Source organism: Muscardinus avellanarius (assembly GCF_963383645.1).
Source record: "Muscardinus avellanarius genome assembly, chromosome: 4".
Lineage (NCBI taxonomy): Eukaryota > Metazoa > Chordata > Mammalia > Rodentia > Gliridae > Muscardinus > Muscardinus avellanarius.
In genome coordinates this window covers 83,311,350-83,374,923 of record NC_137789.1, presented here as the reverse complement: position 1 = coordinate 83,374,923, position 63,574 = coordinate 83,311,350, and the positions used below count along the sequence as shown (strand labels likewise).

The 63,574-nt window shown below is 38.8% G+C and overlaps 1 protein-coding gene across 1 annotated transcript; it reads right to left on the bottom strand.

The window, feature by feature from the left end:
- Positions 1-7,431: 7,431 nt before the first annotated feature.
- LOC308262342 (transcription elongation factor A protein 1-like) lies at positions 7,432-62,176 on the bottom strand (the record flags this gene model as incomplete). The annotated part of the gene is made up of 11 exons (XM_080694775.1): positions 7,432-7,509; positions 12,266-12,412; positions 16,243-16,400; positions 17,696-17,742; positions 17,936-18,161; positions 30,467-30,556; positions 32,003-32,148; positions 36,201-36,288; positions 41,723-41,828; positions 47,785-47,847; positions 62,114-62,176. The coding sequence occupies 11 exons, from the start codon at positions 62,174-62,176 to the stop codon at positions 7,432-7,434; spliced, it is 1,212 nt and encodes a 403-aa protein (XP_080550901.1).
- Between the last annotated feature and the right edge of the window lie 1,398 nt (positions 62,177-63,574).

Below are 63,574 nucleotides of genomic sequence, written 5' to 3'. Positions count from 1 at the left end.
CCAGCCTCACGGCCGAGGGCGTAGCAGGGGCGCCATATTGCCACCGGCAGCAGCAGCAGAGAATTCACCGAATCCAGTACAGCTACATCTGCGTACTCAAGAACAGTGAGTCAAATTGCGGGCCACAGAGGAGAAATCCCAGTACTGTACTCACTGGGACTTGACCCAGTGGGGGAGGGGCGGTGGCAGAGATATAACACCAAAGGAGAACGTGCAACCTGGCACCCCCCACAGTCTAAAGCAGCCTCTATCGACTCTCTGGGTCGGAGACTCTGTGATACAACCCAGTAAAGGAGTAGTGGGGTCTGAGATACTACAGACTCGAGATCCAGAACACCTTAAGTGAAGTCATAGTGACCCAAGGGAAGAACCCAGAGAAGGCACAAACTTCCTAAATCATGGGAAAGAGGAATAATACTGGAGCAATGAATGCCCACAACCCCACAACATCAAAACCCGATAAAACAGAAAATCAGAGATTTCTGGAAGATCAAATCAGGAAAATAACTGTAGAAATAATAGAGGTGCTTCGAAAAGAATTCAGAGAGAGCCAAAAAGAGATAAAGGATGCAATTAATGAAGTAAAGGCCTCAATTCAAAGCACAAACAACCGATTAGACCACATGGAGAACAGAATCTCGCTCTTAGAAGATGATCATTCCAAAAATGAACGCATAGTTTCTAATCTAGGAAAAAATATCCGACAGCAGGAATCTGATATTGAAGAAATATGGGCCCATCTTAAGAGAGCTAACCTAAGAATAATTGGAATAGAGGAGGGAAAAGAAAGTGAAACCAAAGGGATCAACAATCTCTTCAAGGAAGTAATAGCAGAAAATTTTCCAAACATAGAGCAAGAGGTTGATACACAGGTCCAGGAATCTTATAGAACTCCCTTTAGACAGGATCGGAGAAGAGGATCCCCACGCCACGTAATTGTCAAAATGACCAATGTGGAAGCCAAGCAGAGAATCTTAAAGGCAACAAAAACAAAGGGCCAACTGACATTCAGAGGCAAACCAATTAGAATCACTCGACTTCCCAAACCAAGTCATGAGAGCCAGAAGGGCTTGGAGTAACATATTCCAAACTCTGAAAGAAACAACTTCCAGCCAAAAATTTCCTACCCAGCAAAACTTTCTATCAAATTAGATGGAGAAATAAGACGCTTCCATGACAAACAGAAACTGAAGGAATTTATGTCTTCAAAACCAGCACTAGAGAAAATACTCAAAGAGATTAACTACAAAGAAGAAATAGGTAACACACACCAGAACCAGAGAAACAAGAGTTTCCATCCAACAGACAACTAAGATTGGTTATCTGTGGAGATTCATTATTTATTTTAGTCTTTTACCTATCTCTAAATTGTATTGTTTGCCTTTATTGTTGTTAATTTTTAGGATTTCTAGTTGGAATATTCATATACCTTCAGATATAGCATTTGGAAATATTTTATCCCATTCTATTAGTAACTGTTAACTCTGGTTACATTGTCTTTGGATATACATTTTTTTTTTTTTAGGGAGTTTGTATACTCTTCTGTTGCCTGTGCCATTGAAATCATATCCAAGAAATCACTGCCAATTTCAATGTTGTGAGGTTTTATGACCCAGATTTTCTCCTAAAAGTTTATAGTCTTAAGATTTATATTTAGGTCTTTTATCTATTTTGAGTTAATATTTGTATATGGGATTAGGTAAGGGTCCAACTTTATTCTTTTCCATGTAATTATTATGTTTCAACAATATTTAGTTAAAAGATTATTATTTCCACCACCAAAATATTCGTGGAAACCTTGTCAAAAATAACTTGACAATATAGGGAAGAATTTAGCTCTAGGCTTTTATTTAACTCCAATGGTTTATATATCTGCCTTTAGAATAGTACTACACTGTTTCAATTATTGTAGCTTTATATGGTTTGAAATCAGAAAATATATATCTTCTAGCTTTGTTCTTTTTCAAGATCGTTTTGGGTATCTAGAGTCCATTTTCCATATTAGGATAGATTTTTTTCCCTGAAAAATAAATATATAAATATATGATAGTTTCACCTAAAAAAAAAAAATAGAAAAAAAATATTCTCTGGTAAGAAAGAAAGTAAAAAGAAATATTGAAATATTATCTTTAAGTCATCAAAAGCTTGGTATCAGACAAATGAAACTGTTATGTGAGATTATAATTTTTAATTTTGGATAAATTGCTATAATACTAGATGTCAACCACTAAGCCAAGCATGGGAGGTAGGGAGGGGAGAGAATGGGGTGGGGATCAGGTGGGGTCTGACTGGGCGATGTGTGCATGTATGTCTACAAAAGTTTGTATCCCACTATGATGTATGAATACAGTGCACCAATAAAAAAAAAAAAATATCTTCACAAAGTAGAGCAAGACTTAATATCTAAATGAAAGGACAAAATGTGAATACACGTTTAATAACAACAAACTTTATTGAATTACAAATTTTAAAATTGGTCACTTAATTTAAAAGTGGGACTTTTTATTATTATTCTTAAGCTTGTTCTTTCAAAAATGTGCTTTATTTTTGAAATAACAAAAGGTTCAACTATGAAGTGATACAGTAGAGGTGGTTTGGTACCCATGGGCCAATCTTTAACTGAACAGCAAAATTATTTTCAGTAAAAAATAGTAAGAGGAGAGCATAAGAAAGCATAAAGCATGTACGGAGGTCCTTCTACAGGTATATGACAGAACAAATCTTCAACATGATATACTTTGCAATACTGCAAAAGCAACTGTATCAAGTAACCTAAGTAAAAGCCATTTTTTCTTATTCCTAACAGAACAAATGGTATACACTTAAAAAGTAAAACTTAATTGTCATATCTGTACTACAGAATGACTTGCTATACCCCACAATTTCATTTGGTTCAACAATCCCATCCACTATATAACAGAACAAGTAAGCAACTAAGACTCAGAACAAAATATCTGCTATCAACCTCCATAAAGAAAGACCATAGCTTTAATGATTTCTACAATCCTTATACTTAATCCTTGGTCAGTAAAGATTTCCAAATAAAATCAAGTAATGAACTGTTTACAATAGCTACAGTATATTAGGATGCAAACATTTTCTTCACACCAATTTCTTAGCATGTCTATGAGGGGGAATTTTGTTGTTGCTGTTTGCCTGTGAGGGAACTTATGAAAAGCTTACTAAACTCCAAGCGCTCTTCTGCAAAACTAAAATATGCTACCAAGTCAAACAATAAACAATAAAACCAAACTGATTGTTCAACAAAGTCATGTTTTCAAAAGCAAATCTATTAAAAACAAGTAATGTACAAGAAATTACAATAAATGATGAGCACAGTTAGGTGCAAAATAATATCTACTTAGCCAGGCTTTTAAACATAACAAAATCAATTCCATATGCTAGTTCAAGTATGTACAATTTAGATAAGCTGGTCAAGTATTATTTGAATACACATTATATCTGGTAAGCCTAAAATTATATTGCCTTTTCTCCTCCTTTAGTATTTGTAGGTACATGCCAATATGAAAAAAAGTAATTTCTATTTATGTACTAACAGATAATAACAGAATTTCTACTGTGTGGTTCAGACTGTAAAAAGGTTAAGGAATATTTTCTTTTAAAAAGAAAAAGATAAAAATAAATTGTCAAAAGTTTAATTGATAAAAGTTTAATATCAACTTACTTATAAAAATGGAAAAAATGTATTGAATGACATGTCATACAATTAGTGTATGGTCTCCCTACTGATCTCAACCACAGAAGGCATTTAAAGAAGGGATGTGAGGTCAAAAACAAAGAGCAACCCATGGGATGTATGTTGCTTTAAAAATTTGACTTGCAAGAAACCTAGGTGTTTGTCCTAGTTTTAAAGCTAATTACAAAATCCATTTTCTTCATGGTCCAGATTCAATTCTTCCCACTCAACAGAACTGTTAAAAAAAAAAAACAAAAACCTTTGTGAGACTTTTAATAAAAACAATGGAATATATGTACCCACTATTTAACATGCTATATACTCTGAGGCATTTTGGGAAATAATGTTTTTCACACAAAACAGTCACCTATCTTCGGGTATATTTTCAAAAATATATTAGGCCGGGTGTGGTGGCACATGCTTGTAATCCCAGCATTTGGGAGGCTGAGAAAGAATTGTGGTTTGCAAGGCCCTTTAGTGAGGCCCTTTGCAACTTAAAGTGAGACCCTGTTTCAAAATAAATAATAAAAAAATAGGGCTGGGGGGTGTAGCTCAGAGGTAGAATGCCCTGGGTTCCATTCCCAGTAACAGACACACACACAGAGCAAGCTTAGAATGAGTAGGAATATATAAGAACAAATATAAAACATTTTTAGTATCTTTTAACTAAGCACCTCTCTTCTTAATGTTAAAAGGTTAAAAAAGACAATTTCAATCCGTTTTCTACAATAAATTCAACTTTCTTAAATTGACTATGCACTATGGTACTACTACAAGGACTTGTAAACTGCCTGTATTCAAAATGAACTGCATCATACGTATTTATAATAATAAAAATAAGCCAGCATGCAAAGCAAATCTAAGAGAGATATCTGAACAAGCCAAGTTTTATGCAACAGGATTAAAATTAAATGGGGAGGGGGGGTGATGTCCCTCTCTTAAATTAATGTAAAACATTAATATCAGCTCAGAAGGTTAGGAAACACTGTTTCAAACAATGTAGACACCTTTTTTTAAGGGGGAGGGGTGGTACTGGAGATTGAACCCAGAAATGTTCTACCTCTGAGCTATATTCCCAGACCTTTTTATTTTTTTATTTTGAAGAAGGGTCTCACTAGGCTGGGCGTGGTGGTGCACACTTGTAATCCCCGTGTTTGGGAGGCGGAGACAGAAGAATCGCGCAGGTTCGAAGCCAGCCTCTCTGGCTTAAAAGACCCTGCTTCCAAGAAAAAAAAAAAAAAAATATATATATATATATATACACACACACACACACACATAAAATAGATCTGGGACTATAGCCCAGAGGTAGAAGGGTTTCCAGGAACCCCAGTACCAACAACAACAACAACAAAAAAAAAAAAAAAAAAAAGGGTCTCACTAAGTTGCTGAGGGCCTCACTAAATTGCTGAGGCTAGCCTCAACCTGTGATACTCCTGTCACATTCTCCCAAGTACTGGGATTATAGGCCTGTGCCACCACACACAGCCCATGAACACCCACCCGCCCACCCTACCTCCCTTCCTTTTTTTTTATTTATAGAATTGAACCCAGATATATTTTATCTCTGAACTATATCCCCAGCACTATTTTATTTTCTTATTTTGAAACAGCACCTCACTATGTTGTGAAAGGCCTCACTAAGTAGCTGAGGCTGGCCACAACCTGCAATCTTCTCTCATCTTGGCCTCCCAAGTACTGGGATTACAAGTGTACACTACCACTTTTAATAACAGTAGTCTTTCCAGTTCAGAACTAAATATTTTTATGTAATAAAACAGGTACTGGCCAGGTGTGGCAGTGCATACCTGTAATCCCAATACTTGGAGGGATGAGACAAGAGGATCCAGGTTCATGGCCAGCCTCAGCTACTCAGTAAAGACCTCATCAACTTAGTAAGACCCTGTTTTAAAATAAAGGATAAAAAATCAAACTGGTAGTGTAGCTTGGAGATAGAATACCCCTGGGTTCAATCCCCAGTACCAAAAATCAAAACAACAACAAAAACAGGTACTGGATCTCACTCTTAAATATTGTCCAGGGCCAAAGCCCCAAACTATTTTGTGAAACATATTTATCTGGCTTCAAATTCACTTTTAATTTTCAGAAAATACTTTAAACTTTAGGAATAATTTCAAGTAGCATTATTCGAGCCAGGCCTGGTGGTACACACTTGTAATCTGACACAGGAGGATCACAGGCTCACAGCCAGCCTCAGCTACTTAGTGAGGCCTTCTGCAACTTAGTGAGACCCTGTTTCAAAATAAAAGATAAAAAGCCTAGCATGGTTGCACACACTTGTATTCCCAGCATTTGGGAGGCTGAGACAGGAGGATAATGGTTGGCAGACAGCCTCATCTAGTGAGGCCCTCCAAAACTTAGTGAGACCCTGTTTCAAAATAAAGAATAAAATATAGGCCTGGAGGTGTGGCTCAGAGGGAGAATGACTCTGGGTTCCATCCCCAGTACCACAAAATTAATAAACAAACAAACAAACAACTGGCCTGTGTGAGTCCAATTCAAGAATACACAAGACAATATGGAGGCTTAATGAAAATGCCCACCAAACAATAGTGCTCCTCTGAAATTCCAAAAGTAAACAATAAAGTCATTTTTATTCAATTGCAGGTTTGAGACTAGTCTCAGCAACTGAGTGAGACCCTAAGCTCCTTGGTGAGACCCTATTTCAAAATAAAAAATAAAAAGGGCGGGGTGGGGGTGGGGGTTAGCTGGAAAGTAGAATGAATACCCTTGGGTCCATTTCCAGTTAAAACATAAAAAATGAAAAAGAAAAAAAGAAAGCCCTCTTGACTTCAACAGGCAAAAAAATTTCTGTAGAATCAAAATCAATTAAAACTAGTAATGATATTGCTGGATCATAGGGTAAGTTCTTTCCCAGTCTTCTGAGGATCCTCCATACTGTTTTTGAAAGTGGTTGCATTAATTTTCAATCCCACCAACAACGTTTTAGAGTTCCCACTTCTCCACATCCTTACCAGCATTTGTTGTTGTTTGTGTTTTGAATGATTGCCATTCTAGTTGGAGTTAGGTGAAACCTTAGGGTAGTTTTGATTTGCATCTCTCTGATTGCTAATGATGTTGAGCATTTTTTCATGCATTATTGGCCATCTGAATTTCTTCCTTCATGAAGTATCTAGTTCACTTGCCCATTTTTTAATTGAGCTACTTGTTTTCTATTTATTTATTTATTTATTTATTTATTTATTTATTTATTTATTTATTATTTTTTGGTGGTACTGGGGGTGGAACCCAGAGGTTTTCTGCCTCCAGGATATACTCTCAGACCTATTTTTTTTTAAATTTTATTTGGAAACAGGGTGTCACTAAGTTGCCGAGAGCCTCACTAAGGAGCTTGAGGCTGGCTTCGAACCTGTGCAATTTTCCTGTCTCAGCCTGCCAAGGGTTACTTGTTTTCTTAGTGCTCAGTTTCTGAAAGGAAACCAAACTACCAAACTAATGCATTCATATCTATGTTCATAGCTGCACAATTCACCATTGCCAAACCATGGACTAGCCAAGATGTCCATCAACAGATGAATGGATTACAAAACTATGGGATATGTACACAATGGAAATTTACTCAGCCATAAAAAGACACAGTTACGTCATTTACAGGGAAATGGATGGAAATGGAGGACATTATGCTAAGTGAGATTAGTCAGTCACAAAAAATAAGATTTTTGAGTATAACATAACATGAATCGAAGATGGCATCATACCTTCCATCTATTTCCACATTCATTGCAGACAACAAATGTTGTCATTGGTTCATCAGCACTTCGGGTTTGTACCTACAGCAAAAATCAAGCGAAAAAAATGTTATCTTTTGCAGTACAATAAAAAATCCAACTTAAGCAAGAACATCAAACACAAAGATACTCCAATAAAATGTCTAAGAGCCTAAAACAAATTCAAACAAGATACTGTCAAAGAACAAACACAAACTGGGTGTGGTGGCGTATGCTTGTAACCTAGTACTTGGGAGGATGTGATAGGATTGCAGGTTCAAAGCCAAGGCTAGCAACTTAGTGAGGCTCTCAACAACTTAGAGACCCTGTTTCCAAATAAAAAAATAAAATAGGGCTGGGGGAATAGCCCAGAGATAGAATGCCCTCGGGTTCCATCCCCAGTACGCTACACACACAAAAGACATACTTCTAATCTTCATTTTTCTAAATCTCTTTGTATTTGTCTTTTATGTATGATTTATGCCAGATAAGTGGGAAAATTCTCCAAAGTCACTTAAAATTGTACTTTTTATAAATAGCCAATGAAACCGGGCATGGTGGTGCACGCCTGTAATCCTAACATTCAGGAGGCTCTCTGCAACTTAGTGAGACCCTGTTTCAAAATAAAGAATAAAAAAAATAGGGCAGGGAGTATAGCTCAAAGGTTGAATGCCCTGGGTTCCACCCCCAGGCCCGCATAAATAAATAAATAAATAAATAAATAGCCAATAAATATCAAAAACATTCAGCAGTAAAAAACACAGAAATGAACTGGAAATGGTGAGGCAAGTCTGTAATCCCAGTACTTGATTTTTAAAAAATCCAGGTTTGGTATATGACTATAATCCTAGTACCTGGGAACTGAGACAGGATTGCAGGGTCGAGGACAGACTCAACAACATGGCAAGACTCTCAGGAACCTAGCAAGACTTTGTTTCAGAACATAAAATAAAAAAGAGCAGGGGGTACAGCTTGGAACGCCCCTGGGTTCAATCCCTAGTATCACCAAAAAAGAAAGAAAGGAAGGGAGGTAAGGAGGGACGATGGGCAGGCAGGTGGGCAAATTTAACCTTGTTAATATCTTCTTATAAATTGGCAAAGATGTAAAAACTTCATTCTGACTTATATAATTACATAACATTTCTTAAAGTTAAGCAATAATTTAAGAACATTAAGTACCCATTTCTCTGCAATCTAGAAAGTTGATCTATTGCTAATCTATTCTATAACAGTAATTAGAAGACCAAGATCTATGTACAAGGGTATTTGAAGAGCATAATTTTAAAACAGCATAAATACTGGAAATATCCAATGAGGAAATTTAATGAACCAAGTTACAGTAACCCATCCGATGGAATATTATACAGCCATTAAGATTTTACTAAGGGTTTTTTGTTTTGTTTGTTTTGATTGTGTGTACGTGTGTATAGTCTTGAGGATGGAACCCAGGAGCATTGTACCTCTGAGCTACACCCACAGCCCTTTTTTATTTTTTATTTTGAAACAGGGTCTAAGTTGCAGAGGGCCTAAGTAGCTGAAGCTGGCCAAGAACCCAGATCCTTCTGTCTCAGTCTCCCAAGTACTGGGATTACAAGTGTGTGCCACCATGCCCAGCTTTTACGAAAGTTAAAAAAAATTTTTTTTAAAGAAAAATGTTGAGCTGGGCATGGTGACATATGCTTGTAATTCCAGTACTTGAGAGTCTTGAGACAGGAGGATCACAGGTTTGAGGTAAGCCTCAGCAACTTAATGAGGCCTTCTGTAACTTAGTGAGACCCTATTTCAAAAGAATAAAGTATGACTATGGTATAGGTCAGAGGAAAAATGCTTTTGGGTTCCATCCCTAGTACTTCAAAAGAATTTAAAAAAGAAAGAAAATTCCATAATCCCAGTACTTGGTTGGGAGAATGAGAAAGAAGGATCACAGGTTCAAGGCCTGCCCTAAAAACTCAGTAAAACCCTGCTTCAAAATAATAAATAAAAAGGGCTTGTGGTGTGACTCGGAGACAAAATGCTTCTGGGTTCAATCTCCAGTCCATTAAGAAAGGAAAAAAAGGAGAATTCTTACATTAAAGCAGTTAAGTCAAGTGTATAGAATACTTTTTGCTGTATTACCTCCAATTTTACGTAGAAAAATTTTTCACAAAATATCACAAACACCAAAATATTAATTGTTCTCTCTAGATAGCAGGTTAATATATGAAGTTTTTTTTTGTGTGTGTGGTACTGGGGGTGGAACCCAGGGGCTTTTCTACCTCTGGGCTGTACTCCCAGACCTATTTTATACTTTATTGGAAACAGGGTCTCACTAAGTTGCTGAGAGCCACACTAAGTAGCAGAGGCCGGCTTTGAACCTGTGTGATCCTCCTGTCACAGCCTCCCAAGCACTGGGATTACAAGCATACACCACTACGCCCGACTCTAAAGACATGCTCTTTTTTTTGGGGGGGGTAGTACTGGGGTTCCTAGAAACCCTTCTACCTCTGGGCTACACTCCCAGACCTATTTTATACTTTTTATTTGGAAACAGGACCTCTCTTAAGCCAGCGCGGCTGGCTTCGAACCTGCAAGATCCTCCTGTCTCTGCTCCCAAGTGCAGGGATTACAAACGTGTGCCACCACACCCAGCTTAAATACATGATTTTTAAACAAAATTATTGTTCATGAGCTGAGGGTGTTCCTCAGGTAGGGTACATACTTGGTACATAAAACCAAAAGAATGAAGCAGCATTTCAAAGAGCTATCTGTAAACACAAGTGCATAGCAGCATTACTCATGACAGCCAAAGGATAGAAACAACTCAATTGTCTATCAATATATTAACAGATAAAACAAAATGTGGTATATACATATGATGAAATATTATTCAGTCTTAAAAAAAAAAAACCTTTTTTTGTGATACTGAGGATAGAATCCAGGGACTTTCTACCTCTGGGCTACACCCCTATTTTATATTTTATTTGGAAACAGTATCTCACTAAATTGCCGAGAGCCTCACTAAGTAGCTGAGGCTGGCTTCGAACATATGCGATCCTCTTGTCTCAGCCTGCCAAGTACTGGGATTACAAGCGTGTGCCACCATGCCCAGCTGGTATATGTAGATTTTACCATAACTAAAATATTTCTTAAAAAATTGAAGAGCCAAGCCGGGCATGGTGGTACATGCTTGTAATCTCAGCATTTGGGAGGCTGAGACAGGAGGATCACAGTTCATGAACAGCCTCATCTACTTAGTGAGGCCCTTTGCAACTTAAAGTGAGACCTTGTTTCAAAATAAAGAATAAAAAAATAGGGCTGGGGGCATAGCTCAGAGGTAGAATGCCCCTGGGTTCCATCCCCTGTACCACAATAAAATAAAATAAAATAAAATAAATAAACTGAAGAGGCAGCCAGGTAATCCCAATATTTGGGAGGCTAAGACAGGAACAGGAAGATTGCAGGCGCGAGGACAGCTTCAGCCAAGTAGAGAGACTCTCATCAACCTAATGGCACCTTGTTTCTAAATAAGAATAAAATTGGGCTGAGGAGATAGCTTGAAGTAGAATGTTTCTGGCGTATCAATCCCCAGCACTACAAAAAGTAAATAAATAATTGAAGAAGCTAGGTATAGGGGCACAAGCTTATAGTCCCAGATACATAGGAGACTGAGGCAAGAGGATTGCTTTAGGCCAGGAGTTAGAATCCAGCCTGAACAACATAGCAATACTGTGTCCAATAATAATAATTTTTATCTATCCAAGATTATAGATTTGTGAAGTTTTCCACTGAGAACAATTACAGAAACTAGAGCCGGGCCTGGTGGCTCACGCTTGTAATCCCAGCATTCAGGAGGCTAAGACTGGAAGATCGCAGTTCGCGGACAGCCTCAGCAACTTAGTGAGGCCCTCTGCAACTCAGTGAGACCCGGTTTCAAAATAAAGAATAAAAAATAGGGCAGGGAGTGTAGCTCGGAGGTTGAATGCCCCTGGGTTCCATCCACAGACCCACAAAAAAAAAAAAAAATTACAGAAACTAAATGTCTCAAAGACAGAAAGGTATTTCTCTAAACTATATAAATTCATTTAGCAAATGAAATTAAAACAGTGATAATATTTTCAGACATACAACTAAAAAACCTGCAGCATTCAAGAAAAGGTCAATCATATAATATTATTAATGTAAAAGTCACTAATATATTACAAAAAGGAATAAATTTCACATAAAAGCCTAAGCCTAATGCCACCCAAATGCCATGTGAGAGAGAGTAAAAAAGTTTCCTTACATTATACAGTCCTGCAAACTAAAAATAATTATGGCCCATTTACATCAGAACCAGTAATCAACTCCTAACAAGTATTAGAAAACAGCATGGTCATTTTCTTTTCTTTTTGTGATACTATGGATGAAACCAAGGGGCATTCCACCTCCAAAATACACCCCAGTCCTATTTTATATTCTTTTATTTTGAAACAGAATTCGCTAAGTTGCAGAGGTCTCGGTATGTAGCTGAGGCTGGCTAGGAACCTGCATTCTCCTGTCTCAGCCTCCCAAGTACTGGGATTACAAGCATGCACCATCACACCTGGCTTGGTCATTTTACTATATTACATATTTTATCATTTTGATTTAATTGATATGGCCTTTATAGCAACTATTTCAATGAACTATATCAACTTGTTTTTAATTAATTAAAATCAGTATTAAAAAACCATTATTTCACTTGACAGATCACATTTCCTCTTGAAAAATATAAAAGTACTTGGTAATTATCTTTACTACTTGTTTTTCAACAGGAGTTGCAAGCATTCTTAATACAGAAATAGGAATCCGTATCACAAACCTGGGTGTAAGTGCAATTCTTCTTTTTACATTTGCCACATGTGAACAAGTCAGTCTGGGTTCCACCTGTCTTGGCCATCTGATGCTCTCTGATAGCTTCTTTGGTCAAGTTTTTCCGCATCTCTTTGAGCTCATCACTTGCCATTTCCTATGATGGAGGTGACAATATCATTCAGTTACAGACACCTTCTCTATATATTCTATGTTGAATGCCTTTATGTTCAATTAGCTTAATAATAACTTTCTACCTCTGGGCTAAACCCCAGCCCTATTTTATATTTTATTTGGAAGCAGGGACTCACTAAGTTGCTGAGAGCCTCACTAAGTAACTGAGGCTGGCTTTGAACCTGCGAGATCCTCCTGTCTCTGCCTGCCAAGTACTGGGACTACAAGCATGCGTAACCATACATGGCTGGCTTTTAAAATTTTGAAAGTATAAAATTAACATTTTTTTCTGAGAGCACTTAAAAGTGTTTGCTTCCTTTTAAATTTTCTTCAAATACTGATAGGCTTGTATGTAAAAACTGGATTTAAAAAAGTATTATTTAAATGCTATAAGCAATGTACCCCTGTAGCAAAGAAAACCTCTAGTATCCAGATGGTGGTCTCTATAAATACCTCTGCCCACTGCCCCAGAAAGAAGTCAGGAACCTTTAAGAAAGGTTTGATTCCAGTTCTGAGGTAAAAAATTGTGCAAGGACATGCCAGGGTCATGTTTTTGTGCCAGAAAGCACAGAAGCTCCCAGACACTACCATGGTTGGTCAAATGAAAATAGGAATGAACTTGAAGGAGTGCATATTGGACAAAAATAGGATAATTTCTTCAGCCATCAAACTAAATTATTGTATACTGCTGGGCGTGGTGATGCACACTTGTAATCTCAGCATGTGGAAGGCTGAGATTAAAGGATAGTAGTTCAAGGACAGCCCCAACTACTTAGTGAGGCCCTTTGCAACTCAGTGTAAGACCCTGTTTCAAAATAAAGAATAAAAAAAGGGCTGGGGGTGTAGCCCTATATTTTAGGTAGAATGCCCTTGGTTCATTCCAGCACTGCAAAAAAATTAAAAAATTATTGTACAGAACCAATCCCCACGAGTCAAATAAAACACAAGTCTATGGCAATACTTTAGAAAAGACACATACATGTAAAAAAGCCTAGAATTTAATAGGGCACCAACTACTCATACTGATAATTGATAAAAGAAATAAAGTTATCCTGCCTTTCCTACCCAAACCAACAAGGTCATCAAAAGCTTGAGTTTATAAGAGAAAGTACTTCTTCCCTTATAAAAGAGACCACTGGGTGTGGTGGTGCATGCTTATAATCCCAGCATTTGGGAGGTGGAGACAGGAGGATATTGCAGGCTCAAAGCCAGCCTTAAGTATACAGTGAGGCCCTTTGCAACTCAGTGAGACCCTGTTTCAAATTAAATAAAAAATAGGCCTAGGGGTGTCACTCGGAAGTAGAATGCTCCTCGGTTCTATCCCCAGTACTGAAAAAGAAAAAAAAAAGAAAAGAAAGAAAGAAAAATAAGAGACCTAGCTAATAATGCAAAAACAATGACAGAATCATATAAAGTTTTTTTAGTGTGTGCATAATACTGGGAATTGAATCAAGGAGCATTCTACCTGAGTTACAGCTACAGTTTTTCCCATTTTTTGTTCGGAAACAAGGTCTTGCTAGGTTGCTGAGAGTCTTACTTTGTTGCTAAGGCTGTCCTCAAACCTCTACTCCTTCTGTCTCAGCCTCTCAAGTACAGCATGCCTGGCTATCAATAATTCTTTGGCAGTGGTTATCCTACTGAAATAACCAATTCAGGCAGGGACTGTCAGTGGATGAACTCATTAGAAGGTCTTTGAAAGCCAGGCATGGTGGTACTTAACTGTCATTCCAGTACTTGGGAGGCTAAGACAAGAGTATTATAGGTTCAAGGGGAGCCTCAACAACATAGTGAAACTCAGTGATCTATCAAGATCCTGTTATGAAACAAAAAATAAAAGTCTGGGGGTATAACTCATGGAGAGAATGCCCCGGGTTCAAGTGCAATCCCTGGTGTAACACACACATACACACACACACACACACACACACACACGAAGGTCAATGGAGAATTTTAAATGAACCAATCACTGTTACTATCCAACCCACTGACAGGTACCTCCTGATGTGATGCAACTAAAGTGAAAAGCATCACTTACTAAGTATCTATACAGAAAACCCACTGGACTTGAATGCAGTCAAGCCTATAGAACTAATTCCAGTGTATAGAAAATAGAAGGGACAGAAAAAAAAATCATATAGCAAGAGAAATAGACAAACACACTCACACACACTGTGAATAGAGAACAAAGTCCTAATGTGGTATAATACAGAACTGGCAATGTCATAAAGAGAAAATAAGCAAGGGAGTGGTGATTTAAGGGACAGCAGAGACTGTTTTAGATTATGAAACAAGAGACCAAATTTAAGTTAATGTGTACAAGTTAGATCCTTACTCAAAGAAAACACATAATCAGGAAAATATGAACTAGACATTATGTAGTATCAAGGAATTATTGTTAGTTTTGTTGGATGTAGAGATGACAATGTAGTTATATTTAAAAAAATTAAGCTGGGATGTACCTCAATGGTAAAGTGTTTGCTTTGCAAGCTCAATGTTTTGGGTTTGACCCCCAACAGTCCCCCCACAAAATCTATTTTTTAATGATATCTCCAAAATATATAAAGGTAAAGGATATGTATGAAATTTGTTTGAAATATACTTAAGAAAGGAAAAAAGAAAAAAAAAGATTAAAAAGGGTGAGAAATTTTCAAAAATACTTGAAGTTCGGGGTGATGGACTCAGAGGACCTTATTATACTATATTCTTTGCTTTGTGAAGCTTTAAATTACATTAATAGGATTTCCCCCCATACTACAGGCCAAATCCAGGGCCTCATACATGATAGAAAGTGCTCTGTCACAGAGCTACACCTCCATTCTCTCTTTTTTCTTTGAGACAAGATCTAGCTAAGTTGCCCAGGCTGGCCTGAAACTTGCTATCCTTCTGCCTCAGCCTCCTGAGTAACTAGGATTGCAGGCATGCACCACTGTACATAGTTCAATAAGATTTTAAAAATAATTGCTAAATATAGCAATTTTTATAAGCTCTGTAGAAAGACAAATTCACTCTCTTGGGTGCTTATTAAAATACACTGTAAAGCCAGGTGTGTTGGCGTATGTTTTTAATCAGTACTTGGGAGGCTGAGACAGGAGGATCACAGGTTCAAGGACAGCCGCAGCAACTTAACGAGGTACTCTGCAATTTAGTAAGACCCTATTTCAAAATCAAAGAATAAAATAGGAGCCAGGCATAATGGCACACGCTTGTAAACCCTGCATTTAGGAGGCTGAGACCCGTGGACAGCCTCAACTACTCAGTGAGGCCCTTTGCAAGTCAGTGAGACCCGGTTTCAAAATAAAAAATAAATAGGGCAGAGGGAGGGTGTAGCTCAGAGGAAGAATTTCCCTGGGTTAAATAGCAACTGTTATAAATTTCATTTTTTCCATTATTCCCTATATAAACTTAAGAGGAAAAAAAATCAGTAAGATGTGACCAATTTTATAGTGTTTCACCATGAAAAAATGCTTAGAGGGTACAAAAATTATGTGCAATCAAAGATTCATGATTCTTTATGAATTCACAGAAAGTAAAATATGTTTTTGATTTTAGATGATTTAATGTATCATTCAAAGAGAACATCACAAAGATAATGAAGTGTCAAAGTATTAATGCCAATAGATTTAATAATCTAATTATAACATCCAAATCATTAACAATTTTAATTACTACAATTAATAAATTTATCTGGTATATTAAAACAGCCAATAATTTATTATGTATGCAATATCTAGATAGTACTTTGTGATTTTAACAGGATTTACACTTGATATCATGCAATCACACCACAGAAACTTTACATACAGATACACTCACCTCTGCTGTCATCCTAGAAAATAAGTCAGGAGGAATATTCCCACAAAGTACATTTTTCCTTAAATTTGGATTCTTTGCATCCTTAAGATTTGCTATCCTGCTTCTTACTCGATTTTTGTATTTCATGTCCGTATTCCTTATTTCTTGATATATAGGTACTTGGCCATTAAAGAAAAAAAGTTAAATCATAAAGGTAAGACCACTGTTTTCCCATTCTGCAAAATAAGGTCTCTTATAATTTCTAAGGAGTTCATAAAGTGTTTCCTATTTCAATCAAGAAGGAACTGTTTCTGACTCAATCCATAGTTGGCTAATAATAGCATTAGTATTTTTACTTTACGTTTAATGACAGTAGCATGCAAATCAATAGTGTTTCAAAAATGAACTTGGGGAGACTTCTGCGAAGACGACGACGAGAAAAGTGGTGTTTATGAGTCCCGCTAACAATCGATCTCTATTACCACAAAATCAGCACTTTTCATAGCCAGAAAACAGAATCAGCAGAGAAAGAAAAACTGTAAATACAAGGGACAGAGAAAAAGAGGGCTGGAAGAACAAGCAGACACCAGAAAAGAAACCATCCTGCAGTGCTGCGGCGCAGACCCATGCCGGCACCATCTTCCCTCACAGCACCAGGCTCCAGAGAGGAGAGGGACTCAAAATGGAGCTCAAAATCAGAGAGGAGATACGCCACCTTCACGGCCGAGGACACAGCAGCAGCGCCATACTGCTAGCAGCAGCGGCGAGTACACCGTACAGCTCCAGATCAGCGCACTCAACAAGCCACCAGGCTCCAGAGAGGAGGGGTGGACAGCGAGCTGAGGTGAGCAGCTGCGGAACGACCGGGAGGAATTCAGCAGTTTTCTCAGTGCAAGGAGCGTCTAAAGCTCCCAGGGGCCGGGCTCAGCACACCCTGCAGGGACTCAGAGTAGAGCTCAAAACCAGAGAAGAAATAGCAAGTTCACCAAGTGCAATACGGCTCCATCAGCTCACTCAACAACCGTGAGTCAAATTGTGGCCCCTAGAAGAGAAATACTAGTACTGCACTCCCAGGGAATTGCGCAGATAGTCTCCCTGGGTCAGAGATTTCTGCAGTCCAACCCAGTGGGAAAGTGGTGGTGGCAGAATTATCACACCATAGTTGCAGCTCCCTGTGGGAGAACGCCCAGCCTGGCACCCCTATGGTCTGAAGCAGCCTCAATTGACTCCCTGGGTCTGAGACTTTGCAATACAACCCAGTAAAGGAGTAGTGGTGACTGATATACCACAGACTCGAGATCCAGAGCACCTATAGTGAAGTTGTAGTGACACAGGGAAGAAACCAGAGAAGGCACAAACTTCCGAAATCATGGTAAAGAGAAATAACAACAGAGCAATGAATGCCCACAATACCACAATATCAGTGTGGCAGACTGGAAAAATACTAAGCCCACCTCCTGGAGGCCTACGTGACCTTTCGAGAAGCGATATCGATCAACTATAACTGGAAGGAGCCTGCAGCTGTAACCATAGGAATTTTTACAACACTGTTACCTCCTCCCCTTCTCACTTACTTCCTTCTTTTACTCTCCATATAAACTACTGCTTATCACTGAAATAAACAGACCTTGATAGGAATTATCTACTTGGTCTCGTCTCTCTTTCTCGCCCATTTTTATTTGCAGATTGGGGTCCTCCTCGCCCCCCGAATTACTTGTCCCGCGGGACGGGACACGTGGCGCCCAACGTGGACTCGAGGAACGGACCCCCATCGAACGACCCCTCATCAGATGAACGCAGCTGCGCCCCATTCTCGTGGAAGACGGCCTCATCGCTCGTGGGACCGATATCTTCCTGGTAAGTCTTTTCGGTCGTTCCATTTATCAAAATGGGCCATACTTTGTCTAAAGAAGCAGTCTCTATCAGAGACTTAAAGTGTTCTCTCAGAGAAAGAGGGATAAGAGTTAAGAAAAAGGATACCATGCCACATGAGCATTAGAAAAAAAATGTTGAATGTTGTTAACAGTTTTTATACAGAGATAAGTCATTTTGGATGATGACTTAAAATTTTATGAAAAATGTTCAGCACTTAAACGTGCTTAGTGTGAAATTTAAATGTTTTTATGTTTTACCTGCTTTGTGGATGCAAAATATTTCTGAGTGGTAGTTTTCTGACAGGTATACCATGTCTTCTTATCTTGTTTCAAAATAAATATTTCTGATTTTGTAAAATGAAATATAAAATATGTCTCAGATCTTAAATTTTCATGCAAGTTTTTACTGTTAGAATGGTTAAGATGTATATAGGAGAAAATGTTAAAGTCTCTTCTATACCCACTTTTTTGTTGTTTCCTTGACTAGTAATAGTAGTAGATACTTCTTTTAAAAATGTTCTCTTAAGATCCTAATTCTTGGAGATTATAAAATACTGACAAGTATATTGTTTAGATTTTTTTAAAGAAACTTGAATTCAAGAATCAGTATGGGTAAACAATGGAAGTTTAAAAATGCTTCATAGAACATCCAGGATTTACACTAGAAGGTTCTCATGACAGCTACTGTAGAGGGGAGTGGAACATTTTACTGCAGAGAACAGTTTGAGAATAAAACTATAAAAAACTATATTTTTGTTATATTTTCTAATAGAGAGTATTGTTATGTTCTCCTAACCTCTGTTGACTACTTTGTAAGTGATACCCATTTAAAACATTGAAAATTTAAATGAGAATTTTACAAAGTAAATAATGATTGATCTATTTTCGTCTTATTATGTAAATCCTCATTTCCTCTCCTTTGCTCTGTGTTCCACTTCGGTTTGGTTATATGGCTATTAAGTTGAATTTGGTCTGAATTGTCTAAGTTTTACATTTAATTATACCTATCTCAATACATAAGGATAAAAAAAAAAAGTGTTAGAGTTTTTAAAATATGGTTTCCTGGATAATTAAGCTCCAAGGCAGGTAGGTAATTTAGTCCAGTTGTTAGCCAGGGTGGGGAGTCGTTTCAGGCCAGCCCTGAGCCATCTCTTTACTCAGCCTGCAGAGGTGTTTACTACGGTCTTAGTCACACCAGAAAATTCAGCTCCTCTGATAACAAAAAGTTTTTTTTCTTTTACTGGTTGCACTAGAGTTATTACTCAAAGATATTTTATCTCAATTAGTCTTAGCTAAAATGGTTACTTCAGAAAAGTTGTCCAACTAGACTCCTGTGAGAAGTGATTAAATAAAGTTATTTTCTTTGACAAAAATCAATCTTTTAAGACACTAGGGATGCTTTTATGATGTCGTGAATTTCTGTGGTAATTTACAACAGTTTTAAGGTATGTGGTCAAATAGGATATACCTTGTCTTTAATATTACTCCTTTTGCAAAATTAAGGTTTTAAGGTGCTAATGATATCTATCTAATGTCTTAATTTTCCATATAATTTATAGTTCATTTATTAAAAATGCTAAATGCAATGCTTTAAAATGCTATTAACTTCATGAGGCTTAAAGTAACACTTAAGTCTTTTAAATGGTTTTTTTGATTACTGGTATGTGAACAACATTAAATGTATACTCTTTTTGGGTTTGCTTATATGTAACAACAAAAGACAGATTTAGAGAGACTATAGATGTATTTATTTATATGTTGGTAAATACAGAGAAAGGAGGTTTTGTGAGACCAAGAAAGCATGTTGTGAGGTTTGTCCTAAGGTTGTCCCTAAGGAAAACAAAGGACCATATGAAAAGTTAGAGGGTTAAAGCAAGGTATAAAGCATGGATGGAATTTGTTTGGTTGTAAGTTTTATCCCAAGATTGTCTAAAAGTAAGAAACAGGATAAAACAAGAAGGTTAAAGCACGTTGCAGAAGGTGTGTGATAAGTTGCAAAACAGTGTTTGTGATATGTTTTGGGTATGTGATGAAGATGGATTATTAAAAGGAAATACTAACGTTCACCAGCAGGGATATACTATGGATATAAAGGCTAGAGGATTACTTTTTGCCATAAAATTGGGAGCCTCAGTTCATGGAAACTTTTCCTTTAAAACTTGTGTGTTTAGAGTTAAGTAAATTTAATGCATGAAGCTGAGGTGGCTAACAAGTTTAAGAACTGTTTAGAAATGCTGTTGCTTCAGGTTCTTAAATCACTCAGCACTCCAACTTCTAATCAAAATTTGGAGACTTACCAGAGTTTGTCTGAATTCACACTACGAAAAAGCTTTAGATCCTTTCCATCTAATTGTGCAAAAATTTATCATTTACAAGGTTAATAATAACCAGATCCAAATCTCCACAGTTCTTACTATCCACATGTAGACAATTCCCTTGTGTGTAAGGTTCACTCTAGAATTTTATGGGAAGTCACTCTATTTTATTACTTTTAGTCATGTGAAGATTAAAGTTATTTTGTAATAATTTGGTGTGCTGATGAAAAGCTTGGCTTCACCTTTGAGCAAGGAGCTTAGCATTTATAAAATTACAGTTTATTAATTAATGACTCCGAATTGCCTTCCCTACTAGATTTGGTTTTTCTCCCCTCCCTTTGATTAGGGACTGAGGTTGAGTGGGTGAGTGTATATGTGATTTGGCCATGTGTATTATGATATTTTGTTGTTTTATTGTTATATTATTTAAATTTGTTTATTTTCATTTTAGTAGATGGAATTTGTATTTTGAGCTCTCAAAATAGTTACTACCACCCTAGCATTAGTGGCATATATTGTTCCTTTTGGACCCAAATCATTATGTATAACTCTGAAAAACCTTCCCTTGAAAAGGCACAAGAAGCTCATGCCCTTCACCATCTTAATGCTAATACTCTACGTCTAAAATTCGCCATCACTAGAGAACAAGCACGACAAATTGTTAAAAATTGCAAGGGATGTTTAACATTTTTACCTGAACCACATTTAGGCATCAACCCTCAGGGACTAATACCTGGGGAATATTGGCAAATGGATGTTACACATTATCCGCCCTTTGGAAAATTAAAATACATACATGTATCCATAGATACTTTTAGTGGCTTTCTTTGTGCCAACTTACAAACAGGAGAAGCAACAAAACATATAATTAATCATGTTCTTTCCTGCCTAGCTTATATTCCTCTCCCAAAAACTATTAAGACAGATAACGGACCTGGATATACTAGTCAAAAATTCAAACAATTTTGTGCCCAAATGAACATTAAACATATAACAGGTATTCCTTATAACCCACAAGGACAAGGCATTGTCGAACGTGCTCATCAAACCTTAAAAAATATGATTTATAAACTCCGCACCGGACATCAATCCATTTATATTGCCAATACAAATCCTAAACTATTATTAAATCATGCACTTTTTGTATTAAATTTTTTAACAGTAGACCAAAATAATAAATCGGCAGCAGATCGCTTTTAGCATCCTACCACTTCACAAACTTATGCACAAGCCTTATGGAAGGACCCTCTGTCACACAATTGGCAGGGACCCGATCCTGTGCTAATCTGGGGCAAAGGATATGCATGCATATATGACTCTAAAAATCAAAATGCCCAATGGCTCGCGGAAAGATTAATAAAACCATATAATTCGTCCAGGGACAACCATCCCTGAGAATTTCTGCATTTCCTCTCTTTTAGATAAAAAGAAAACGATGCCTCCTGCACAATGGCTGATAATTGTTATTCAGGTATGTATACCTCCTATTTTAGCAACATCTCCCCACCAAATATTTAATTATACATGGACTATTATCAATGAGTCAGGAGATATTGCTCTTGCCTCCTCCAGCATTGGTCCCTCTCCCTCTTGGAATCCATTAGAAGTGGACTTATGTAAACTAGTCCTCGGAGGCCATCCCGACTGGGGAACACCCAGCACTTTTTACCCTTATCATCTGCCCCCGAATTACAGGATAGTACCACCGATCTTGGGTGTAGTAATGCCTGAAGGAGAGCTACCCTTGCTGTTCTCCGTGATGGAATATATATATGTCCTGGACCCACCCACAGAGATCGTACTCTAAATCATAAATGCGGGTTCCAGGAAGCTTATTTTTGTGCCTCCTGGGGATGTGAGACTACTGGAGATACATACTGGAATCCTAGCTCCTCCTGGGACCTCATAACCGTTAAAAGAAAATATCCCCCTAAAAATGTTTATTCTGCTGATGAACAGCCCTTAAACTCTGAATGCTCCTCGGATAGCGCCCGCCATGGCTGGTGTAACCCCTTGCTTATTACATTTACATCAGCAGGAAAAAATTTTAATTGGGCTTCCCCCCGGGGAGCAGAATGGGGCCTTCGATTATATAAGGACAATAAAGATTTTGGCCTCACTTTTAAAATAAAACTTATTAAAGAAATTCCTCGTACACGACCTATCGCCATAGGACCTAATACTGCCTTACATCCATACCCTGATAAACCTAATAAAAATAAAAAGATGCCTCTTTTATCTACCATATCTCCTGAGGTCACTCCTATTTTCCAGCCAACCCTGCCCCAAGGATCCCCATCTTCTGCTCTTTTAATTATAGAAATGGTTAATGCCTCCATTCGAACTCTACATCAGTCCAATCTCTCCCAATTTACTACATGCTGGGTCTGCTATTCCTCCCAGCCACCCTTTTATGAAGGATTTGCCCTTTTCGGAACCCCTAATAAAACCTCCAATGCTGATGATCTCAGATGGGCCCCTAGACAACAAGGTATCACATTAAGCAGGGTGACTGGAATAGGCACATGCCTCCTAGGACCCAATATGCTCCCTCCAAAAGAATTAGTACCTATATGTAATGATACTATAATTGTAGAGACCAATTATACTTATTATACTACTCCTACAGGAACCTTTTTAGCCTGTACCAGTGGATTGACCACATATATTGTTTCTGCTACCTTCTTAGCCCATAAAGAATATTGTATCATAATACAATCGCTCCCCAAACTTACTATACATCAACCTGAGGATCTCTTAGGATTCTGGGAAAAAGGCACCCTGTTACCCAGACATAAAAGAGAACCCCTTACCGCTATAACCTTAGCAGTGGTTCTCGGCCTAGGGGCTGCCGGAGCAGGAACAGGCATTGCCTCACTCATTACCTCTCAACAACAATATGCTCAACTCAGCCTAGCTATCGATAAAGACATCCAAGAATTACAAAAAGGGCTAGAAAATCTTAAAGATTCCCTCGTCTCTTTATCTGAAGTAGTGCTACAAAACAGACGAGGCTTAGATTTACTTTTTTTACAAGAAGGAGGGCTTTGCGCTGCTCTTAAAGAAGAATGCTGTTTCTATGCAGATAAAACAGGTTTAGTTCAAGATAGCATCGAAAAGGTTAAAGAAAGCCTAGAAAAAAGAAAAAGAGAACGCGAAAAACAAGAATCTTGGTACCAAAACTGGTTTTCTTCCTCTCATTGGCTTTCTACCTTGCTGCCCAGTCTTCTAGGTCCCCTCATGAGTATTTTTTTACTTTTATCATTTGGACCCTGGGCCTTCAATCGTCTAACACGCTTTGTCAAGTCACAGGTTGATTCCGCCTTCAAAAACACCGTCTCCGTGCATTATCACCAAATAGCCACCAAAGAAGACGATCATACCTCGATCCCGGTCACGACTCACGGCCTACAATTTTCAAAACTTACCTCTGCCAGATCGCCCTTCTGGTCACGATGGGCTCACAATATAAAAACTGGAGGCCATAAGCTGTAAAGTTGCCAATGACGGGATTTTTGTGGTACCAAGGATCAGAGGCATGTCGCTAGGTGCTACAGAGTTACCCAATGACGGGAATAGAATGAGGCCGAGATCCAGAGTCCCACCGTTTATGGTGCTGGAATCGGGGGCACCTCATTTAGCCTAAGACAGGGGCTCTGTCACTAGTCGACACTGACCTTGGAGGCATACCACATAGCCTAAGACAGGCGCTTTACCGACCTCCCTTTCCCACCTTTCATTAATGAAAAAACTAAGGGGGAAATGTGGCAGACTGGAAAAATACTAAGCCCACCTCCTGGAGGCCTACGTGACCTTTCGAGAAGCGATATCGATCAACTATAACTGGAAGGAGCCTGCAGCTGTAACCATAGGAATTTTTACAACACTGTTACCTCCTCCCCTTCTCACTTACTTCCTTCTTTTACTCTCCATATAAACTACTGCTTATCACTGAAATAAACAGACCTTGATAGGAATTATCTACTTGGTCTCGTCTCTCTTTCTCGCCCATTTTTATTTGCAGATTGGGGTCCTCCTCGCCCCCCGAATTACTTGTCCCGCGGGACGGGACATATCAGAACCTCATAAAACAGAAATGTAGAGATCTCTAGAAGATCAAATCAGGAAAATAACTGTAGAAATAATAGAGGACTTTTGAAAAGAATTCTGAGAGACTCTAAAGGAGATAAAGGATGCAATCACTGAGTAAACGCCTCAATTCAAAGGATAAACAACTGATTAGACCACACGGAGAATAGAATCTTGCTCCTAGAAGATGATCACTCCAAAAATGAACACATAGTCTCTAATTTAGAAAAAAAAAAATCTGGCAGCAGCAATTTGACATTGAAGAAATATGGGCCCATTTTAAGAGAGCTAACCTAAGAATAATTGGAATAGAGGAGGGAAAAGAAGGTGACACCAAAGGGATCAATAATCTCTTCAAGGATGTGATAGCAGAAAATTTTCCAAACACAGAGCAAGAGGTCAATACTCAGGTCCAATAAACTTATAGAACTCCCTTTAGACAGGATCAGAAAGAGGATCCCCATGACACATAATTGTCAAAATGACTAATGTGGAAGCCAAGGAGAGACTCTTAAAGGCAATAAAACAAAAGGCCAAGGAACATTGAGAGGCAGACGAATTAGAATCACTCCAGACTTCCCAAACCAAGTCATGAAAGCCAGAAGGGCTTGGAGTAACATATTCCAAACTCTGAAAGAAAACAACTTCCAGCCAAAAATTTCCTACCCAGCAAAACTATCTATCAAATTAGATGGGGAAATAAGAAGCTTCCATGACAAACAGAAACTGAAGAAATTTATGTCTTCAAAACCAGCGCTACAAAATATTCAAGGAGATTAACTGCAAAGAAGAAATAGGTAATACACGCCAGAACCAAACAAACAAGATTCCCCATCCAGCAGACAACGAAGCAAAGAAGAATAAACATTCTCAACAGAAATAAAATCTTAACATGTTAGAAATTAAAAATTATCTCTCTATAATCACAATGAATGTAAATGGCCTCAACTCCCCAATAAAAAGACATAAAATGGCAAAACGGATGAAAAACCAGAATCCATCCATCTGCTGCTTGCAAGAAACACACTTTACAAGTAAAGATAGAAACAAACTCAAGGTAAAGGGCTGGAGCAAGGTAATACATGCTAATGGAACTCGAAGACAAGCAGGAATAGCAACTATGATATCAGACAAATTAGATTTCAAACCCAAACTTATTAGAAGAGACAAAGAAGGTTGTATTTTACTGGTAAAAGGAATAATACAGCAAGAGGAAATAACAATAATCAACATCTATGCCCCAAACATAGGGGCAGCTACTTTCATAAATCAAACTCTTTGTGACATGAAGTCACACATAAATCCCAATACAATAATACTGGGAGAATTCAACACACCTCTCAACACTAGACCAGTCTTCCAGACAAAGGGTCAGTAAAGATGCCTCAGAACTAAAGAACACCATTAACCAAATGGACCTGTTGGACTCATATAGAGTATTTCACCCAACTACAGTAGAGTTTACATTTTTCTCAGCTGCTCACAGAACCTTCTCCAAAAGAGATCACATCCTGGGACACAAAATGAGCACTAGCAAATTTAAAAAATGTTTCATACTTCCCTGTGTCATTTCAGACCATAATGGAATAAAACTAGAAATCAACTATAAGAAGACCCAGAGAAACAACATAAACATGTGGAGACTGAACACCACACTTCTGAATAAAGAATGGATCATAGAAGATGTAAGAGGTGAAATCAAGAAATTTCTAGAAACAAATGAAAATAAAGATACAAAATATCAAGACCTCTGGGACACTTTGAAGGCAGTATTAAAAAGAAAATTTATAGCACTGAGTGCTCACATAAGAAAAAAATCTTCAAATAAATAACCTAACAACACACCTCAAAGCCCTTGAAAGGCAGGAACAATTGAACCCCAAAGCCAGAAGAAGACAGGAAATTATTAAAATGAGAGCAGAAATTAACGAAATAGAGAATAAAAAAATACAGAAAATCAACAAAACCAAAAGCTGGTTTCTTGAAAAAATTAACAAGATAGATAAACAACTAGCCAACCTAACTAAAAAAGAGAGAGAATCAACCCAAATTATGAAGATAAGAGTGAAAAAGAACATTACTACTGATTTTCTACTGACAGTGTAGAAATCCAGAGGATTATCAGAAACTACTTTGAAAAACTATACTCCAACAAAATGTAAAATCTGGAGGAAATCGACAACTTTCTAGATAAATACCACCTTCTTAAACTAAGTCAAGAAGACATAGAAAATTTAAACCAACCAATAGCAATCAAAGAGATTGAAACAGCAATAAAAAGCTTACCATCAAAGAAATGCCCAGGACCAGATGGCTTCCCAAGTGAATTTTATAAATCCTTTATAGAAAAGCTAATCCCAATACTCCTCAATCTCTTTCACAAAATAGAAATGGGACTCTCCCAAATACATTCTATGAAGTCAACATCATACTAATACCCAAACCGAATAAAGACAGTTCAAGGAGAAACTAGAGGCCTATATCTCTGATGAACTTGGATGCAAAACTATTAAACAAAATACTAAGAACACGCATTCAAAACCACATCAAGAAAATCATACACCATGACCAGGTAGGGTTCATCCCAGGGATGCAAGGCTGGTTCAACATACAAAAATCAATCCATGTAATTCACCATATAAACAAAATAAAAGACAAAAATCACATGATCATTTCAATAAACACTGAAAAAGCATTTGATAAAATTCAACATCCATTTATGATAAAAAAAACACTGCAGAGAAATGAAATAGAAGGAACATATCTCAACATCATAAAGGCAATCTACAATAAGCCCACTGCCAACATCATATTAAATGGGGAAAAACTCAAGAATTCCCCCTAAAAACAGGAATGAGACAAGGATGTCCATTATCACCACTTCTCTTCAGTATAATACTAGAGACTCTAGCCAGAGCAATAAGGCAAGAAAAGGAAATCAAAGGAGTACAAATAGGAAAAGAAGAACTCAAACTTTCACTATTTGCAGATGACATGATACTGTATTTAGAAAACCCAACAAACTCAACAAAAAGGCTTATAGAACTGATCAACAAATCAGCAAAATATCTGGATACAATATCAATCTTAAAAAATCAGAAGCTTTCCTGTACACCAACCATAAATCTGCTGAAAAAGAAATTCGAAAAACACTTCCACTCAGGATTTCCCACAAAAAAATAAAATACTTAGGAATAAAGTTGACCAAGGAGGTAAAAGATCTCTACAAAGAAAATTATAAAACACTGGAAAAAAAAATCAAAGAAGAACTTAGAAGATGGAACGATCTTCCATGTTCATGGATAGGCAGAATAAATATCATTAAAATGGCTATCCTTCCAAAAGTGATCTACAGATTCAACACAATGCCCATTAAACTACCAAGATCATTCCTCACAGACATAGAAAACTCAGTCCTTTAATTTACCTGGAATAACAAAAAGCCCAGAATAGCCAAGGTAGTTCTCAGCAACAAAAACCATGCTGGAGGAATCACAATAGCTGACTTTAAACTATACTACAAACCCACTGTAATAAAAACAGCATGGTACTGGCATAAAAACAGATACATAGAACAAAGGAGCAGAATAGAAGACCCAGAAACAAGTCCACATACTTTCAGCCAATTGATTTTTGACAAAGGGGCCAAAAACATACACTGGAGAAAAGATAGCCTGTTCAACAATTGGTGTTGGCAAAACTGGTTAACCATATGCAGATTGTTGGAAATTAATCCCACTTTCTCACCCTGTACAAAAGTCAATTCAAGATGGATCTAAGACTTGGAAATCAAACCAGAGACCTTGAAGCTCCTCGAAGAGGGCATAGGTCCAACACTGCAACACATAGGCACAGATAAACACTTTCTCAACAAGACCCCAAAGGCACCACAAATTAAAACGCGAATCAATACGTGGGATTGCATGAAACTGAAGAGCTTCTGTTCAGCAAAGGAAACTATCAAGAACCTCAATCGAGAGCCAACAGAATGGGAGAAGATTTTTGCCACCTACCCCTCCGATAGAGGACTAATATCTAGAATATACAGAGAACTCAAGAAACTCAACACTAAGAAAACAAAGCATCCAATAACAAAATGGGCAAATGAACTAAATAGACACTTCACAAAAGAAGAAATTCAAATGGCCAATAAATGCATGGAAAAAATGCTCAACATCACTGGCAATCAGAGAGATGCAAATCAAAACTACCCTGAAATTTCACCTAACTCCAACTAGAATGGCAATCATTCAACACACAAACAACAACAGATGCTGGTGAGGATGTGGAGAAGTGGGAACTCTACGACATTGTTGGTGGGATTGCAAATTAGTGCAACCACTTTGGAAAACAGTATGGAGAATCCTCAGAAGAATGGAAACAAATCTACCATTGGATTCAGCAATACCACTTCTGGGTATCTACCCAAAAGAAAAAAAACCAAACTACCAAACTAATGCATGTGTATCTATGTTCATAGCTGCACAATTCACCATAGCCAAACTATGGAACCAGCCAAGATGTCCATCAAAGATGAATGGATTACAAAACTATGGGATATGTACACAATGGAATTTTACTCAGCCATTAAAAAAACTCAATTACATCATTTTCAGGGAAATGGATGGAACTGGAGGACATTATGTTAAGTGAGATTAGTCAGTCACAAAAAATAAGAAAGCAGATGCTTTCCCTAATATGTGAGAGTTAGGGAGAAATGGGTCTTAAGAGGAACTCTAGATGAAAAAGGAAATCCTATAGAGGAGCAAACAAGGCAACCTAAAGGAGGAGAAAGGAGGGGGGAAGAGGAAAATCTCTAAAACACACAATGTACTTAAACATATCGAAGTCAACCACTAAGCCAAGCAAGGGAAGGACGGACGGGGAGGGAATGGGGTGGGAATTGGGTAGGGGTTAAATCAGTGATGTGTACATGTATGTACACACAAGTTTTCTACCCCAATATGATTATATGAATATAATGCACTAATAAAAAATTTTAAAAAATGAACTTGGGTAACAACCCAACTGAGCAAATTTTTAGAAAACAGCTTGCATTTATACAAGTTTTAACTTGTCTAAATCTGGATTCCACTTAGTAACTTAAATCTCAATGGCCCCAGCCACATAGTTCCCTGGGAACTTCTGAAAAAAGACCATATAAGAGCCATGAAGGTTCCTCCCCTCCCAGCTCAGTAAGAAACTGGCTTAGCAGGTTCTGCTCCACAGATGGTCATGTCACATCAGAGACTGGACTCTGGAGGAACTTCCTTCCTAACAAGCTACTTCCTTAACCAGGGCAGTTCAATGTCACACTGTCACTTAGGTATCTCTGCTCTCCTCCCACATTTCAGAACCCCTCTCCCAGGGCTCTTTCATGATGCCCAGCATGAACACTCTTGCGTCCAGGATAATAAGCACAGGGTACTGTGTGTGCTCTGCTGAGGTCCCCACACAGAAATCCTCACACTTGCTTGTGTGTACCTGTTTTCCTGCCCCTTTGCACACAACTTAAATTCAGAGGCTACATCCTCAACTTGCAAGGCAGAAAAATTTAAATGCTATCAACCCCAATGGTTTACTTTTGAAGGACCAAAAAAAAAAAAAAAAAAAAAAGTAGAATAAGTGGACATGAATGCTCTTCTGATTAAAACAATACAACAAAGAAAGAAAACTGTCAGGTGCATCTGTAATGGTTTAATGATTACAGTGGTTTACATCTGTAATCCCAGTAATTGGAAGGCCGAGACAGAAGGATTTCAGATTCGAGGCCAGCCTCAGCAATTTAGTGAGACCATGTTTCAAAACAGAAAATAAAGCCAGGCTGAGGTTGTAGTTTAGGGTTAGTATGCCTTTGAGTTCAAACTGAAGTGAGGGAGGGAAGGAGGGAAAGAAGGGAGAGAGAAATTATATATCAGAGCACTTGAATTATATACCAGAAAAATTTTAATTAGCCTAGTATATTACTTAAAACAATTATGAAAATCACAGAAAGGATATCTTCCTCAATCTGGGATCCCAGTTCTTCCTCATCAGCTCCAATGGCAATGTAGTCATCTAAAATCAAACATAATGAATCATCAAGTTATTGTAACATATTACAGGAAAATTCCAGTATGGGGTAAGTAAATTGCATTCCTATTTCTTTAATCCCACCTACTTCATATAAAGAATCTGTTTGGTTTAATTCAAATCTGGTCTCGTACTACCCACTAGACTCCTCTGGGATTCACTTAATATCCACAGTGCTCCTGCATGGATGATTTCTCAGGTGTGGGGACATAATTCATCTAGCAAGCAATCCTCATTCCACAACTCCATAAATTCTGGTTGTTCCAGCAGAGAATAAAGAAAGTTATAGAAAGAACTGTCTTGTCTCCTGTGACTCAGGCGTCAGTGCAAAGTTTGATCTGTCAATCACATGTACGGACACACTCAGCAGATTCCTACACAAACATTCAAAGCATTGAAGGAAATAATAGTAGGAAGAAAACAATCATTTATGTATATGATCATATACAAAAGTAATTTTATATATCTTATATATAATGATCATATATATAAATATATTATATATAAATGTAAAGAGAAAGTTAAGGAATGAGGACAGAGAATGTCAACTTGCAGTCAAAACTAGGGCAAAGTAGGGGAAAAAACAGATTAAACTAGATATGATTCGGCATAACAGAAAAGAATTTGCCTAAAATAATATTCCTTTGTATGAATCTTTCTTAAACTGATATAAACTGTACATTTGATAGGGTAATATTATGTAATATTTCACTGTGTATGAAATTTTTAAAGGCAAAATTTTACACACTAAGGTTAGATACCTTCAAATTAAGTCCCTAAATATACATCAAGATTGCTTTTCTATTTTAAAAATGTAGAAAACGTAATTATGAATACAAAACTTACACATTGTATACCACACTAATATCTAACAATTCAGTATTGCTAACTCTCATTCTGAAGGCAGAGCAACTCATTTGCAGAGTAAATGCAAGGAAAGAAGATTTGTGGAGAACAAGTTTACAATAGCTGTGAATCATGCCAGGTGTGGTGGCATCCAGCATTCAGGAGGCTGAGACAGGAGGATCCCAGTTCACAGACAGCCTCAGCTACTTAGTGAGACCCTTTGCAACTCAGTGAAACCCTGTTTCAAAATAAAAGAATAAAAGATAGGGCCAGAGGTATATCTCGGAGGTAGAATGCCCCAGTACCCCCCACACACACACACAGCTGTGAATCAGGGTAAACATGAATATATTAGAGGGAATCTCTTTCTTGGAATCACGCAGTAAGAAGAGCAGGTGGCCCAGTACTCCTTTTCCTCGTGCTTGTCAGGCCACGATTGGCATCACTTCTCCCTGAGTCACACAGAGGTAGCAGCTATCATCTAGACAGTACTTCCACAACAGTAATAGGGAGGTGGGGAGGTAGGGCAACAGTGGTGCTGGTGATGAAAGAGCTGAGAAGTAAAGGAATACAAACTAAACTTACCTCCTGTTCGGAGAGCTGCAGCAAGCATCTCTCTACACTTTAACCTCACAGAATCAGAAGTGCTCGGTGCCCGAGGAAAGGACGAGACATAGGTATCTCGAGCACGTGCCTCATCCTTTCTGCTGCTTACATTGCCACTGGAACTACTGAAATACATATGCGTGCATACACATGCCAAGAGAAATCAGAAAAGAAAAAAAAAAAACCTCTTAAGAGTAACATTACTATCACTCTCTAAAAACAAAACTTTGGAGCCTAAATGAGTTAATATTTCAGTGACTCTTTCATAAGAAAAAAGTTTCCTGCATATAAAGAATTTTAAAGTTTGTGAATTAAGATAAGAAAAATAAGTCTCATGTCTTTTTTAAACACCAAACATTTGACCTTAACTGTCATTTTAAACATTAAACAATATCAACAGAGAAATACATTCATTACAACTCAGTGTAATACATAAAAAGCATTTTCATTTGATCTGAGAGGTGAAGGGAAGGGACAAGAGAGAGAACATAAAATGTTTGAAAATCTCTACTTCAATTAGACAATGAGGTTCTAAGGAGACAAACGCTTTCTTAAGGAGAAAAACCATGTGTACCAAGAAGTATCTTGATTTCTCTCCAGAAACATCAACTCTCAGGATAATTTAATAGTTTTCTAGTCAACTTTATAATTCGAATTGCTTCTGCTTAACTTTTTTTTTTTTGCTGGTCTGGGGATGGAACCCAGCGGCATTCGACCTCCGAGCTACACCTCCTGCCTTATTTTTATTCTTTATTTTGGAATAGCATCTCTCTAAGTTGAGGAGGGCCTCACTAAGTAGCTGAGGATGTCCACAAACCGAGATCCTCACCTCAGCCTCCTGAATGCTGGGATTACAAACATGCACCACCACACCCAGCTGATTAACTTCTTATATTGAATTTTCATCCAAATAGGTTCATTCCAAAATCCTCTTTATTAGTGTCAATTAAGTCTTATCACATAAAAGATATCTGCTATATACTTTTTCAAAGACTGATAGATCTAACTCGCTATATTTGTTAGGAGGACATAACCCCTTGTTTTCTTTCCAAAATATAACTACTGTTAAACTTTGAAAATAGGTTACTGTGGACAAATCACCATCTACTCCTGACCTTTAGCTAGTCCTTCAACCCCTCTTTTATGTCTCCTTGTACTCATGAAATAGTCTACACAAAGGTTGGCATATCACTTTTCATACATTTTTCTCCGCAGACTAAGTTTCTAAGGGTGTGTATGTGTATGAGAGAGAGAGAGAGAGAGAAAGAGAGAGAGAGAGACAGACAGACAGACAGACAGACAAAGATGGAGATGCCCTGGGGATTGAAGCCAGGGACAGTCTACCTCTGAATTACACCCCTAGCCACCATGCCCAGCTCATATTTTATTTTTATTTGGAATCAGAGTCTCGCTAGGCTGATGAAAATCTAACTACTTACTGAGACTATCCTTGAACCTGCAATCCTCCTTGTCTCAGACTCCAAGTACAAGATTATAAGTGTGTACCACCACACCCAGCTAAGACTAAGTTTAAGAGCAAAAACTAGGGTTCAAATTTTTTAATATTTTCAGTATGTATCAAAGTATGAGGCAGCAATAAATAAGTGAATAAACCAATGTTTTAAAAAATCTACTTCTGCTGGGTTTGGTGGCACACACTTGTAATCCTGGTGCTTGGGAGGCTGAGAAAGGAGGATCACACAGGTTTGAAGCCAGCCTCAGTTACTTAGTCTCTCAGCAACTTAGTGAGACCCTGTTTCCAAATAAAGTATAAAATAGGTCTGGGAGTATAGCCCAGAGGTAGAAAAGCCCCTGGGTTCCACCCCCAGGACCACACACACACAAAAAAAATTTCTAGCCGGGTGTGGTGGCACATACTTGTAATCCCAGCATTTGGGAGGCTAAGACCGGAGGATCCAGGTTCATGGTCAGCCTCAGCTACTTGATGAGGTCCTCTGCAACTCAGTGAGACCCCATTTCAAAATAAAGAATAAAAAATGGGACTGACGGTGTTGCTTGGAGGTAGAATACCTCTGGGTTCCATCCGAAGTACCGCAATAAATAAATAAATAAATAAATAAATAAATAAATAAATAAAGTCTATTTATTGGAAGCTGGGTGTGGTGCCGCACACTTGTAATCCCAGAACTTGGGAAACAGACAAGAGGATCGCGGTTTGCGGACAGCCTCAGTTAGTTAGTGAGGCTTTCTGCAACTTAGTGAGACCCTGTTTCAAAATAAAGAATACAAAATAGGGCTGGGAGTGCAGGTCAGAAGTAGAATGCCCCTGGGTTCCATCCCTAGTACTGCCAATAAAAATAAAAAAAATAAAAAAAAAAATTCAACTTCTTGGGGCTGAAGTGTAAGCTCAGTGGTAAGAGCACTTTGCTGAGCACATGCAAGGCCGAATCTAATTCCAGCACCACAAAAAATACAAAACAAAAAATAAAAATTCTACTTTTTAAATCCTTTAATTAAATGCCTCTGCTCCTTAGCCTATAGGCAAATGTCTAGCTTAAAGATTGGAAACTGCTCCCATAGGCTGAAGGAGCCTTGCCTCACTAGCTTCACTACTATAGACCCCACCTCTTATACTAATTTTCTCAAAATTTTGTGCTCAAAATGTAAAATACTCATAGTTACAAATAACTTAGTTCTATCCTTATATTTTCTTTTATACTTCAGACTTGCTTCTCTAATCTTCTTTTATGTGTTATATGAATGGAGACCAACCACTTACTTTATCAGACTTCATACAAAACAATTCTATGCTTCTGCAGATAAGTTTCATGTCTAAACTTCAAGTATATAGTAAAACTCATGAAAATATACTAAGAATTTACTCTTCCTTTAGATATCTAATTAAAATATTTGTCTATACTTTGCATAGTTCATGGCACTAAACCAGTGACTTTGACTGTAACACAGCTGTCAGCATGTTAAAAATTAAGCTGGGCATGGTGGTACATACTTTTTAATCCCAGTACTTGGGAGGCTGAAACAGGAGGATCACAGGTTCAAGGATAGCCTCAGCAAGTAATGATCAATCCAGTGAGACCCTGTCTCAAAATAAAAATAAAAAATAAAACTCAGGGTGTAACTCAAGAGGTAGAATGCCCCTGCATTCAATCCCCAATACAAAAAACAAAACAAAAGACAACTAAACCCAATGTGATCATGGAAAATATTTTTGGAAAAATATCTTCCCTTTGCAATAAATGACACGGGAACAAATGAAGAAATATGAATAAGGTCTATGATTAGAAAAAAAGCTTTGTATCAATTTTAATTTTCTAATATTGATTTCTGTATTGTGGTCATATGTAAGAAAAAATTACTTTTTCTTAGGAAATATGCATTCAAGTTGAGCACGGTGGTGAATGCTTGTAATCCCGGTACTTGGGAAGCTAAGAAAGGAGAATCACAGGTTCACGGCCACCCTCAACAACTTAGTTAAGTCCTCTGCAACTTAGTGAGACCCTGTTTTAAAATAGAAAATAAAGCAAGGCTGGGTGTACACCACAGAGGTAGAATGTTCCTGGGTTTAATCCCCAGTGCCATGGGAGGGGGGAACCACAAATGAGATGCATGGCAGAAATAAATCCAAAAATGAAATGTGTTAGATAGAAGAAGTAACCATTTGGATCAGTGCCTTCACTATTAATTCTATCAGTGCCTATCTCAGCAATCCTATTCAATTAAACTTGAATACAATGAGTACAATGTGAATATATAATTTCTTTTTATTTATGCACTCTTCTACCTCTTAAATTTCTACAAAATCTTGCTGAAAATCAGAATACGTGGTTATAGATAATGAGTTCCATGTGACTGAAAAAAGAGTGTTGATATATGAACAGAAGACCATAGAGGACACAAAAGAACAGATAAAACTCTCTGACTCTAAGCTGAGCATGGTGACACATGCTTATAATCCCAGCATTTAGGAGGCTGAGATGGGAGGATTGTCGTACGCGGCCAGCCTCAGCTATTTAGTGAGGCTCTCTGCAACTTAGTGAGACCGTTTCAAAATAAAGAATAAAAAAATTAGGGCTGGGGGTGTAGCTTGGAGGTAGAATGCCCCTGGGTCCCATCCCCCAGTACTGAAAAAAAACAAAAACAAAAACAAAAAACTTCTCTGACTCCAAAGTAAATGACTTTTCATACAGTGAAATACCTTTCTTCTCTTGCTTCTGGGCTATTCTGTGATGTAATCGTAGGTTCTTTTTTCTTTTCTTCAGGGTCTTTATCAGTTGATGGTCCATCTGAAAAATGTATGAAATCCTTAAGTTATTAGCATTTGTTAAAAGTAAAAATGAAAATGCTGCATGTTACTAGGCTAGTCACTCAAGAAGAAAACTACACAAATAATCTAAATTTCCTACAAGTAAATGAAGTTTATAGAAACAATTCCATTAGCACATGTACATGAGTACAATGTACTGTACATGTACAATACATTGGTTCAGTCAGCCTGCTAATCAAATTCTCTCATTTGGTAATAACTACAAATTCATATGCCAAGGGGAACCTTAAAGTTTAGAAGGAAAATATACAGGACAAAGAGAAAAAAAGAATATGGAAAACAAAATGAAAACTGTCATTTTAAAAATTAAAGTACATACAGCAATGCTGCTTTAATAATTTTTTCATGAAGTTAGAAGACAATATGATATACAAACTATAAATAAATATTTGGGGGATAGTGACACAAAGAACGACCTCCTCTATCTTAAATGATGCATAACACAACACAAAGTACACAAGCTTTAGGATTTAAAAAGATAAAGCAAATCAGGCAAAGTGGTGCACACCTATAATCCCAGTACATAGGAGGCTCAGACAAGAGGATCGCAGGTTCATGGCCAGTCTTTGCCACTCAGCGAAACCCTCTGCAACCTAATGAGACCATTTCAAAATAAAAAAATAAGGCAAGAGGAATAGCTAAAAGATAGAATGTCCTGGGGTTCCATTGCAAGTACTACAAAAAATGAAGAATCAATAAGACATTGTGAACAGATCTCAAACAAGCTGAGTCAAAACAATATTTTATCACCAACAAGAAACTCTCATGTCTAAATCAATCAAAATTGCCAGGAAGCTATGTTAGAAAATGTTTGGGTTCACCACAGAAATCCCTTCACTTATGTATCTTCCATCCCCTACATGAGTAATAAGGGCTACATAAATAATTGTTTCAATTTCCACATTTCTCTCTGTATAGGATAGAGAACATATACTCAACTGAATGAGGATCACCAAAGGAACTTTTTAACAATCATGCCAAACTCCAATCCAGATCCATTCAGTCCAAATCTCTCACAATAAGGCACAAGTATTATAATTTTTAAAAAATTCTCCAGACAACTCTACTATGCCATCTGGATGAGAAACACGAATAGAAAAAGGTCCATCTAACAACTGTAAAGCTGCCTTGGAAAGTTTAGCTGCATGGAACCTAAAACATAATTTAAGCCCTATGTGGTGTAACAGGAGTGCATGTTTTAATAGTCATGTACTATTTTATTGTTCCCTACTATTCTCTAACTTTGAAAGCTTCAAAAACCTAAAGATGATATGGTATTGCGAGACAGCAAAAATTGATGACATATGGCATGGACTAAGAAATAGTTCAAAAGTCCACGAAAGGTAGCTGGGCGTGGTGGCGCACGCTTGTAATCCCCGGAGCTAGGGAGGAAGAGATAGGAGGATCGCACAGGTTCAAGCCAGCGGCACTGGCTTAAGAGACCCTGTTTCCAAATAAAAAAGTATAAAAGTAGGTCTGGAAGTGTAGCCCAGAGGCAGAAGGGTTTCCAGGAACCCCAGTACCACCAAAAAAAAAAAAAGTACATGAAAGGTAATATAACAATAAAATATGATCTAGCAAGGACCCATTGCTGCCAAAAGTGCAGTAAAACTGAAGTACTGTACCAACCTGGCACAGTAAACCACTGAAATTCTTTTTGAAAAGCAGAGCAGTAAGGGTCATGACCAGACTTAAAAACATTTCTACTATCTGGCACAGTGTTGTAGCCAATACATCAGAGCAGGTAGATCCCAGCTGAGGGTTATTCACCACTGAGTCAACTATCCACAACACACTTCACTGCTCAGTGTCTCAGTTTTCTCCTCATAAGATGGGGATGTGTGTGTGTGGGGGGGGGGGGGGGTACTGGGGTGGATCCCAGAGGCTTTCTACCTCTGAACTATGCTCCCAGACCTATTTTATATTTTATTTGGAAACAGGGTCTCACTAAGTTGCTAAGAGCCTCTCTAATTAGCTGAAGCTGGCTTCGAACTTATGCGATCCTCCTGTCTCAGCCTCCCAAGCACGGGGATTACAAGTGTGCGCCAACACGCCCAACAAGATGGGGATTATAACAGCATGTACCATACTAGATTATAGAAAGGAATAAATATATGAATATAGCTCAGTGATTGGCATATCCTAAGTAGTCGAAACTGGGCTACATACTAGCAGTAGTAGTAAATCTTTGAGTATGTAGTACTGGGGTTCCCAAGGGGCATTCTACTTCTGAGCTAAAGCCATATGCCTTTCTTTTAATTTTTATTTTAAAACAGGGTCTCAATACAGAGACCCTGTTACAGAGGCTGGCCTTGAACCTTTGTTCCTCCTGTCTCAGCTTCCAAAATACTAGGATTATAGGCATGCATCAACACACCCAATGCTGTAGTAAATCTTCTAAAATCTAGCTAAAGATGTAAAGAAAAAGCTTTAGGCAGAAATATATGTGATGAGACATTAGCTATAAGCAGTCATAAGCTTAAAAACAGTAACAAATCTAATAATAAGCAACTGATTAAGAAAATCACAGGCTAGGTGTGGTGGCACATACTTTGTAATCCCAGTATTTGGGAGGCTGAGACAGGAGGATCTCCCATTAGCAGCCAGCTTCAGCTACTTAGTGAGTAGTGATACTTTATTTCAAAACAAAGAATAAAAAACAGGAGCCAGGCGTGGTGGCACACACTTGTAATCCCAGCATTTGGGAGACTGAGACAGGAGGATGGAGGTTCACGGACAGCCTCAGCTATTTAGTGAGGCCCTTCGCAATTCAGTAAGACTCTGTTTCAAAATAAAGAATAAAAAAATAGGGCTGGGAGGCTGGGCGTAGTGGCATATGTTTGTAATCCCAGCATTTGGGAGGCAGAGACCAGAGGATTGTGGTTCACAGACAGCCTCAGCTACTTAGCGAGGCCCTTTGCAACTCAGTGAGACCCCGTTAAAAAAAAAAAAAAAACTAAAAAGACTAAAAAATAGGGCTGGGTGTAGCTCAGAGGTAGAATGCCCCTGGGTTCCATTCCCCAGTACCACAAAAAAAAAAAAAAAAAAAAAAAAAAAGGGCTGGGGGTTTAGCTTGGAGGTAGAATGCCCCTGGGTTCAATCCTCAGTACCACAAAAATTTTAAAAAATTAAAAAAGAAAATCACAGCATATTCACTAAATGAAATTTTTTTTTAATTTTTAATTTTGCGGTGCTGGGGATTTAATCCAAGGGCATTCTACCTACAAGCTACACTCCCTGCCCGATTTTTAATTCTTTAAGGGCCTCATTGAATAGCTGTGGCTGGTCACAAACATGTGATCCTCCTGTCTCAGCCTCCCATTATGAGCGTGTGCCACCATGCCTGACTTCCCCCTTGTTCTTAATGGCATGTTCCTTCTTGGGGGAGTATGTGGTATGGTTTAATGATTAGATCAGGTTATGCGTTCACAGTTGGAAACTTAATTATATCCTTCTCAACGTGTCATACCCAGTCAAGGTGCATACTGTACAGTTTACTATTTTTCTTCTTGTAGCAAACAGCTATTCTGTGGGAGATACTTTAAGACCCTGAAACTGTCTTGCAGTTATCACCCCCCTTTCCCATTTTTGTAGCCAATGATTTTGATTGATTTTAGTAGCCAAAACATCCTTGTTTTGTTTTTTTAAGTAAACTGATTTGGGCCCAAAGCAATTTTTATAGTGATGGTTACAAAACTGATTTTTCTAACTCTTCGACTTCAGCATTAATAAATCATTATTGCACTTTAAAAAAAAAATCAAAGGGAGCCAGGTGTGAGGGTGTACACCTGTAATACCAATACTTCAAAGGCTCAGACAGGATGATCTCAAGTTTGAAGCTAGCCTCAGAAATTGTGAGACTCTTTCAAAATAGAAAGGTCTGGTAGTGTAGCTTGGAGGAAGAACATCCCTAGGTTCAATCCAAGGATAAAAGGAAGGAAGGAAGGGAGGGAAGGAGGGAGGGAGGGAGGGAGGGAGGGAGATGTTTGTATTCCTCAAATACCAGAAGCTGGGCACAGTGGCACATACCTGTAATCCCAAGACTTGAGTGACTAAAACAGGAGGATCACAGGTACAAAGCCAGCATACAGTAATTTAGGGAGACCTTGTTTCAAAACAAAAAATTTAAAAGGGATGGGGGTATACCTTGGAAGTGGACTACTTCTGCATTCAATTCCTAGTACCACATACACACCAAAAGAAGTCAATATTATAAAAGCTAAAGACTTAAGAGCTATTTCAGATTAGCAAACTAGATTACTGACTGGATCATATCCTGGAGAAGGGGAAGTTTAAAGGATACTAGAACTGACAAAACTAAAACATAAATTATAGATTAAAGTACTATACCAATGTTAAATTTCCTAACTTTCTTATATTATGGTTACATAAAAAATTAAAAACAGCTTGATTTAAGGAAAAACACTGTACTTAAGTACTATGGGGTAAAAGAACACAATATATTCAACCTGCCTCCAAATAGTTCAGAAAGAATACGAGAAAAAAAGTGGGCAAATATGGCAATATCAAGGATTTTTTTTTGAGGGGGTGGTACTGGGGATGGAACCCAGGGGCATTCTACCTCCGAGCTACACCCTCAGCCCTATTTTTTATTATTTGTTTTGAAACAAGGTTTCACTAAGTTGTGGAAGGCCTCACTAAGTACCCGAGGTTGTCTGCAAACGGTGATCCTCCTATCTCAGCCTCCCAAATACTGGGATTACGAGGCATGCACCACCACGCCCAACTTAAAGACTGATGATTTCGATAAAAATATATACTTTTTTATTATTCTTGCAAGTTTTGTTTAAATTAAATTATTTTAGGACTAGGAATATTGGATATAGGTAAAATTCATGCCTAGCATTCACAAGGCCCTGCAACAACCCCCCGAAAAAAAGGATTTATTTCAAAAGCTATTTATAAAGTATGTGCAATCATTCCCTTACAAGAAAATTATTCAAGAGCTTATCTAGCTGGACGAAGTGGCACAAACTTGTAATCCAGGCTGAGACAGGAGGATCACAAGGTTCTAGGACAGCCTCAGCAAGTAGTAAGACTCTTGTCAACCTAGTGAGACCCTGTTTCAAAATAAAAAATAAAAAATAAAAAGAGCTGAGATGTAGCTCAGAGGTAGAGGGCTCCTGGGTTCACTACTACGCTCCCCCCCCCCCAACAAATACACAAAGAGTTTATCCAGTTAAGTGTGTTTAAAGTCAAGAAAGCTGAATTTACTAACATAAAAATAAGAACTCTCATAGAGTTTAAACTAAACCACCCCTTTCAGAAGCATTTATGTCAGTATATCTAGAGTCACAGAAAAAAAGAAAATGCAATGACCATTTGAACAAACCAAAGTATCATAAATATATGCAAGAGAAGATAAAATTTACCTAGTAACTTTTTCCAGGATTTGATGAGAGACTTTGCTAATGATGTAACTTCTTCATCTGTACTTTGTTTGCGAATAGCATTAACTGACATTCCAATTCTTGTGGACTGCAAGGCAACAACAACAAAAAAGTTGTACACCAATTTTAATTTAAACAATTTAGTACTTCACCCAGTTTCTTCTGAGATTCCTGTTTGTTTTAGAATTATTTTAAAACCTTGAATTATTTTAATCTTATACTACCATAATTTAGACTTAATAAGATCTGATTTTCAGATCTAATACTGAACTCTTCAATGTTCTATCACTCAGATCTACAAGCATTCAATGTGCTGCTGAAAGGCTGGTTAACAAAAGAAATGAAATCTGTCTTTCCACAAGGAAGAACTAAGGATAAAATAGATACAAGGTCTGCTGAAATAGATACTCATAGATACAAGGTCTGCTGAAACCTACTTCACCAAATTAGCATTTTGTTTCTATATAGTCAGTTTCACAAAGCACCTGCTACAATGTATACTAAGTTATCCAAATAAAAACTACTATCTATAGAGGTTTAAAGGGATTTTTTTTTTTTGCCTGTAACCAGCATATAATCAAATATTAAAAAGGACTCCACAAAATTTAGATTAAAATTTATCATCTGGTAAAATTATGTGACCAGGATTGTTATACTAGAAACCTCTACATTCATTAAACTTCCTAACAACCTTTTAAAGTTGAGGTTATTATCACTATTTTTATTTATCTTTTGTTTGTATGTTTGTATGTATGTATGTATGTATGTATGTATGTATGTATGTATTTTGTGGTGCTGGGGATGGAACCCAGAGGCTTTCTACCTCTGGGCTATACTCCAAGACCTATTTTCTATTTCATTTGGAAACAGAGTCTCACTGAGTTGAGTTGCCAAGAGCCTCAATAAGTAGCTGAGGCTGGCTTTGAACATGTGCGATTCTCCTGTCTCAGTGCTGGGTTACAAGCATGCACCACCACACCAGGCTCATTATCACTATTTTTTGGGGGGGTGGTACTGGGGTTCCTGGAAGCCCTTCTACCTCCAGGCTACACTCCGAGACCTTTTTTTTTTTTTTTAATTTTTTAAACAGGGTCTCTTCCGCCAGCACGGCTGGCTTCGAACCTGTGCGATCCTCCTGTCTCTGCCTCCCAAGTGCAGGGATTACAAGCGTGCACCACCACGCCCGGCTGATTATCACTATTTTTAAAAATGAAGAAACTGGAAATAAATAAACATCTTGCCCAGCATTACACCATCTCTAATTGATAAGACTAGGATTTTAATCTAGGTTTGTCCACCTCCCAAGTCCATGCTGCTTCCAACTCATCAGTGGTTTTCAAACTGTGCTACACAAAAGCTGACAGACAGTCCATCATTAAATTATTTACTAAGTTCAGATGGTCAGTAGACAATCTTTCAAAACATATGGTCTATGGAAGAAAAAGAGGAGCAAAAGAAATTCTTAGTGGTAATAAAAAGAACCTCTGCTGTAAGTCTTGAAGGAGAATAATAAATGGGTTTCTTTCTAAATTATTCAATTCAGCAAAAAGATTATGGATACAAGTTTGGTTCAAGAATTTAGAATATATTGTTGGCTGGAATATTCTATGTTAACATTTCTCAAAAGCTGAGCAAAGCAGATACAGTTCAAATGCAGAAAGATAAAAGGGTCCTCACAATTTTAAAGATTCCAAATGGTCCGAGGATGACAAAGCCAGTTTGTTTTAGAAGAAAATCTATTCTTTGAATGAATGAAAGAAATAATTTGAGTTACTAAAGTAGTTCTGAAGCTTAGGACTGGCAAGAAAATGGCATTATAGGAGGTATTGGCAGAAGAGCAAAGGTATAAGGCGAAGATAAAGAAATTGTGCGTCCTTGGGTGATAGCTTTTTAACTGTTACGTGATGTCTGAGAACTAAAATTGATAATTGAGCCAGTGCAACACACTTGTAATCCCAGCATTTGAGAGACCGAGACAGGAGGATCGCACAGGTTCGAAGCCAGCCTCAGCTACTTAGTGAGACTCTGTTTCCAAATAAATTATAAAATAGGCCTGGAGGTGTAGCCAGGAGGTAGAAAGCCCCTGGATTCTACCCCCAGTACCACAAAAACAAACAACAAAAATATAGCTACACAGAAGACTACTGACAGAAGTTAAAGACAATCTAAGTAAATAAGGAGACATCACATTCAGGGATTAGAAGACTTAATATTGCAGATTCAACAGACAGCAATGCTAATCAAACTATAAATTCAATATAATCCCTATGAGAATCTCATCTACCTGTGGTTCAAAAATCAACAAGTTTATCCTAAGTAAATGCAAGGGACCCCAAACAGCCAAAACAATCTTTGGAAAGAATAAAGTTGAAGAACTCATAATTCCCAGTTGCAAAAGGAACTTACAAAGCCACAGTAATCAAGACAGTGTTCAGAGACATATATGGAATATGGTACTAGTAAAAAGGGACATGAATATAAATAGAATAGATTATCTAAAAATAAACCGCTACACTTTTTTATTAATTGACAGATGTCAAGACAATTCACTGGAGAAAAGAACATTCTCACAAATTGTGCTGGAACAACCAAATATGTATATGAAGAAAAAAAAAAGAATTAAGTAGGAGTAAATCTTCTTGACCTTGGATTAAACATGGTTTCTTCTTTTTAGTACTGGGGATTGAGCCAAAGGGCAGTCTACCTGGAGCTACATTCCCAGCCTTTCTTATTTTGAAACAGCCCCCCCCCCAACCCGGGTACTGTGGATGGAACCCAGGGGCATCTACCTCCGAGCTATACCCTCAGCCCTATTTTTTAGTCTTTTTATTTTTTGAAACAGGGTCTGAGTTGCAAAGGGCCTTGCTAAGTAGCTGAGGCTGTCCAAGAACCGTGATCCTCCAGTCTCTACCTCCAGAATGCTGACGCCTGGCTTGAAACAGGTTCTTGCTAAGTTGTAAGGGTCTAAGTTGCTGTGACTGCCCTCAAATCTATGATCCTCCTATCCCTGCTGATGGTTTTTTTCTTTTATATAATTTTATTGGTACATTATAGTCTCACATAATGTAAATAATATTGACAATGACATACATGCAACACAGTACTTGGTGGTCCCCCCTTTCTTCAGCTCCCTTTCCATTCTCCTCTTCCCCATATAGAGTACTGAGATTGACATTGGTATTTTTACATATGTACACAAAGCCTATGGTACTAATTCCTACAATGATCATCACTCTTCCGCCTCCCCTTCCCCTTCCCTGGCTCCACTGAGACTTCTCTATTATCTAGAATCCCTCTGGTATCCCAATTACGCTCTAGCTTATTAGAGAAAACATATGACCCTTCAGAACTTTCTGTGACTAGCTAATCTCACTTAACATAATGTCATCCAGGTCCTTCCATTTTCCTACACATGAATAGTTTTTTTTCTTTCTTTTTTCCGGTACTGGGATGGAACCCAGGGGCATTCTACCTCTGTATTACATTCCCAGCCCTATGGTTGTTTTTGTTTTGTTTTGTTTTGTTTTTTATGGGTCTGGGGATGGAAACCAGAGGCATTTGAGCTCCGAGCTACACCCCCTGCCCAATTTTTTTTATTCTTTATTTTGAAACAGAGTCTCATTGAAGTTGTGGAGGGCCTCACTAAGTAGCTGAGGCTGTCCACGAACTGTGATCCTCTGGTCTCAACCTCCCAAATGCTGGGATTACAAGCGTGTGTCACCATGCCTGGCTTCCAGCCCTATTTTTTATTCTTTTTTTTTGGTGGTACTGGGGTTCCTGGAAACCCTTCAACCTCCGGGCTACACTCCCAGACCTATTTTATACTTTTTATTTTGAAACAGGGTCTCTTAAGCCAGCATGCTGGCTTTGAACCCGTGCGATCCTCCTGTCTCTGCCTCCCAAGTGCAGGGATTACAAGCGTGCGGTGCACCACCACACCCAGCTTTTTTCTTTATTTTTTATTTTTTGGTGGTACTGGGATTCCTGGAAGCCCTTCTACCTCTGGGATACACTCCCACGGGCTATACTCCCAGACCTATTTTTTAACTTTTTTTAATGTGGAAACAGGGTCTCTTAAGCCAGTGCGGAACCAGCGCGATCCTCCTGTCTCCGCCTCCCAAGTGTGGGGATTACAAGTGTGTGCCACCACGCCTGGCTATTCTTTATTTTGAAACAGGGTCTCAGTGAGTTGTAAAGGGCCTCACTAAGTAGTAGCTGAGGCTATCTGCAAACCTGCAATCCTCCTGTCTCAGCCTCCCAAATGCTGGGATTATAAGTATGTGCCACCATGCCCAGCCATAGTTTCTTAAATATGACAAAAGTCTACAAAACCAGCCCAATCTATAACATCTGTCTTCCTGTTTACTTCTTCTTTTTCTTTTTCTTTTTTTTTTTTCTTTTGCAGTACTGGGGATGGAACCCAGAGGCATTCTACCTCTGAGCTACACCTCGAGACCTATTTTTTATTCTTTATTTTGAAACAGGGTTTCACTAAATTGCAGAGGCCTCATTAAGTAGCTGAGGCTGGCCACAAACAAAGTTCCTCCTGTCTCAATCTCCTGTCTCTTCCTATTTACTTTCTGACCTTCAAATCAAACCAGTTAGCCTTCTTCTCTGTTACTCCCTACACTAATTTTAAATACAATGAACTGTTTAGTCCTCAGCTGATTTAACCAGTTTGTTATATCCTAACACTGTTTTTTTTCCTAGAGGATTCAATCCACTCCTGTTGTTAAGCTCTCAAATAGTTCTTAAACCTTTCTACAACACTTTAGTGTTGTAGAACACCCTAATATAGCTATTAAATTAAAACATTAAAATTAAATAAAATGTAAAATTCAGTTCTGCCATCACATTTGAAGCACTCATAATAAAAATTCAAATGTTGGTTATATAAATATACAAGACTTTCAAAAAAAATTAAGCACAGAAAAAATAAGAAATAGGTATAAATGAAAACTGTATCCAACCTCCATACCCTCTGTAACTACACATGTATCTCTTAAATACCTTCTGGAATTGCTTTTTTTTTTTTTTTTTTTTTTTTTGTCCTGAGAAATGAACCCAGTGGTATTCTACCTCTGAGCTACAGCCCAGTCCTATTTTATTTTTTATTTAGAAACAGGGTCTTGCTAGGTTGATAAGAGTCTCACTACTTGCTGAGGCTGTCCTCAAACCTGGGATCCTCCTGTCTCAGCCTCCCAAGTACTGAGATTACATGCCTGGCCTGCTCAGTTATTTAATGTGGTTTTCCCACAGAGATCTAATAAAATAATTACTGGGTGGGATTACATAGGTGGGTAAGGTACTGATCCCGGAACAGGAACCTGAACTGAGAAGGTAGTACTTCATGACTTGTTTCCTTTCTTTCTTCAGTCTGCATTTACAGAAGGGGTTCTTGAAACTATTTTTTTCTTTTTCTGAGTCATGGGTCCTTCCCTTTGGCGGTCTAATGAAGCGTATGAACTCCTTTCTCAGAATGTTTTTAAGACGCATTAAATCAAATACAAGGATGAAGAGAGAGCCGGTTGAGGATGGCCTCGAACCTGCAATCTGCCTAACTCAGCCTCCCAAGTACTAGGATTACAGGTATGTGCCATGGTGCCCAGCTTTTTAACATTTTGATTTTTGTTACAGCTTTGTTTTAGTCTTAACAAAACATAAAAATGTCAGTAATCTAGATAATGGCTACTTGCCATTCAATTGTGTGTACATGCTAGTGCTTAAAAAGGGAAAAGAGTAATAACCTGTCATTCTCACTCTGAGATTAGATTCATATTGGCAACAGCTATTAAAGACAGACCAAGAAAGTGAAATATTTGGAAACCAAATCAGTCCTCTGGCTATGAGATTTCACTACTGCTGCCAAGCTTATAATTCAAATTTATTCCAAGAAAATTGACATAAAATTTTTTTATAATGGCAACATAGGAGATTACTGATTTATGTTGCCATCTTTAAAAAAGTAAACAATGATATACAAGATAATATTTCATTATATGACAATTACCATTTCAAAAACTGTGATACATATAAGCACATACCTGTAATAATTCCAGGGTCATGGGAATATTTTTAAGCTCTTTCAGCAAATCCAATGCTCCAGCCTATAAAATAAAAAGTGTTTCACATTGAATTCCCATAACACTAAAGCAGGGACTAGCCAATTCACTCACAATGGCTCATTTACTCATGTAATGACAAACATACATACAGTATCTTTCAAATGAGGGTTGAAACTCATCAGAAGATCATAAAATCTACTTACTGAGTTATGATCAGCACTTATAAAATAATTGGTAAAAATTGTGAACATTTCTTATCTTTTGGGGGGGCAGTACTGGGGATCAAACCAAGCACTTTGCACATGCTAGGTTAAAGTTTATTTTCAATAGTATTTGTTTATATGTGTGCCTGCCTTGAATAAAAATGCAGAATTTCTTACTGTGGTAGTGTAAATCAACCCCAAATTTCCATGGAGAACACTTGCCTGAGGCAGAAGCTAACCCTGAGAAACAAGAGTGAGGTCCAACAGATAGAGCACCCCTCTCTCATTCACTCACACATAGGAGAGTAGGAAAGGGAAACTCTTTGCTAGAATTGTTATGAGGTATCTGTATCTCACTGCCTGTATCACAAGAACACTTCCATCTACATGATTCTGGCATAGCAGTAAATTCTAAAAAAAAAAAAAAAAAAATTTGAAAATTAAGATCTATGTTAGGCTCATAAAGCACTGCCAACTCCCAACTGGATTCAAAAACTTCCACAGAGATGATGAAATTGGAATAAAATAAAACTCATGAAAAAAAATCATAGAAAGCACCTAAAGTTAAAAGACCAATAAAATTAGTTGAGAAGCAACAGCACCACCTATAGTTCCTGACCAAATATTTCAATTAAATATTCATTTATTTTATCTAATACATTCACTTAATATTTACTTAATACTTAATATACTAAAGTTGGACACATAATATATACTAACAATAAAGAAAACTCTTATCACCAGGCATGGTGGCACACGCTTGTAATCATAACATTTGGGAGGCTAAGTGAGGAGGATCTCAGGTTCGAGGCCAGCCTCAGCTACTTAGTGAGGCCCTTTGCAACTCAGTGAGACCCTGTTTCAAAATAAAGTAGAAAAATAGGACTGGGGGTGTAGCTCAGAGTTAGAATGCCCCTGAGTCCAATCCTCAGTACCGCAAAAAAATAAAATAAAAATAAAATTATGACAAAATTTCTAGTTACTTTTTTAAACTCTTGTTTATTGAAAGAATTCTTCAATTGGCTGCTATTAAAATTACTTCACATTCAAAATCGGACACTATGAATCATATTCTGACTCAGTTCAATAATATCTAACTCCACAAAGAATTGTATTAAAGATGCTAGTAATGCAACATTTCACTAAAGAATGCATAAACTAATATCATTAACTCTCAGCCTGGGTTTACAGTGTGTACATTTGTTTTTTATCCCCACCTCTACTTTCAACCATTTAGTTCCTCAGGATTTCAGTTTTCCACTAATGGTTCTTGGAAATTTCTTCCATGACAATGACATGCATTTCTCAAATTTTGATGCTAGTTTTATATTTTCCTTATGAAAGTACATCACAATTGCCATCCAGCCAATGATATGTGTGCTCATCATATTAAAATATGAAAACTAGGCACACTAAAAATAAAAAACAACATATTCCAAGAAAAACACAAAGTCCAGAATATGCCCCTCACTATGTATCCTAAAAAAACAAGTAAAGACTTCCATCATATTATAACTTCTTAAATAAAACCTGGAAATACACGCCTATAATCCCAGTCCTTGAGAGGGTGAGACAGAAGGACTGCAGATTCAAGGCCAGCTTCAGCAACTGAGTGAGACCTGCCACAATTTAGTGAGACTGTTTCAAAATTTAAAAAAAAAAAAAAATGGGGCTAGGGGTGTAGCTCAGGCACAGAAATGTCTTTGGGTTTAATCCCCAGTAACATTTAAAAAAAAAAAAAAAAAGGAGCCAGGCATACTGGGGCATGCTTGTAATCCCAGCATTCGGGAGGCTGAGACAGGAGGACTGGGGTTCATGGACAGTCTAAGCTACTTAGTGAAGTCCTCTGCAACTCAGTGAGACCCGGTTTCAAATTAAAGAATAAAGCTGGGTGTGGTGGCATACGCTTGTAATCCCCACGCTTGGGAGGCGGAGACAGGAGGATCCTGCTGGTTCAGAGCCAGCCTCACTGTCTTAAGAGACCCTGTTTCCAAAAAAAAAAGTATAAAATAGGTCTGGGGGTGTAGCCCGGAGGTAGAAGGGCTTCCAAGAACCCCAGTACCACCAAAAAAAATAAATAAATAAATAAATAAATAAATAAATAAATAAAGAAAGAAAGAAAGAAAGAAAGAATAAAAAATAGGACTGGGAATGTAGCTCAGAGGTAGAAAGGCCCTGGGTTTCTACCTGGCTGAGAAAGGAGACTCTCAGGTTCAAGACCAGCCTTGCAACAACTTAGCAAGGCCTGCAGTAACTTAGTGAGACCCTGTTTCAAAGTTTAAAATAAACCGGACATGGTGGCACACGCTTATAATCCCAGTATTTGGGAGGCTGAGAGAGGCAGGTTCAAAGTCAGCCTCAGCTACTTAGTGAGGCTCTCAGCAACTTAGTGAGACCTTGTTTCCAAATAAAATGTAAAATAGGTCTACGAGTGTAGCCCAGAGGCAGAAGACCCCTGGGTTCCATCCCCAGTACCACAAATTTAAAAAAAAAAAAAAAAAAAAAAACATGCATGGTGGCACATGCTTATAATCCCAGTACTTGGGAGGCCGAGATCACAGGTTCAAAATCAGCCTAAGCAAATTCGTGAAGGGCTCAGCAATACAGTGAGATGCTGTTTCCAAATAATAAAATAAGGCTGGGAATTTAACTTGCCTGAGGGTCAATCCCCAGTACCAAAAATAAATAAAAATAAAGACAAAAAACAACATAGTTCAATCCCCAGTACCACAAAGAAAGGAACAAAGAAAAGAAGGACTGATTCTGCTACTAACATTTTCCTATTTAAAAACAGAAAATAAACATACTAAATAAAAAAAAAAACTCAATACAAATCCTATCCAGATCTCAAAACAAACCTAGAAACTGAATACTATGTGATCAAAGTAGGATCATGGTGCACATGCTTATAATCTCATAGACAGGTAGATCACACGTTCAAGGTCAGCCTCAGCAACTTAAGAGACCATTTCAAAATAAAGAAGGCCTAGAGGTGTAACTCAAACTATGGACCTGTATCCTCTATGTAACTTGGACATTTCTCCTACCCACATCTCCATGGACTTTCATTTATATATTAAAGTTTTCTGGTGTGTTGTTGTTGTTGTTGTTGTTTTATTTTATGGTACTGGGGATGGAACCTCGGGGCATTCTACTTCTGATCTACACCTCCAGTCCTATTTTTTGTTCTTTATTTTAAAACAGCGTCTCACTGAGTTACAAAGGGCCTCATTAAGTAGGCCCATGTTCACAATCCATGATCCTCCTATCTCAGTCTCCCAAATCCTGGGTGCATGTACCATCACACCCTTCTTCCTATAGGCTATACTCCCAGACCTATTTTATATTTGGAAACAGGTCTCACTAAGTTGCTGAGAGCCTCACTAAGTAGCTGAGGCTGGCTATGAACCTGCATGATCCTCCTGTCTCAGCCTCCCAAGTACTGGGATTACAAACATATGCCACCATGCCCAGCTTAGTTTTTATTTTTTTAATTTATTTTAAATGTACTTTTATTGGTACATTATAGTCTTACATCATAATGTACTTCAGGATGATAGTGACATACTATCATCACACACAGCACTTGGTGTCCATGGATTTTTGGATATACTTCTGATCACAAATCCAATAAAAAGAAAAAAACATATACTTCTAGGAGTTCATCAAAAAGGAGTGACTTGCTAAGTGTGATGGCACACACTTGTAATTCCAGGCCTTGGGAGGCAGAGATATGAGGGTTGCAGTTTCACAGCCTCTGCAACTTACTGAGGTCCTCTACAACTTAGTAAGACCTTGTTTCAAAAGTAAAAAAAAAAAAAAAAATAGGGCTGCGGTTACAGCTCAGAGGTAGAATGATCCTGTCTTCCATTCCCAGTACCACCAAAAAAAAAAAAGTGTGTCTAGGCCTACATAATACAGTCTGTCAGAGATATAATTAGTTCTTGCAATACATCAGCAATGTGCTGAAACAACTCACAGGTCAGGTTGTTTTCCAAGTAGAGGCAAATAAGATTTGGATTAATTTTGTTACTCTTTCCTTCTACTCAGACCTCTTTGGTGAGTGAGGGTTTAGAAATACAGGCCACTGAAGAAGAAAAAAAACCTAAACACTCATGGGATAAAAATATGGCCTTTCTCATTATACTGTTTTAACCAATTAAAATATTTCAGGGATCTGGGCGTGGTAGTGCACACTTGTAAATCCAGTGCTTGGGAGGATCGCACAGGTTCAAAGCCAGCCTCAGCTACTTAGGGAGGCTCTCAGCAACTTAGTGAGACCCTGTTTCCAAATAAAGTGTAAAAATAGGTCTGGGAGTATAGCCGGAAGGTAGAAAAAAGCCTGGGTTCCACCCGCAGTACCACCAAAAAAAAGAAAAAAAAATTCAGGGCTAGCTGTACATTACGGTCCATGCCTGTAATCCCAGTACCTGGGAGGTTGAGAAAGGAGACAACCACAGGTTTGAAAAAAGCCTTGGCAACTTAGTGAGATTCTCAGCAACTTAGTGAGACCCTGTTTCAAAATAAAAAATAAAAAAGGGCTTGGGGATATGGCTCAAAAAAAAAAAAAAAATTCAGGGCTGGAGATGTAGCTCAGTGGTAGAATGTTTGCCTTACATGTGTGAGGCCCAGGGAGGGTTCAATCCCCAATACCACAAAATCATCATCATCTTAGCACGGTATCACATACCTGTAATTCCAGTACTTAGGAGGCTGAGACAGGGCCATATTAGTGAGACCCTGTTTCAAAAAAAAAAAAAAAAAAAAAAAAAAGATAAACAGAACTCAGAGGTAAAATACCCATGTTCAATCCCCTGTACAGAACACACACACACAGACACACACACACACACAAATTATATTCTTTCACTCAAGTTTAAGAAACAGCTATAAAGACCTGAATGAGTGAACACTGGCAAAAAGCAGATGATTATACAAAAAAAAGTAATGCTAGGTGTTGTGTTAAATACTGGACATATGCTATCTCATTCCACCTTCATAATAAACATTATGGATAAAGGAAAACTAGTATCTTCACTCTGCAGATAAGGAAATGGAAACCAAAGTAAGGAATCTGTACAAGGTCAAACGATTACTACCTCCTCTCTGTCCAATGATACACTCTGCCTCCCAACAAATCCTATTAACACTATGCACTAACCACTGCTCCATGCCAAGGGTACAGGAGAGAAACCAGGGCCTGGTGCTCTATCCCTGCATATGACCCAGGCCCAGGCGGTTTTAAAACAAACAAAAACCTGTGAGTATTTCAACCCTCAGTTATACCAAAAAAAAAAAAAAAAAAAAGACACTACAAACTGGCAACTGAGGTCATGGGCAGGTAGTGTAACAGCAAGTATTAAAGAACTGCAGTCATGTGGCCCTTGTCCAACTGACCCACCAATGGCAGCGCTGCTCTGTGAACTCAGATGAATGGCACTACCAAACAAGAAGCTGCATTTTTTCCTTTCCCAACCATCACTTAACTTCAAATGTAAAGTTTATTAGATTGCAACATCTACCACAGGTGATGATGCAAGACAAAGAAAGACCTGATTCTGTCTTTCAAAGCCATATTTAGTTCACAGTACTGGCTGGAAAATAAACTACAGCTATCACACTACTTCATATTATTACACTGATGATGTTCCTCTCTCAACAGAAATGAGTGCTTTTACAAAACTTGGTATTCAAATGTGTATCAGGTACCTAGTACATTCAACACTGCAGCACACAAATATTTCTCTCCTGAAGGAGATATAAAAAGGAGGAAGCCAGACGGGATTTAGAGATATGACCATTAGTTATATATTTGACAGATCTAGATTCAAATCTATGATTTCACTTTCCTAATTAATAAGATCTTGAGAATTCTTGTCTTTTCAAGTTTCAATTTCCTTATACACTGGATGAGCACAGCACACTGCTCTCAAGAAGTAGGTAAAATGGAGGAAAGAAGACCGATGAAGTATCAAAATTGAAGTAGGGCCTGACACATAGAAGACAACTGACAGAAGTACAAAGATACAGAAAAATTATTTCTGCCATAACAATATACTCAAAGAGCCATAAAGCAAATTTTAAGTAGCTGAGGTTGGCTTCGAGCCTGCATGATCTTCCTGTCTCAGCCTCCCAAGTACTGGGATTACAAGCATGTGCCACCAAGCCCGGTTTAAAGTAGCTTTTTTTTTTTTTTTTTTGGTGGTACAGGGGTTCCTGGAAGCCCTACTACCTCTGGGCTACACTCCCAGATCTATTTTTATATTTTTATTTGGAAACAGGGTCTCTTAAGCCAGCACAGCTGGCTTCAAACCTGCGTGATCCTCCTGTCTCCGCCTCCCAAGCGCGGGGATTACAAGCGTGCGCCACCACGTCTGGCTAAAGCAGCATTTTAAGTGCACACATTTCAGTGTAATCAACTCAAACACTTCTTCAAAGCCAAGCGTGGTGGCGCATGCTTGTAATCCCAGAATTCGGGAGGCTGAGACCAGAGGAACATGGTTTGAGGTCAGCCTCAGCTACTTAGTGAGGCCTTCTGCAATTCAGTGAGACCCAGTTTCAAAATAAAGAAAAAAAATAGGGCAGGGGGTGTAACTCGGAGGTCAAATGCCCCTGGGTTCCATCCCCAGACCCGCAAAAAAAAAAAAAAAAAAAAAAACTTTATAAACTTTATTATGAGACTGCAAGATTTAAAAATTTAATATGGCCAAGCATAGTGGCGCACGCTTGTAATCCCCGCGCTTGGGAGGCGGAGACAGGCAGGTTCAAAGTCAGCCTCACTGGCATAAGAGACCCTGTTTCCAAATAAAAGTAATATTCAAAAATGGGTCTGGGAGTGTAGCCCAGAGGTAGAAGGGTTTCCAGGAACCCCAGTATCATTAAAAAAAAAAATGTAATATGAAGCCGGGCATGGTGGCACACACTTGTAATCCTAGCGCTTGGGAGGCTGAGACAGGAGGATCACACAGGTTCAAAGCCAGCCTCAGCAATTTAGTGAAGCTCTCATCAACTTAGTGAGACCCTGTTTCCAAAAAAAATATTAAAAATAGATCTGGGAGTATAGCCCAGAGGTGGAAAAGCCCCTGGGTTCCACCCTCAGTAACACACACACACACACACACACACACTAAATAATAATAATAATAATAATAATAATAATAATAATATTATGAAGCTGGGCATGGTGGTGCACGCTTACAATCTCAGTTCTTAGGAAGCTAAAACAGGATAATCTGGGTTCCCAGACAGCCTTAGCTACTTAGTGAGGCCCTCTGCAACTTTGTGACACCCTGTTTCAAAAACAAAGAATATAAAATATTGGTCTGAAGGTGTAGCTCAGAGGTAGAATGCCCCTGGGTTCAATCCTTAATACCATAAAAAAAAAAAAATAAGTTTAACATGAGCCAGGCACCATGGCACACCCTTGTAATCCCAGTACCTGGGAGGCCGAAACAGGAGGATTGCAGATTTACAGTCAGCCTCACCTACTTGGTGAGGCCTCTGCAACTTAGTGAGACTGTTTCAAAATAAAGAACAAAATAGGGCTGGGGGCATAGCCCCGAGAAAGAATGCCCCTGAGTTCAACTCCCTCCCCCATTAAAAAAAAGAAAAGGTGTGAAAAGATAGCCAGACGAGGTGGTACATGTTTATAATCCCCATAGTTGGGAGGCTGAGACAGGATTCCAAGTTTGAGGACAGCCTCAGCAACTTAGCAAGACCCTATTTCAAAATAAAAAACAGAAGCCAAGCATGGTGGCACACACTCGTACTCCCAGTTCTTGGGAGGCTGAAACAGGAGAATCCCAGGTTTGCGGCCAGCCTCTGCTACTTGGTGGGCTCTCCACCAACTTAGTAAGACTGTTTCTCCAACAAAGAAATGCAAATGATCAAGAAGTAATGAAATTATATTTAATATTGTTCAATACTGTTAGTTGTAAGCTATCTAGCTCAGGGTAACTGCTCAATAAATGGTGTTTTGTTTTGTTTGACATCTACAGTTTTATTAAAATGCAAACTAAAGCTAATATGACATATACTTTCCACTCATTAGAAATATCAAAAAGACAGATAACAAGTGTTAGTGAAAATATTATAAAATTAAAGCTGGGCGTGGTGGTGCCTGCCTGTAATCCCAGCATTCAAGAGGCTGAGACTGGAGGATCACAGTTCGTGGACAGCCTCAGCTACTTAGGCCCTCCACAACTTAGTGAGACCCTGTTTCAAAATGAATAATAAAAAAATGGGCAGGGGGTATAGCTCGGAGGTCAAATGCCTCTGGGTTCCATCCCCAGACCCGGGGGGGAAAAAAAATTTATAAATAAATTTATAAATTTATAATTTATAAATATATATATATATAAATTTATAAATATATATATAAATTAAAATCCTCATTCACTGTTGGTAATTGTAAAAATATAAAACAGTACAACCACTTTGAAAAACAGTGAATCATTTTATTGGAAGTTCCTTAAAAGTTTAAACAGGCTGGGGATGTAGCTCAGTAGTATGGTATTTGCAGAGCCCTTGCTTCACATGCATAAAGCCTTGAATTTAATCCCCAAAACTGCCCCCCAAAATGTTAAGCATAGTTATTACATAGCCCAGTAACTTTACTCCTTGGTATACACCCAACAGAAGTGAAAAAGTATGTCCACACAAATTTGTAAAGGAGCCAGGTGTGGCATGCTTGTAATCCCAATACATGGGAGGCTGAGACAGGAAGATTCCAAGTGTAGGTTCGCAGTCAGCCTCAGCTGCTTAGTGAGGCCCTCTGCAACTCAGTGAAACCATTTCAAAATAAAGAAAGAGAGCTGGGGGGGGGGGCTCACTTGTAATCCCAGCATTTGGAAGGGTGAGACAGGAGGATCATAGTTCCTGGACAGCCTCAGCTACTTAGTAAGGACCTTTGCAACTCAATGAGATCCTGTTTCAAAAAATAAAAAAATAAAACATAGGGCTGGGGTGTAACTCAGAGGTAGAATGCCCCTGGGTTCCATCCCCAGTACCACAAAATAAATAAATAAATGAAGGAAGGAAGGGAGGGAAGGCGGGCGGGCTGGGGTGTAGCTCGGAGGTAGAATGCCCCTGGGTTCAATCCCTAGTACCACAAAAAAGAAAAAAAAATTGTACAGTAATACTCTAGAATTATGCATACAGGCAAAAAATGGAAATAGCCCAAATGTACATCATGGAATGAAAAACCAAAACGTGCTATGTCCACCTGTACTATGAAGCACTATACAGCAATAAAAAGAAATGAAAGTACTGATATAAAGTAACACAAAGCTAAGCATGGTGGCACACTCTTGTAATCCCAGTAGTTGGGAGGCTGAGACAGGCAAATTGCAGGTTCAAAGCCAGCCTTGATAATTTAGCAAGGCCATCTACAACTTAGTGAGACCCTGTTTCAAAATAAGAAATAAAATTGGGCTGAAGGTTTAGATCAGAGGTAAAATGCCTCTAGGTTCAATCCCTGGTGACACAAAAAGATATAACAGATTTTCCTTAAAACACTATGCTGAAGCCCGGTGTGGTGGCACACGCTTGTAATTCCAGTATTTGGGGGACTGAGACTGGAGGATCACACAGGTTCAAAGCCAGACTCAGTGAAACCCTGTTTCCAAATAAAGTAGGTCTGGGAGTGCATCCGGGAGGTAGAAAGCCCCTGGGTTCCATCCCCAGTATCACACACACTCACACACACACACACACACACACACACACACACACACACACACACACAATACATTATGCTTAGGCAGGACTGGTGGCTCATGCCTGTATTTCCAATTCTTGGTAGGCTGAGAGGATTGAAGGTTCAAGGCCAACCTCAATGTAGTGAGACTATCAGAAACATAGTTAAGACTCTGTTTCAAAACAAAAAAATAAAAATAGCTGGGGATATAGTTTATAGGTAGAATTCTTCTGGATTCAATCACCAGTACCACAAAAATAAATAACATTATGCTGAAATACTGGGTATGGTGACCCATGCCTGTAATCCCAGTACTTGGGAGGCTGAGACAGGAAGATCACATGTTTGAGGTTCAAGGCCAGCCCCAACAATTTAGCAAGACCTTCAGCAACTTGGTAAAACTGTTTCAAAACAAGTAATAAGCCAGGCATGGTGGTGTAGGCTTGTAATCTCAATTTGGGAGGCTGAGACAGGAGGATTGTGGTTCACAGACAGCTTCAGCTATTACTTAGGCCCTTTGCAACTGGACAGCTTCAGCTATTAGTAAGGCCCTTTGCAACTCAGTGAGACCCTGTTTCAAAATAAAGATTAAAAAATAGGGCTGGGGGTGTAGCTCGGAGGTAGAATGCCCCTGGGTTCCATCCCCAGTACAGAAAAAAAAAAAAAAAAAAAAAAAAGTAATAAAAATGGCTAGGAGTATAGTTCGGAGTTAGAACACCTCTCTAGATTCAATCCCCAATACCGGGGGGGGGGGGGGGGGCACTCTACTTCCAAGGGAAACCCCAGCCCAAATTTTTATTCTTTATTTTGAAACAGGGTTCACTGAGTTATGGAGGGCCTAAGTAGCCAAGGCTCCTATCTCAGCCTCCCAAATGCTGGGATTACAAGGGTACGCCACCACACCCAGCAAGAAGCAAGTTATAAAAGACCACCTACCCGGGCATGGTGGTACAGCCTTGTAATCCCAGCATTCAAGAGACTGAGACCAGAGGTTCACGGTTCACAGAGAGCCTCAGCTACTTAGGCCCTCCGCAACTTAGTGAGACCCTGTTTCAAAATAAGACTGGGGGTGTAACTCGGAGGTAGAATGCCCCTGAGTTCCATCTCAGTGCCACACACACACAAAAAAAATCTACCTATAGCCGGGTGTGGCGGTGCATGCTTGTAATCTCAGCATTCGGGAGGCTGAGACAGGAGGATAGAGAATGGCAGTTCAAGGACAGTCTCAGCTACTTAGTGAGGCTCTTTGCAATTCAGTGAGACACTGTCTCAAAATAAAGAATAAAATATTGAGCTGAGGATGTAGCTCAGAGGTAGAATGCCCCTAGATTCCATCCCCAGTAACTAGAGAGAAAAAAAAAAAAGACCACCTACTCTAAAATTTCATGGCTCTGAAATTTTCAGAGTAGGCAAATACATAGAGACATAAAGTATATAGATAGTGGTTTTCAAAAGTATAAAAATATACTTTTTAACTTTCTGAATTCTCAATTTTAGGACAAGTATAATAGTTATCTTGCAAAGCTATCTAAGCAATAAAGCAGCTAAGGCAGGCAATACTGCAGAATATTTGGCTTGAGGTAACAGCTCAATAAATGGTGTTTTATTTTACTTAAGTGTCATATCTACAGTTTTATTAAAACAAAATGACATCTAGTAGCAGCAGTTAAATTTGTCAAGATGACAAATATTATTCTTCAAGTTTTCTTTTTCATTGTATAAAAATAGCTTATGAAAGAAAATCCAGACACCACAGAGGAAAAAAAGAGAGAAACAAATCTACCATAATTCTACATCTCCCATCCCCAACAACTTCTGGACATTTAGAAAGCTATCTGTGAGCCAGGGGTGTGGTGGCGCATACTTGTAATCCCAGTACTTGGGAGGCTGAGACAGGAGAACGGCGCAGGTTCAAAGACAGCCTCAGCTACTTAGTGAGGCTCTCAGCAACTAAATGAGACCCTGTTTCCAATTAAAATATAAAAAAGGTAGGGAGTGTAGTCCGGAGGTTGAAAGCCCCTGGGTTCCAGCCCCAGTACAAAAAAAAAAAAAAAAAAGCTATCTGTGGATTGATTATGTACTTTGGGGAGTGTCATTCTGACCTTTCTCTTTATTTCATAAGTCTAAAATCCTAAAGGATAGGAAAATGAAAGAGGAAAAAGAGCCAACTTCATTTTTCTTGATAAGGAGCAAATTTTCATATTAGTAAAGTTTTGAACTATCAGAAAACTTCAACTTGGGATAAAAAAAAAACTTGAGGATTATCTGGTGTTATCATGTCTTTCCCAGATAGCTTACTAGAGATCAATTTTAGAACTACAAATAAATATATATATATATATATTTGTCTTCACCTTACTTGCTGACTATGAAATTATTCATTTTAAGAAACATGTATTAAGGAAAAAAACCAAGCCGGGTGTGGTGGCGCATGCTTGTAATCCCAGCATTCGGGAGGCTGAGACCAGAGGACTGCGGTTCCTGGACAGCCTCAGCTACTTGGTGAGGCCCTCTGCAACTTAGACCCTGTTTCAAAATAAAGAATGAAAATAGGGCAGGGGGTGTGGCTTGGAGGTAAAATACCCCTGGGTTCCATCCCCAGACCTGAAAAAAAAAAAAGAAAAAAAAAAAAAGCAGAAATCATTTAATACATTAGATGATTAAAGAAAACATACTATAGCCTGAATTAAAGGGAAAAAATTACCCACCAAAAAGTTTTCTTTCCATGGGAGTTTCTACTGTAGGGATCTCCAAAATGAGAGAAAAGTTTCTAATTTAAAACAGCAAGCCAAGCTGGTTGTGGTGGTACACGCTTGTAATCCCAGCATTTGGGAGTCTGAGCCTGGAGGATTTCGGTTTGAGACCAGCCTCAGATACTTAGCAAGGCCCTTTGCAACTCAGTGAGACCCTCTCAAAGAATAAAAATAGGGCTGGAGGTGTAGCCTGGAGGTACAATGCCCCTGGGTTCCAACCCTAGTACTGCAAAAAATAAAATAAAATGGCAAACCAGGCACAGTAGTGCATGGCTGTAATTCCAGTACTCGGGCAGCTAAGACAGGTAGATGGCAAGTTCAAGGCATTTTCGGGAAATCCTCAGCAACCTAAGCAATACCCTATTTCAAAATAAAAAAATGTAAAGAGCTGTGTGTGTAGCCCAGAGGTAAAATGCCCCTGAGTTCAATCCCCAGGAAGAAAGAAAAGAAAGACTAAATAAGAAAAATAAGTGTCACAAGTTATATCTGTAAGAAGAAATAAACAGGAAATACTTTAAAAGGCTGAAGGTGCAAATACAGATTATCAGGGCATAAAATTAAATGCTGGGTAATGCACCTGTTGAAGAAAAAGAGGAAGTTGAGAATGTTTGAAATCTTAAATATTTAGTGTTAACACTAATTCCTAATCTGCTGGAGATGTGGAAAGCATGCTAATACAGAGAAAGAAAGAAAGAAATCTTCGTTCCTGAATTAATCCAAACTCCACAGTACTTAAATAGATGCACTTAATGTCTGATTCAGTTTCTCAATCTGTAAAATGGATATACCTTATGCACTCACAGCTTCACTGTGAGTCACAAAAGAATTCTGCACAGATGGTTTTCAATTCCACTGTGTTATGTACTCAGAGAATCCCTTATGCTTTCCCCATTAGTTTGACATGACATTCATTTCCTAGATGGGAGAAAATTATTTCGGGTACATTCATAGTAAAAATGTGCTGAGGAGAAACAAATTCAGGTGAAGAGAATCATCAAAGTTTAACTGAAAGCAAATGACTCTGAATCGAAGGGACTGAAAGCAGCACACATGGGTGAACAAAAAAGTAGAAACTGGCTGTATGGCGACCTCCTCAGGGGTGTAGCTCAGAGGTAGAATACCTCTGGGTTCGATCCGCGGTACCACAAAAAAGAATTTTAAAAAAATGTTCACGTAAACTCGCATCAATAAACCATTTAGAAAGTAACCAGAAGCCAGGAATGCTTTCTCTCAGTATAGTTATGTAGACTACAGCGGGCTCCATCATTTTTAAAGGACAGAAGCATAAACGTAAGTAATGGTATCGGGACAAATATGCATTGTTATGAAGTTCAGAGCTTGGAGAGTCAAACACTGGTTGCAGTTTTATTTGGAAAAGAACGCGACCAGCTCTTCTGTACACTACTACCCGGCAAGTTTGGCCCCCGGCCAGGGGAAGGGCCTATTCCACCCTTCTCGTTGCTAAACAAGCCAGCGGAGGGAGCCGGCCGGGCGGCCCCAGCCCTCGGGGCGCGTGGGGCGGCGGCGCTCGGGCCGGGCCGCTCGGGCTCCTCCCGCCGCCCGCCCGCGCTCGGCCCTGGGCGCCGGGGCCCGGGGCGCGGCGCCGCCCTCCCGAGGCCCGGGCCTCCGCCCGCCCGCCGGCCCGCGCCGCTCACCGCGTTCTTCTTCTGCACCATCTTGTCCATCTTCTTGGCGATGCGAATCACCTCGTCCTCCATGGCTCCGGCAGGGCCTCCGCGCGCCGGGCCGGCTGGGGACGCGAAGTGGCGGCGCTGGGGCTGGGGAGGCGGGAGCGCGTCGGCTCGGCGGCCACCGCACAGCCGGCCGGACCTTCCTCACACGCCAGGCCCTCGGCGGCGGCGACGGCGACGGCGGCGACGCCCCGCCCCGCCCCGCAGGCGCGCCAATCGAGCGCCGCGCGCGCCGCGCAGACGCGACCAATCGAGCGTGGACGCGGGACGGGGCGGGCGAGCCGCGGCTCCGCCTGGCGGGCGTGGACGCCACGGGCGTGTGGACCTGCGGGTCTCCAGCCCGCGCGGCGCTGGGCGGCGCTTTTCGCCCTGCGCGCGGCTCTGGCTCCGCCTCGGCACCAGACGGAGTTTCCCCTTCAGGTCCGGGAGTTAGCGGCCACCCCGACCACTTCTCTGGGAGCCGTAGCGGTTTGGGAGAAAGGAAATTAGGCGGCTTTACAGTCTGGGAATCCGAGCAAGGACAGGCTGCTCTAAAAGGGTTTTGCCTGATTGCACTCTACTACCAGCTCGTGATAGTTGCAGGCACAACCCCACTCCAGTTGTAATTCTCAGTCAAGATCTACCGCCTAGCCCGGCGTGGTGGTGCACGCCGGGGATCCCGGTACTTGGGAGGCTGAGACCGTAGGATAGCAGGTTCTGTGAAGGCCAACCCCAGCAATTTAGCAAGGCTACCCTCAATTTAGTGAGACCTTGTTTCAAAGTAAAAAATAAATAAATAAATAAATAAATAAATAAAAAAGGTCTGGTAGTGTGTATCTCAGAGGTAAAGCGCCCCATGGATTCAATGCTCAATACCACAAAAAAAAAAAGGGAAAAAATCTACCTCCTATTATTCTAATATCGGTATGACCGATTTTTTCTAGTTCTGCTGCACTGATTTTTGAAAAAAAAAAAGTTTACTCACATTAGGACTGTTTCCTTTTCTTCATCTTTTCTTTTTTCTTTTTTAGGAAATGAAATCAGGGATATTGTGCCTCTGAGCTACATTCCAAGCCCTTTTTTAAATTTTGAGACAGGGTCTTATTAAGTAGCTGAGAGTATCACTAAATTGCTAAGTCTGGTCCCCAGTAAACCTGCAAACCCTCCTGGCTAAGCCGCTCAAGTACTGGGATTACAGGTGTGCACCACCACACCTGGTTTATTTCCTTTCTTTTTTAAGTTTTTTTTTTCCAACTTAAATAGTTGTCAGAGTATGGAAAGTAAGTGGTTCTAAGGTACATTTGTTAAAATTTGTCTTAGCTGGGCGCGGTGGTGCACGCTTGTAATCCCAGCATTCAGGTGGCTGAGACCAGAGGATTTCGGTTTGCAGACGGCCTCAGCTATTTAGCGAGGCCCTCTGCAACTCAGTGAGACCCGGTTTCAAAA